This window comes from Terrapene carolina, unplaced genomic scaffold (assembly GCF_002925995.2).
Source record: "Terrapene carolina triunguis isolate 2854851 unplaced genomic scaffold, T_m_triunguis-2.0 Scaffold110, whole genome shotgun sequence".
Taxonomy (NCBI): domain Eukaryota; kingdom Metazoa; phylum Chordata; order Testudines; family Emydidae; genus Terrapene; species Terrapene triunguis.
In genome coordinates, this window is record NW_020664461.1 from 595,895 (window position 1) to 665,359 (window position 69,465).

Genomic DNA, 69,465 nt, shown 5'->3' on the forward strand with positions numbered 1-69,465 from the left:
GAGATAAGCGTTTGGGGGGGGGGTGTCTTACTTCTGTTCTCAGCCTATGAATGTAACTCCCATTAATCTGTTCTCAAGGTATGTCTCTCCTGACACAGGTAATCTCACCAGAGAGCCTGCTTTGGGGAGTTTCCCAGCTAAATTTCTCCACTAAGCACTTCGGACAAAAATCAGAGCTTCGGGACGTTTATTCAGCACAAACCAAACTTTGGGTGATTCACCCTTTGCCAATCTAATCCAACTCGTGGTCTTGTCTACACAGAAATTGCAGCAATTTACCAATATCTGTTTCCTGCATCGCCGTTGTTTAACTGCCGTAACTAACTCTTAAACCATTTTGAATGAATTAAGCTACAGCAATATAAGGCTCTCTTAAGATGACGTCAGTATGTTCAATGGAGCTTCACCCATTTCACTACATCGATTTATAAACCAATTCAGTGCCATTTCTGTGTGTAGACTGGACTTATTTCTCTCTTCACCACTGGCTCAGGCTGTGACCGGGGCCAAGAATCGCTCTGTGCCTCAGTTTCCCCGTCTGTAATGGGGGATAATGCAACATACCTGGGTTAAGCACTCTACATTGCTTAGATTCAGCTTAACACACTTGTCTCTACTGTTACTTTCCTCCCCCACACATCCCAGCTGCGAGTTTATTCACCTGTTGCACGGTGTTAAAATCCTAGGTTGGGAGCTCCCGGGCCAGGGACTATCTGTGTGTTATTTGTTTGTACACTACACAGTACAATGGGGCCTGATTCCTGGCTGAAGTCTTTAAATGGTGCCACAATAATAAATAATCGAATGGAAGGGGTTATGTAAGTGCAGACTATTGTTCTTACTAGAGCTGGTTGGGAATTTTCCATCAGGATGGTTTTTCAGTGAAAAATGCCCGTTTTGCAAAAATCAAAATTTTCTGTGGGAAAATTTCAATTATGCAAATCAAAATTGATTCTCCATGGGGGAAAATGAAATGAAGGCTCCCTGCCTGGAACGCACTTTCAGGCAACTGGGGGGACGTGGGAAAGGCCCTTAATCAATTATACTTTCGCCTGCAGGGAGAAAGAGAGAAATTGACACGACTCTTCCAAGCAGGAAGCTGGAAGCCGAAAAATACTATTTCAGGTCTTCCAAAATGGATTCTTTTTCTGGAAATCCCTTCCTGCCAAAAATTGTGGGGTTTTGTTTTTGTACTTTTCCTCCCGATTTGGGATGATTTTTTTGTTAAAAAATGCAAAAGATTTTGAAGGAAGGGATTTCCATTTTCCAGACAGCGCCAATTCTTACCCTGTATTTCGCTCCAGATTTTATGCTTCAAATTCCCCTCGCTCAATGTGAACTAAGCGATATCCTCAAGCCAGATGACTAGCCCCAGTCCTTTACCTTATATTTAATGTTCTTCCACAAAGGGGATAAATATCTGCATACAGAGCACTGCAGGAGTTGTATTGAAACAAGGCTGAGTAAATTAAAAAGCATAGGGGTTCTGAGAAGGTGGACTGAGACAGCTGCTAATTTCTGTATCCAATAAAAAACTTATGATAGAGCCCTAAGCTATGACAGTGCCTATTTGTAGATTTGGTTATTTTCAAGTCCCGGTCTCTGCAGGTGGCTTAATTTCTGGCAAACGATGAGGATACATGTGGAAAGTTTGAGCTGTGAGATATGAGGATAGGTATTGCATGGAGCAGCTGTCATTGTTTTGTAAGGAGGTGGGACATACTCCAAGAGAGCTCTAGCTGTATAGATGTACGATTAGCTAATAGACAAGTGACCAGAAGCTGGCACTCAAGAAAATGTAGCATAATTCCTGGGTTTTGTCCAACCAATAAAACTTATTGCATTCTTGCCACCTCTTGCAATTTTATTGTGAAACTTGCAATATTTGGTGTTTTGCTTAAATCCCCAGCTCCTGGAGTCAGGTGATTACCGGAGATTCTCAGCTTTCCTTTATAAAAAGTAAGTTTCTATCCCTGGTTGTGGAAAAAAAACTAGAAAACATGTCCTGGCCACATTGTAAAGGCTCAGAAAGAACCCCAAATGTATCATTTCAAAAAAACCTCATGATTTTTTAATGGTTGGGGTTGGCAATACGGTGGTATTGTGCACTGCAAATGGCTTCCATTGTAGAGGTCTACACATCAGCTCTTCCCAGGGCGTGGCTGCAGCTGCTTGGGTAAAGGAATAACTGAGTTGTTGCATCAAGTAAACACTAGCACCTGGCTGAGCAGGATCACTCCTTAGGGAGGGAATTGTCTTAGCCCCACTGCAAAGTGCAGCACCGGGACATCTACAGAGATGCTGTAATGGGTGAAACAGCAGTAAACATGACTGTGGGCAAGTTACTTCACTCTCCAGGTCTCCATTTCCCCATCTGTAAAATGGGGATATATTAACTGCCTAGCAGACACGCTGATGTTGCAATAATTAAAGGCATTTTGGCCTTTTTTTGTTTCAAGGGTTCTGCTCATTTCTAGAATGGGATGGGACTGTAGCTATGGGAGGTTGCAGCAGCGCCTCTACTCCAGCTGGCATGGCGGGGGTGGGGGGGGGCACTCATATGGGGATTCCCAATCGATGGATGCAGGCAGGCATGGCTCTAGGAGTAGAACTATTAGTACATTTCCCATCAAAATGGCTTTTTCATCAAAACGGAAACTGCCCATTGGTGGGGAGGAAGATGGGATTGTGAAAAAAAAACCCACAATTTTCAGTTGCTGAAAGGCAAAACAAGTTTTTGATTTGCCAATTTATTTCATTTTTCTAAAAAAATGTCATGGGGGACGGGACCCCCCATCATTTCCCGATCAGCTGTGCCAAGTAGCCTCATCCCCTGTACTCCCCTCTTTAGCACCCTATTCACATCCAACACAGAGCCCACCTCCCAGGCCCCATAGGCGTCCTTGACCCCTGTGTTCCATGCAGCATTATCATGGCATTTGCACAATGCAGGTAGATTTTGTGGGATGTCCTTCACCCAGGGGTAGATTTCACCCTCGTTTATTAATCCAGGCCAGGTGGCTAGCAGATTTACAAAAGAAGCTACATCGTGGGGGTAGTGGCAACAAACCCTCTAAAAAGGAATTGACATTCACTAATTGCTGCTATTAAAAGTAATAAACTGACAAAAATACATTCAAATACTAACTATTGCCATTTTAGAAATACAGCAGATTTCTCTCTGCATTGAAAATACATCAGTTGTCATTCCTGTTTATTGGGTACAGATATTTTCACATGTGCTCGAACATAAAAATCAGACACTTATATACCAGCACATAGGAAACATTTTTACACATTATTACCTCTAGTGTCCCTTCTTTATGAACCCAGCACCCCCTCTGGTGGTGAATGTGAACAATTGCAATGAGATAACTCATACCTTCAGAGACCGTATGGTTCTCGCTTCCAGAGGCACAGCTAAAAATCTAGCAGAGCTTTTAGGTCAAGACTTTTCCAGGGAGTGGATTTTCACACGCTAGCACAATAAACAACTCTCTCCCCCACTGCAACATAAATATATGTGTATTTTTTTAAATAAAATTAAACTGTAGGGCACATGAGTGACAGACACAGTGGAACACTTAAAATTACATAATCGTACTGTTTGTTCAGAGTTTACTTATGGATGAAACCTTGTTCTAGAATATATAACAGATGCTGTAGGCATTCATTATGTATTTTTCCAATTAGCAGAAAGTCCTGGTACTTCTTCTTGAAGAACATACATAATTTTGTGAGATGTTTATTGCTGGGAGCTGCCTCCTACCCCTGGCAAAAGCAGCATCCCAGATTCATGAACCCTTTACAAGAAGTCACATACTATAGGCAAGATGGGTGGCCTTTTTTCTGAATAACATTTGAAGCCCCAACATCAGCATTACGGGGAGGTAGTTAAAATTGGCTTCTTCCTTTCCATGGAAAATTTCAGTGAAAGTGAGGGGAGAGAGTTTCTCTACATCTTGCAGGGAAATTGTTGCTTTCTTCAACAGAAATTCAAATGTCAAAACATTTCAGCCAAAATTCAAGAAGTTTTGATTTGAAAATGCTCCCACGGTGCCTCATGGTCTCATTCTAATGCCCGTATTAGAGATGTGTAACCATCCCAAAGAAGTAAGGTGGCTTGGTCTTTGGGAAGGATGTTGGCCAAGTGGTAACCTGGTAAACCTTACGATGTGATCCATTGAGTGCAAGCCAACATGGCTAAAGGAGGACCACCTTCTGTCCGCCTACTCATAACTAAGGAAATTCTACAGCAGTACATGGAGTGGGAAAGATGTCCTGTAGAAAAGTAGGTGAACGTATAGCATGAAAGCAGCCATTTACAAAGTAAATTTAGGCACCTGCAAATTGAATGGTCCGATTCTCAGGGATTTCCCAACTCTCACAGATCCAGAGGACACCCCGGGGAGCTGTAGACGCTCAATGCCTCTGAAAACCAGGCTCCTTTGGTTTAGGTGCCTAACTTCAAGAATCCTAGGTTGTAAATTTTGGCCTAGCTTCTTTAAAAGTTGCTTGTTTTGCTTAAACAAAGGGGACTTATCCAAGAGAGAAAAATATGGGGTGGGGGAATCGAGGTGAGCAAAAAACAAACAGTGCAGGAAAACTGCTATATGAAGAATACTGCAAAATACAAGTTCTGCTTGGTTAGACCAGAACATAATTAAGGCTTCTGTTTATTCCAGCTTTGTCACAGAGTTTAAGGCCAGAAGGGACAACACGATCATCTAGTGTGACCTAAAGGAGGTTGAGGAGCTACCAAAGCCCAGCATTGAACCAGAGACCTTAAAATTTTCAGGCTAACGCATGTCCAACTGAACTATGCTTTATGTGCCCCTGTGATTGAAAGGTGTGATCTGAGCATAGTGTAGAAAATCAGGAGCAAACAAGTGTCTTATCCCATCTTTGGCAGTGACTCATTAGATCAGCCATCCTGGGTCAGACCAATGGTCCATCTAGCCCAGTATCCTGTCTTCCAACAGTGGCCAGTGCCAGATGTTTCAAAGGGAATTAACAGAACAAGGCAATTAATGAGTGATCCATCCCTTGTCCAGTCCCAGAATCCGGCAGTTGGAGGTTTAGAGAGACACACACAGCATGGAATTGCAACCCTAACCATCTTGGCTAATAGCCATTGATGGACCTATCCTCCATGAATTTATCTAATTTTTTTGAACCCAGTTATACTTTTAGGCTTCACAACACCCCCTGCCAACATGTTCCACAGGTTGACTGTGTGTTGCATGAAGTACTTCCTTAGGTTTGTTTTAACTGCTATTAACTTTATTGGGTGACCCCCGGTTCTTGTGTTATGTGAAGAGGCAAATAACACTTCCTTATTCACTTTCTCCCCGCCAGTCATGATTTTATAGACCTCTTGCATATCCCCCCTTAGTCATTTGTTTTCCAAGATGAACAGTCCATCTTTTTAATCTCTCCTCCTATGGAAGCTGTTCCATACCCCTTAATCGTTTTTGTTTCCCTTCTCTGTACCTTTTCCAACTTTAGTACATCTCTTTTGAGATGGGGCAACCAGAACCTTGGAAACATTTCAGATTTAGATAGTAGTATGATATTTTTAATCTTATTATCTATCCCTTTCCTACTGGTTCCTAACATTGTTAGCTCTTTTGACTGCCACTGCACGTTGAGATGTTTTCAGAGAACTCTCCATGATGACTCCAAGATCTTTCTTGAGTGGTATTTTAGACCCCAATATTTTGTATGTATGTCTGGAATTATGTTTTTCAGTGTTCATTGCTTGGTACTTCTCAACATTTAATTTAATCTGCCATTTGGTTATCCAGTCACCGAGTTTTGAAAGATCCCTCTTCTGAAGCAGCTTTGGACTTAACTATCTCAACTTCTTCAACCAGAGTGAAATTCACCCCTATGCAAAGTGCCAACACAAGGCTTAGACATCGCTTCAAATCTTATTTTAGAATCTTCTGTAATACAGAGGGCTTCACTTAGTTCTCCACCCAGAGAACACTGACTTGACTGAATTCAACGGAGTTATTCCAGATATAGGCCAGATTAGCACAGAAAGAGTTTAGGCCTCGAGACTTTTTGTTGCCATTATTTAAGCAGCAATGACTGTGCTCAGAGCTGCACACAGGAGAAAAACAATCTGAGCCCAAAGCAGCCTACAATCTAAATGAAAGCCTAGTAGAATTTTAACACTGACTACATGAATGGCCAGAAGAGGGATTAGGCCTAAAGTAACGTAGAATTTTACCAAAAATTTTAAATGTGCCATGTATTTAACTTCCAAATCACTTTACAATGACTGCTTAATTTTGTGATGAAAATAAATATCATCCCACTACTAGGGAGTCTCTCTATATAAAGTGAGGAAGACTGCAACTAACTACATATGGTATCAATACACCATACCTTAGGAAGGCATCGTAGAATACAATCATATCCAAATGAAATTGCAGAGGAAATTTAGGTTGGAAGGATGTAATTACCTGTGTTGGAATTTAGAATGGGCCTCAGCATTGGCACTCGTATGAGTGTGAGATAAATATTACAGGCTATTTCAGGAGTGGTCATGACCTCAACTGTGTCTCTAGCAGACCGTACATGCAGCATCCTGCCTACCAATCTGAGGTATTGATTCTGCATTGAATCAGACAAGCAGATCACCACCCAATGAACCACCAATACCCCCTTCCTGCAGTACTCACGTGGTCCCTAAGGGGCTTTGAGGTCTGCTATACACTCAGATTTGCCGGCATAGCTATGGCTGCTATAGAGGTGATTATTTGCCAACATGGCAAACTTTTTCAGTGTAGCCAAGCCCTTAGACAGATACAGCTTCACATCTGAGATCTGACATGGTTCCCGCACAAGGAGATGGCTGATGCCACCACTTATGGAGTCTAACAAAGGTTGTTCGCGTCGAACCCAAGGGACTCCGCTGTATGCGTTCATGCTGCTTTTTCATACTCATGAATTAAGCTGACTTCGTTGAACCATTCAGCGGAAGATTTTTTTTTTTGACACACTATTTGAGTGTCACATTTCCTGTGCTACTTGCAGAGAAACCCACCTGTCTTTTCCATTTCCTGAAAAAGAGCAAACACTTTCATTCTTCAAAATAGCCACTCAAGAGAAGGGCACAAATCATTTGTGCTGGCTCCACCGTATTTTCCAAGAGCTGTCTTCCTTCAGTCGTTATTACAAAAAACAAAACTATACACACACATACACAGTTGTTTGTATGTTATGAGCAGCCCAAATCTGTATTTGATTTAGGGTTAAATGGTTAACTGTGTTTAAAGAATGTTCCAGACAAAAGCAAACTTTTGAGCACATCCCTCTTTCTATCATGTGTCAAAGGGGAAGAGAAAAATTCTGCTATTGCCAATAACTACAATAATAAACCTGGATTTAAAAATAGGCTGGAATTGCTACTCCTGGTTAATAAATCCACAAGGGCTATTCCTTCATCAAGAGTGCCTCTGTCCGTCTTCATCTCATTCTGACCGGGTACTACAGCCTCAGCCCGAAGTCAAATTTGCCATGGCAGCTTGTTGGGTTTCAAAGGGACTGGGATGATGAGTGAAGACACCCAGTGAATTGTGTGCCTCCCGGTTCTTCATTTTTATCCATAGAAGGTTCTCTGGCACAGTTTATGCTGGAAAAGATATGATAGACACTGCCTATTTGCCTTTAGCCTAACAGGTAAACATCTGAAAACTAAGCTTCCAGGAAAGCTTAAATCCTATTTATGATGTAGGATTTATGGGCTCTATGAGGCTTTCTGTTGTAATGCTCAGATCTTGAGCTGCCTTTTGGTTCTCACTCTCATTCACTTCAGTCCAAGCACAATAGATTGTGGCTCACTAAACATACAGGGAACACGGATGTACACCCATGTAATGTCTATGTGTCAATTTGAAGCTGCAACAGGCTCACAGGGGCATTTCTGATCTCATTTGCACTGGAGAAAACACAGAGTAACTCATTTATAAACAGAGACTTTATATTATATAATTAGAAGTATCACCTAAATACTAATATAATAAACTTTACAACAGCTTGATATGGGACAGTGGATCTCCCTCACTTGTGTCAGTGAAAGGGAGTGTGCTCTGAAGAGACTGATCGACAGTACTAGAATTTATTTGAATACCTCTCCTGTCCTCTTTCCCCAGGTATATCCTTCCCACCACCAAAGAATTGTAAATTGCGAAGGTTAAGGGGGAAGGGAGGACAGGCATCAGGCAGCAGCAAACGAGGTCCTGAACCCTGTTAAAATTGAAAGACAAAGTACTTCACGGAAACTGAGTTAATCCCAATAGCTGCTTGGCAAGTGCAATCTACAGTCATTGATTGGCTAAGAGAAGGTACACATTACTTGCTTGTTTATCATGCCCACCTGTTATATCTTGTGTTTTAGGATATAAACTCCTAGGGGCAGGGACTGTGATTGTGTGTTTGTACAGCACCTAGCACAATATGGCCCCAATCTGGTTGGCCCCTAAGTGCTACAGCACTATAAATCTGTGTCCTGGAGAAACAACCTGGTCTAGGTGAGAGACCAGGTATTGGCTTCCTCTGAGCACAGACTGCCAACTCTGTTATAGGCAGTTCTTTTGAACCTATTGGCATCATATAGAGACAGCACTGATATAAAATTCATTTCAGCAAGGACTTCAAGTCACGTTTGAAGTAGAAATCTAGTCTCCTAGAATGTCACCTTTCCAGCTGAATAAAATGCTCATGGCTGACTGCTGCAGTTTGAGCTAAGGTTTTCCATGCAAATAAATAAAACTCTCCTCACTCAACTCAGTTCCTCCTGGTTAGCTGTGAAAAAGTTTACACAGCAGCATAAATCAGAGTACTTTGCAGAGTAACTCAGTGTTACACTCATGGGTTTAGGTTCATGACAAACACTCCTGTTGGGAATATGCACTAAAGTAACCAATAACCAACTATCTGTTTACATCAGTGGTTCTCAAACTTTTGTACTGGTGACCCCTTTCACATAGCAAGCCTCTGAGTGCGACCCCCCTTATAAATTAAAAAAACACTTGTTTATCTATTTAACACCATTATAAATGCTGGAGGCAAAGCAGGGTTGGGGGTGGAGGCTGACAGCTCGCGACCCCCTGAGGGGTCCTGACCCCCACTTTGAGACCCCCACTTGTTTACATTATCCTCTGATGATTTCTTCACTTTAAAGCTGGAAACTTTTAGCATTGAATCTCAACTCAAGAAGGGGTTTCAGCAATTGAACCCCTAAACCAGAGCTTTGGCAGTTTCTGATATCAAGAATTAAGACCTCCAAGCAGACCCCATTTGAGGGGGTAAAAAGTTGGGGGCCCAACGAACCAATCTTACTCCCACTGACATCAATGAGGTTTTGCCATTCATGTCCACTGGAGCAGGGTTGGGGACTAAACCTAAAAGCAAGTTCAGCCTTGCTGCATCTGAAATAGTGTCTTTAAAGCTACAAAGAGAAAAATACAACTCGTAAGTGGAAAAATGAATCACAAAAGTCTCGTCTACAGCCAATAATGGGGTTCTATTGAGGAAGCCAGATTTATGGGGCATCTAAGACTCAACAGGCTGCGCACGGGGCCGACACACTTAGAGAAGACCAAGTGCCATTGAAAAGAATTATGGGGGAACTCAGACAGCGAAAGGACATCCATACTAGCTCAAAGGTGAAAAGTTCCCTTGAGAGCACAGAGATGGCTACAGGAGCTTGCAGTGCCTTGGCACCAAAGAGAGCAGCTGATGGTTGAATAAAGCTCTGGGGGGTCGGGAGCGGAAGGAAAAGAAATATGAACCTTTTGATAGCAGTTGTAGACCAGAAACAGCTTTTTTGATCCATGTCCCAACACTGATGGGTCCTTTTTCTTTTACAGATGGATCAGATGAATTATCACTGCATGATTAGATAACATTATATACATAGCAGAGAGAAGGAGCAAAGCCATATTTTCAAATACTGTATGCTCCCAGGTCTTAACCTGGGTTGAGTAGGGTCTCTGGGGCCTCATTTTCTGACCTTGGACCCTGTGTGTTTAAGTATAGGAATATATCCTTAATTTGTCATTTTTCATGGCAGATCATAAATGTAAGCCAGGAACTTGGATGAAGCCACAGAGCAAAATGTATTGGCCGATTCTTTGTACAGTACGCCGCTACATGGAAAAGATACATTGATATATTACTTCTATTTTTTTATTTAATTTAATTTCAATTATGTCTCATCTTGAATAAAACTAAGTGCCACATTAACGGCATCTTCAATAAACAGAAGGACAAAATGCACAATTTACTCCAAATTCAATATTGCCAACATTTTTTGTTTTTAAAACAGTTTTTTTTAAACTTATTCCTAAGTAACTGCTACTTATTTGGCTTCAGTTCTTAAATACATGGTAAGGTATACGATGAGAGGAAATTGAGTATCTATTCTTAGTAGAACTCTTAAAAGCCAATATTATTAAAATAACACCAAAATAAATATTTACATATTGAGAGAGATTTCTTCAATCTGCCTACAAAAGCGATTGAGTCTTGATTTTAGCTTTTATATCAGAACTGCAGTTCCATTTCATCCGGTCTTAGGTCAGCACATTTAGACACGGAAAACAGAGTTCAGTAGTTTTGAAAAGGGGGGGAATTAATCAGGTGAAAGCATTTAAAGGATTTTGTGAAACTCTTCCAAATTCTCAGGAACAAGGCATGGTGCATATTTTCTGTGTTACTAAGCTTCATACTATTTGTGCTCAATAGTCTGATTTTAAACATCCAATGTGTTGGGGGAAAAATCTCTTTTAGCTATGTTCCATTGCATATTAAAAACTCTGAACCCGCAGTCTTATAAGCCTCAATAAAGTAAACAGAGCCTCATGCAAGAGTTGGCCTGAGCAGATCCAAGTGCAGGATCAGGACCAAAGTATTTGTGATTAAAAATCAAAACTACCATTAACTCACTTGTGACTTCCCCAAGTAGGATTTAAAGACGAGCTGAAGCCCAAAAATTCAAAACCGTTTCCCCCTATACATCACAACGTCTGTTAGAGTATCACATCCAATTATAGCAGCAGCTGATGTAGCAAAAATAATCTTAATGGATAACGCACACACACAAAAAAAAAAAAAAGTTAAAATACTCATCCTCAGGTTTCTGGATGTCCCTTAACGAAAGTTTTGGGTGCATGAGGAATGCAGGATTGGACCCATATATGGCTATGAACATTAAAGCTTGTGGGAAAAATGGTATTTAACAAAAGAAAGTCATAACTATATCACAACTGTACAATACTTAAATACATGATGGCTTGTTTCAACCAGTCACTTGTTTATTCCAACTATTACTGTTGACAACTGCACTAATTCAAGATAATGCCATAAGGCATGAACTAATTTGTTTAAGGGAATGAAACATTTTTAAAAAAAATTCAAACTGGTCAAACAAAGTGCAATAATTAAAAAAAAACTTTTTAAAACAAACTATTAAAATTATACAATTTTAGGGAAACTACAAGTTTAACCATAAAAATCTCTTTCCCTATATAACAAACCTTAAAGTATTCAACAATACAATATTCAATAATACAGAAATGCCCTTTCATTTGTTACAAAAACAGAACTGTTAAAAGAATAGTTTTACTATACATCTTCTTGGAGGTTTGTCACTGTCTAACAACTTCATTATACTTAAGAGCATAATTACCATCACAAAGTGAGTGCATAGATACTAAACTGACCGCAATTGTATTCTTAACCTCTTGCATATGACGACTACACAAAGGGGGTAAATTTTCTCTAAGTACTCAATAAGTTACTACACATGGTATGCACCCAGAGTCATAAGAGAGTACCACTTTACCAAAGCACTTTGTACATCTATTGCTGAACAGCTTCACACTGTATTAAATTAGTTAGACAAGAAGTTCTAAAACAAATGCACATGCTAATTTTACAGTTCTGTTTACAGAATTCAGCTGTGGGATAAAAGAACAATCAATTGCATAAAATTTTATTTGGAAAAAGTTTCCTAAGTTTGGTCCAAAACCAGGCTGAGAGTTTTGTTTAAAAATAAAAAAAAGATATGTAGGCCCTGCCGCTTATCATTGCTATTTACTGGACTCTTAAAAACAGACTTATGGCAATAAGAAATAAGAAGGGCTGCCCATGAATGGCAAACTGTAAAAGGATTGATAGTCTCTCCAGATCGATTTTGACTATTATCTTTATTTTGTAAGTAACTGAACTAAGTTAGAGAAGAATCCTGAAATGTATTGTCTACTATAGCCACAATAAATGAATCCATTCCTATTTTAAAAACAATTTCATTTTCAATTAATTGCTTTTCCAACTATCTGTGAATACAAGAACCATTTAAAAAAAACCTTTAAAATGATTACAAAAGTGTTGAATTTAGTAGCAGCTATTAAACCCAAGATTCAAGCACAATTTCAAGGGAACTTTCAAGAATGGAACTAGCCTTCTTTGTCAAAAATTTTCACAACCTTACCAAAAACCTGAAAGAGAGAAACATTTAATTAAAATTATGGAACGTTACATATTCAGCAATTTAAAGTTAGACCACCCCACACAGTTATTGATGGTAAATCAATGTTTTTTTAAATGTACAATACTTAGTTAATTTTTTAAAAGACGTGCATATCAGAATAGAGGGGAGGGAATCTGGCACCAAATCCTATTTAGTCTCTCATTTCCATCTATTTTTTTTAGGTTATCAACATTATTACATTTTTTGTGTGTGTGTGGCAGCATGAGAGCAAACCGTCTCTAGCAGAAAACTCTTCAAAAGGAATATTAAATTAAAAAACAAAATCTAAACAACAAAAACACAGTTTAAAAAAAAAACAGGTCTCTGCCACAAGAAGATCCAGGTAGGTGAACCCTTGTGGCTTGACTACCAGTGATCTGTATGTACTGAACTAATTGCAAAATGGAGGCCCAATTTCCCAACCTTTGATATGAGGGAAACACCAATGATTAGTAAAACCAAAACTTTTTTCTACTTATAATGTTTAGTTTTTGCATTTCATTCAGCTTCAATAATGAAAAGAGGCTAATAAATTTCATTTTTGTTTTTAGTTAGTTTCTATTTTACTTCATTTTCATATTTCCATGCGCTGGTATAGAAACTGCAGTGTTTGAATTGTACGGGAATATTTGTTTGAAACAAAACTGGTTCCCAGTTGAGGAGGAAAAAAAATTCAATGTATGGAAACATTTTGTTACAGGAGTGCTCCATCTGTATATATGTAAATAATTAGTTAATAGTCAAGGTGGCAGTAGATAGAGCTTATGAATATAAAGCATAATTCCTGAGTTTTGTAGAAGCAATAAAACTTCCAGTTGTGTGCACTGCAAATGTCTTCCTTCAGATGCTATTTACATCAGTTCTTAACACATTTCATTTGGTTTTAGGTTTCATAAAAATATATTTTAACAAATTCCAAACTCTGGGCCAAATTTGACTAGACAGAATCCATTTCAATTAGAGATGTACCCAAACACCTAGCTTTCAATCATCCTTGAGGTTTCGGTAAGTGAATCCTGATCCACCTTTGCTCCCCAAAACTCTCTTGCGGTATGTCTACACTACCCGCCGGATTGGCGGGCAGTGATCGATCCAGCGGGGGTCGATTTATTGCGTCTAGTCTAGATAAATCAACCCCTGAGCACTCTCTCGTTGACTCCTGAACTCCACCGCTGCGAAATGGGGGAGCGGCAGCAGTCGACTCACTGCGGTGAAGACACTACTGTAAGTCGATCTTAGTACGTCGACTTCAGCTACGTTATTCACGTAGCTGAAGTTGCGTAACTTAGATCGATCCTCCCCGCCAGTGTAGACCAGGCCTTGGAAGAGTAGATTGAAAAATCTATATTATGATCCAGCCTGGTGACTGGTCTGGGATTGCATAATACCTTGTTTCACTGGGTCTCAGTGTTAAGAACTAGAGCTTGGTGCCTTGGTCCTGAACGCACAAAGGCTAATAGCATTGTGATGCAATGCATTCAGCCCTGGGGTGAACAGGAAGCACATCACAACCCCAGTTGACTTACTACATGGAGCCCTCTCTAGCTCTCCTCTCTTCCTGTGAGAAGGCAGTTTTTGAGGAGCAGGAAAAGGAGGTGATTAAAGGTGATAAAATGGGGAGCTCTTGTAAGAATCCTACCACCAAAAAAAATAAATTGTTGTACAGTATTTGACATTTCATAGACACTCCAAAAAGAGGAAGACTATATGTAAGGGATGGAGAGAAGGGATATCATTGACTCTACATCTCAGAAGAAGGGATCCAAAAATATATACCATGTTATTGTAAGCCCAAAAATTTTTTTGTCCTTGAAACTTACTTCATCAACAGATTTAGAGGCATCCACTTTCCTGACTTTCCCCATTTTCTCATATTGGTCTATTATGGGCCTAGTTGACTGCAGGTATGTGTGAAGTCTATAAGACAGAAAAACATGTATCACATCATACAAAGAAAACAAGAAACATAACTATGAAAAGTTCTGGGTACAGTACCTCTTTTCTAGACTCTCTCGGTTGTCATCACTCCTACCACTGCTCTTTCCTCTTTCAAGGCAGCGGTCAATACATATCTAACAACAAACACAGAATGAACTCTTAAAAGCATGTGACTATTATCTTTATATATCTGAAGATAGACTTAATAACAAACCTTTGTCCTTTGTTCAATAGGCCTAGTTCATTAACGTGCAAAACAGATTTGAGGGAGACTGAGCATGCACACACATGGTTCAGTGCATATATTTTACAAAAGATTAGCTAGATCTAGACAGTAATATGAATTAGTTTTTGATTCACCTGCCTTTTTAATTGTGGCTTGGGAAAGGGGGATGCGGTGAGGGGGGAGCGGGGAAGGTGCTGGCTTACAGTTTCAAAGGTGACTAATGATTTTGGGTGCCCAATCTGAGACACTAAGATTGAATACCTAACTTTCAGAGAGCTGATGCTCAGCACTGTCTGAAAATCAGACTCTAAGTGTCACGTTTAGCCACTAAAAATGAATACATAAAAAAAAAAATCATTAGTCTCTTTTGAAAATGCAAGCCTATAATATTTAAGTATCAGGGGGTAGCTGTGTTAGTCTGTATCCACAAAAACAACAAGGAGTCTGGTGGCACCTTAAAGACTAACAGATTTATTTAGGCATAAACTTTCGTGGTTAAAACACCACTTCTTCAGATGCCACTTCTGAAGAAGTGGTTTTAACCCACAAAAACTTATGCCCAAATAAATCTGTTAGTCTTTAAGGTTCCACGGGATCCCTTGTTGTTTTTATAATATTTAAGGTACACATACTACATGTTAACTTACTAGGTCTGAATGACAAGCATCTTAATTTTTGTTCAGTCAATATCACTGTATTTATTAAATTATTCTGATCTGTAATATATATTGTGAATAAAGTATAACTATGGTTAATAGTTATTGAATACATATAAAGTTATGGTTATATTTTAATGTTAAATGAATAATCTTGATAATATATGACAAACAATTTTTGATATATGTCAAGATGCAAGAGAGGGATCTTTTAAAACAATTTTTCATATGGAATACATCCCTGATTTAACTTAAAGTAAAAGACCATTCAGTTATTATTGTAGATTACTAGAGCTAGTCAAAACAATTTGAACAAGAACTTTTGGGGAGGGGAAGAAATCATCTTTTTTCAAAAATAAAAGTTTTCATTCAGGTTTTTTTTTTTTTTCCCCCTCTAATGTATCTGATTGATAGAAATTTCTGATGGAAAAATTTAGCCTGTTGCTTGTTCTTTGGCATGTTTTTTTCAGCTTGTCATCTTTTGAATTCCCAAGTTTGACTGATCAGTTTAACTACGGGATTTTTTCCCAAAATTAAAAATTTGCTATTTTGAAATTGAAAAAAAAAAATGAAAAGTAGATTTTTAAAATTAAAAAAATTAATAATAAAAAGTTCCACAGAAGGTCAATCTATCTAACATTTTAAAACTTTCAGTTTCTGAGTAGTTTTAATGCTTACATCTCAAGGGCAATGGCATATTATAGAGTATACATGGCATTTGTTATTTTAATTTAATACATCATTGTCAGAATACCATTGTAATCTAGGTTTCAGAATGGTAGCCGTGTTAGTCTTCTTGTTCTTTTAATTGTAATCTAGTTACTCATTTAGAAAAGCTGTTTTGATTACTCAGCGTCCTAGTAAAATTCACCAACTATGAAAAATTCTGAATCACTCTGCCAGCACCTTAGAAGTGATCAGAGGAAGATGCTGGCAAATTGATTCTGCTCTCAACTATGGCATCAGGCTATACACACTGTAGGTGGAAAGTTTTCCTAACATCACAGGAGCATCTTGTGTATTCTTATGTGACACAATCCTTTTGATTTCAAAGGGTTCTTAAGGAAAAACGAAATTGTTCAGAATTGTTGTTCAATATAATTTCTTTACGCAACTGGACACTTGCTATTCTGAAGAACACAATAACAGCAATACTTAGATCTAAAACCATTTTACAAAAGGAGGTCAGATTATTAACCCCATTTTACACAAGAAGTTTTATAGCTGCCAAGCGAACTGCCAAAAATCCTCAGTAGTCATAGTCCAGGACTTCCTTCTCATGTTGCTAATGCTCATACATATTGGAAAATTCAGTCCCTCCAACACAGTTTTACTGTTCTCGCTGTCTGCCTCTCATCATACAACATGTGAGAAAAGTGCACAGCAATGATATTTCAATACCTCGTTGTCGCAGTCGAAAAACAGAACAAAAGACACATCTGCCTTTCCATCCATAGTCTTATTCCAGCCTTGAAGATTGTCTTCATTTCTGGGGAATCCATCAATCAAGAATTTGTACTTTTGGACATTGGCAGCCATTGTTTGATCCATAGCCTAATAGATAGTAGAGGTCAGTTCAAGAACTTCTTACACACAAAATAATATATTTGTCTCTTAAATTTTGGTCAGATGTTGACATGATTTACAAACTTTTAACTGGATAGTTTTATTGGACCAATGTCTGTTAGTGAAAGAGACAAGCTTTGGAGCGGACACAGAACTCTTCAGGTATGGGAAAAGTGAGGTACCCAGACTTTCACAGCTGAATACAAGGTCGAACAGATTGTTTAGCATAAGGAGTTAACACACATTGTAAGAGACCATTCAAGATGTAGTGGCCAGTTAACACCTCTGCAGTCATAGGACAAAAAAAAGAGGGAAGAGCAGGAGGGGCCCAAAGGGTCACACGCCCCCCCCAAATGCCAGGGGAGGGGAGAGGAGGGGAGGGGCCAGCAGCCGGGGAGATGAAGGGGCGGGGCCAGAGCCAGAAGGGAAGAGGCAGGGCCAGAGCCTCTCCTCTTCCAGCCACGCTGCCTGGGATGCTGCCCGGTGCAGCGCAGTGGTTGCATGCTCCCAGGCAGCTGCCCTCTCCCAGGCAGCCGCTGCGCTGCACCGGGCAGCATCTGGGAGTGGCTCCATATGCCAGGGAGAGCTGGCACAGCATGAGGACAGAGCTCCTCCCCTCCCCCCCCAGGTAACGTGGGATGGTGAGAGTGCGGGGGGCCCCAGGCTGGGGGCGAGGAGTCATTGGGGGGGGGGTCACGTGCTCCCCCTTTATCTGGTGTCCCCCCCCGGTGTCCCTCCCACGTGTCACCTGTCCGAGTGTCTTTATTAAGTCCATGATATTTAGTGTCTAGCAAAGCTACGAATTTAAGCTCCCCAGCTCATCTTTTGAAGGTGTTGTACAGACTTCCTTTGAGGATAAGGACTGAGAGGTCAGATACAGGGTGATCACTTTGTGAAAATGATGATATGGTGATTTTCTTTTATAATTTTTCTGTCTGAGTTCATTTCAGATAGTTTTATTTCACTCAGATAGTTGTCATTGGGGCTTTTGGTGCACTGGATGAGATGTACCACATGTTATGATAAGCATGTGTAGGACCCATGGATCTTGAAAGGTGTATTGTGGGGGGTTCTAATCAACATAACTTGGTCATTCACGTATCTACAGAATGTACTCCTCTACTGTCTTAAAGGCACTCTCATTATTTTACTGCTTCACAGTGTGATACGCCAGGGCCAGAGGGCAGCAGGAGAGTGATAGATGGGAGGTACATAAGCCCCAGGATGATCGGGGCCTTATTCCCTGCGGACTGAGGAAAGGTTACTACAGGTTAATTAAGAGTACTGGAGCCAATTATGGCCCTGCCAGAGACCTAATAAAAAAACCCTGCTTCAGTCAGACAGCCAAAGGTAAGGAGAGCTGAGTACTGTTATTGACCAGAGGATCAGAGTACCAGGGGAAGGGAAACCCTGCCCAAGCAGAGCAAAGGGACTCCCCCAGCACAGAGGACCAAGAGAAACCCTGCCCAAGGGGAAAGAGAGTACGAAGCCTGCGAAGCTGAAGGGGCTGGGACCCGGAGTAGAGGGCGGACCCAAGTCCCTTCCCTACTCCCCTTTTCTCCCCCACCAGGGCACTAGCGGAGCTGTCAATGCCCAAGAATGGGGGCAAGGGGTAGCACCCTAACCCATCACACCAAGGAAAAGCGCGGGACCCACCACAATAGCCGCAGCCATTTGCCACAACAGCTTTAGCAGTAATATTATTGATATAAACTTCACGATTCATTGTTTTACAATTTCAAAGGATGTAAGAGTTTACTCTGGGCTCCAACTTGTCAAGCAAGATCTCAACAACCTCATGCTGTGCACAAATCTGGTTGGGGAAGTTATTTTTATATTCTACAAGATGCTGAAATGTACTCTTACAAAATACAATGTGCCCTGAATGTACTTGGTTTTGAGTTAGTTTCAGTTAAAAACGTCAGAGAAAACATTATAAAAATAATAAAATGTATCAAGTGTCCTCTTTGTGCTTTATGTAATGAAAGGCATTACCTCTTGCCTTCTGTAAGGACCATAACATAGCCATATGTGATTTTAAGGAGAAGCAATGTATACAACATGCACCCATTGCCTATCATTTTCCTCTTGCTCACTTCAAAGGGAGGGAAATGTTTTCTCAGGCTACATCCACTACCTTGTTTGCTTGGAAAGGTGAACCATCAAGACAACAACCTTCACTTTTCTTACCCTCTTCAACAAGCTGATAGTAATCTCAACTGGTACGATTGCTCCCTCTTTAATATATTTTTCAATTAGTTCTCCATACTGAGAGCCTGGCCTTTTTCGTTCATCTCGAAGGAGATCGCCTGCAGAAAGGTGGGTGTACCCATATTTCTGAAATACATAGAACAATAGTGTTAAGCAGATGAAGATTCCTCTGAGTAAGTACATATACTAAATTAACCTAGCTGTTAAAATTAATTACATTATCCTATTAATAAAAAGGCAAACTTATAGCCAATAATAGTCAGTTTGGATAAAAAGCATTCTATTTTCAGCCTCTTGTCATGATTTCACAGTATACCCAATATGTGCAGGAAGCCTGGCAGACTGTGGCACCTTGGGTAAAAATTTTCAAAAATGCCTACGTGACTTTTGAAAATGAGACATAGGCTCCTTAGGCTGGTCGACACTCAAAACTTAGGTTGGTTTAACTACGTTGGTCAAGGGTGCACACAATCCACACACCCCAAGTGGCATAGTTAAACTGACCTAAGTCCCCATGTAGACAGCACTAGATTGAAGTTCCTGCTTCATGGGGAGGTGGATTATCTTTGCCAACAGGAGAACCCCTCCCGTGGGTGTAGGTAGTGTCTTCTACACCGTGCTGCTGTAGTGTTTTAAGCGTAGACAAGCCCTTAGTCACTTTGGGTACGTCTACACTTACCGGAGGGTCCGACGGCAGGCAATCGATGTTCTGGGATCGATTTATCGCGTCTGGTTTAGACGCGATAAATCAATCCCGGAAGTGCTCGCCGTTGACGCCGGTACTCCAGCTCGGCGAGAGGAGTACGCGGCATCGACGGGGGAGCCTTCCTGCCGCGTCTGGACCCGTGGTAAGTTCGGACTAAGGTACTTCGAATTCAGCTACGTTATTAACGTAGCTGAATTTGCGTACCTTAGTCCGAAGTGGGGGGGTAGTGTGGACCAGGCCTTAGACACCTTTGAAAATTTTACCCCTTGTAATGAATTAGATGTTTAAAGTAAACCAAAAGACTAAAAGATACATGTTGCAGTCCCATCCAAAATACATGGCTATTTAGAAATTCACTGACAATGTTAGCCAGTAGATTAAATTTTAATTTAGCAAGTGAAAAGGAGTCAAAACAACTGCTTTACTTGGTAAGTTTAAAGGCAGGCTTGTATTTTAAAATAACTACCTACCTTTGCTGCAGATATGGGACTACTATATGTTTTGACTAGAGTTCTTTATTTAGCAAGGCAGCATGCTCCAAGCACAGTGCTGGAAGCCAGAAATACCTGCTTTCTACTTCTGACTCTGACGCCTTCTGTGGCCTTGGACAAATCACTTATACTCCGCTGTAAAAGCTGTGTGAATAATGGATTTTTTGGTCTGTTGGCAATTCCGAGAAACGGCTAAAAATAGTTTTCAGAGTGGTAGCCCTGTTAGTCTGTATCATTCTTTTTTTAAAAAAACAGTTGTGAACCAAACAAAATGTTTCATTTCATTTGAACCTTTTTTACATTTTTAGTTCTTTTTAAAATAAAAAGAAAGGAAATTTCAAAGTGAACAGTTATGTCAAATAAAAAATTGGAGGAGTCCGGTGGCACCTTAAAGACTAACAGATTTATTTGGGCATAAGCTTTCGTGGGTAAAAAACCCACTTCTTCAGATGCATGGTGTGAAAATTACAGATCCAAGCATAAATATACTGGCACATAAAGAGAAGGGAGTTACCTTACAAGTGGAGAATCAGTGATAACTAGGCCAATTCAGTTAGGGTGGATGTGGTCAACTCCCAATAATTGATGAGGAGGTATCAATACCAAGAGAGGGAAAATTGCTTTTGCAGTGAGCCAGCCACTCCCAGTCCCTATTCAGGCCCAAATTGATGGTGTTAAATTTGCATATGAATTGTAGCTCTGCAGTTTCTCTTTGAAGTCTGTTTTTGAAGTTTTTGTTGTTGAAGGATGGCTACTTTTAAATCTGTTATTGAATGTCCACGGAGATTGAAGTGTTCTCCTACTGGCTTTTGTATGTTACCATTCCGGATGTCTGATTTGTGTCCATTTATTATTTTACGTAGAGACTCTTCGGTTTGGCCAATGTACATGACAGAGGGGCATTGCTGGTACATGATGGCATATATCACATTAGTAGATGTGTAGGTGAATGAGCCCCTGATGGTGTGGCTGATATGACTGGGTCCTGTGATGGTGTCGCTAGAGTAGATATGGGGACAGAGTAGGCAACGGGGTTTGTTATAGGGATTGGTTCCTGGGTTAGTGTTTCTGTGGTGTGGTGTGTGATTGCTGATGAGTATTTGCTTCAGGTTCAGGGGCTATCCGTAAGCGAGGACTGGCCTGCCTCCCAAGGTCTGTGAGAGTGAGGGATCATTTTCCAGGATAGGTTGTAGATAGTTGTTGATGTGCTGGAGAGGTTTTAGCTGGGGGCTGTACGTGATGGCCAGTGGTGTTCTGTTATTTTCCTTGTTAGGCCTGGCCTGTAGTACGTGACTTCTGGGTACCCGTCTCGCTCTGTTAATCTGTTTCCTCACTTCCCCAGGTGAGTATTGTAGTTTTAAGAATGCTTGATAAAGATCTTGTAGGTGTTTGTCTCTCTCTGAGGGATTGGAGCAAATGCGGTTGTATCTTAGGGCTTGGCTGTAGACAATATGTAGACAAAGGCTGTAGACTGTGTGATGTGTCCTGGATGGAAGCTAGAGGCATGTAGGTAAGAATAGCAGTCAGTAAGTTTCCAATATAGGGTGGTGTTTATGTGACCATCACTTATTTGCACTGTCGTGTCCAGGAAGTGGATCTCTTGTGTGGACTAGTCCAGGCTGAGATTGATGGTGGCGTGGAAATTGTTGAAATACAGGTGGAATTCTTCAAGGGCCTCCTTCACGTGGGTCCATACGATGAAGATGTCATCAATGTAGCGCAAGTAGAGGAGGGGCGCTAGGGTGCGAGAGCTGAGGAAGCGTTGTTCTTAGCCATAAAAATGTTGACTTACTGTGGGGCCATGCGGGTACCCATAGCAGTGCCGCTGACTTGAAGGTATAAGTTGTCCCCAAATCTGAAATAGTTGTGGGTGAGGACAAAGTTACAAAGCTCAGCCACCAGGTATGCTGTGGCCTCATCAGGGATACTATTCCTGACAGCTTGTAATCCATCCTCATGTGGAATATTGGTGTAAAGAGCTTCTACGTCCTTGGTGGCCAGGATGATGTTTTCAGGAAAATCACCAATGCATTGTAGTTTCCTCAGGCAGTCAGTGGTGTATGCTTGTATCTGTAATTTTCACTCCATGAATCTGAAGAAGTGTTTTTTTACCCACGAAAGCTTATGCCCAAATAAATCTGTTAGTCTTTAAGGTGCCACCGGACTCCTCGTTGTTTTTGTGGATACAGACTAACACAGCTACCCCTCTGATAAAAAATTGGAAACGCTTAATTTACAAAATGTCAAAACAAAATGTTTTGATTTTTTTTTTTAGGGGTGGGTTGTTGGGTTTTTTATTTTTTGTCATTGACCAAAACAATCTGGAAAAATCGACGTGAATTGGCAAAATGTTTTGATGTCATCCAACTTGCATATTTGCCAAAAAATGTTTTGGTCAAAAAATTTCACCCAGCTGTACTCCAGTTTCCCTATTTGCTAAATGGGGATAACATTACTAACCAAATGCCTAACAGTGTTGTGAGAATGAGTTAATGTTCGCTAATGCTTTGGGGATGTAACATACTAAGTAGTAGAAACTATATGTATATTAGGTAGTTTTGATGAAGTTGTCCTGGTTCCTTTATTCTTATTTTTCAAAGGGGAAAAAAAATCCCTGTTTTGTATGCATTTCAGTTATATGCATACATTGAAACCAGGAAACTCAGCACATATGTTGAGCCAGGTGGCAGTCTCCAGGGAGAGGGACAATGTCAGGATGTGACATGGGTAATCCACGAGAGAAGCTAGTGTCTTCCCCTAGTGCTGATGTGGCAGTCCAGGCTAAGCAGCTAGACTGATGCTATTAGAAATCTCTCAATAAACTGTGTAGACAGAAATACAGCAGGGAGTCTATATGCAAACATATCATACAGATATATGTTTAGACTAAATACTGCTATCACCCTTGTATTTTGTGGTCAATTAAGGCATTTTAAAAACATTAAAACGCTCTAACATAAAACCTCACCGAAAAGCATGTGTTAAACCTATGCTTTTCTAAGGCACCCATCACCACAGAATCTAGACAACTGAAATAAAATACATATGTGATCATACTGTACAGAGAACAGATTTCAGGTTCAGAATGATAAATCCCAGCAGGAAAAAGTTAGAAAAGGAGAATTTTGATAGTTGTACCAGTGTCAGTTAACTACAGAAATGTACCTAAGGTCTTTTTTAAAAGTAAGTTTTTAATATTACATAAAAATGTAACAAGATTACACATAGCTAGGTTCTATAAAACAGGTATTAGAGACATAACCTAGGAACGTACCAAAAGTAAATTACAATTCTAAGAATACAAAATAGAGTACGTATGTGTATCTTTACTCTAAGTTTCAGTACAGAACAAAAAAAAAAACAGACTTTAGGGTTATCCGCTTGGCTGCAGTGATAGCCACAGCAAATTTCAAAAAAGGAGCCTGGGCAGAATAATAATGTGCATACTTCCCTTTTATGGCTGTGATCTTGGGATTTAAAAACTTGGCTACTAAATAAATACAGCAGACACATTACACAACTCACCAAGCAAGCTTAAAAACATTTAGTTGCTTTCCAACTCTACCCACAGAAGCCTGGAAAGGCAGTTTTGCTATAATCACAATTTAAGAAACTATATAATTACTTAAATCCCCAAAAAACTGCAGACAGCTGGATAAAAAAATAAAGCATGCAAGATTTTGCCCTAAATGACCATGAAGAGAAACTCTAGCTACGTTCTCTATTACTTTACTGTATTTTTATTCAAATGGGCATTGCATTTAGATATGCTTATTTACATATTAACTATGAACTGCAGAAGCCATAAACCAGAGTAAAGCTTTTTATAAACAAGAAGTTTTACTGTCCAGAACCAAAATTAACATGTAGCTCTTCTTGCTACAATTAAAGAATTATGATATTTTTAACATTAAGTTAAACATTAAGGAGAAAAGAAGAAGAAAAAAAATAATCCCCTTGGTTTCATGGGATTACAGCACCATTTAATTTTCCTCAGCATTTTTTCTTTTCATGCAAGAAGAAATATTGACTCAATCTTTGGAATTCTCTTTACAACAGCAAACTAAAATAGTTTTAAATAGCTGAACAGGAAAGAGCAAGACAGAAGTATTTTAAAGTGAGCTTGTTAAATAGGGATGTTTCTAATTACATTAAATTCTAATCTGGAATGCTTTTCAGAATGGATTAGTTGGGCTGCTCCTCCAGAACTTGTTAAATTTTCAAACACCTTCCAGCTTTCTCCCATGCTGCCTCTCATGCTTGGGAGGAGCTCCCTGTAAACATCCATAAGGCTACCTCATTATCCTTCTTCTAACTCTCCTTCACTGAGATGTCTAGGGAAAACTTATGTCTGCTGACACCACTGCCTATGATGATGACCAGTACTGTCTCGTTGTTTCATTGTATCTCCCTGTTTCACGGTTTCCATCGGTTGTCTATTGTCTTATACTTAGATTGTAATCTATTTGGAATAGGGACCATCTTGTTGTTCTATTTGTACAACACCTAGCACATCCATGGGATCTTGATCGATGATTGAGGCACGTAGATGCTATAGTAATGCAAATAATAAATGATAGTAACTCAATGGCAAAACATCCATTCATTGACTTTGATGAGATCAAAATCCAAAGGAAACAGTTTTAAATCTGGTAAATAAATGTGGCAGAGTCTTGATTTCCAATCTTCAAATGGAAGACTGCTGAGAAGTGATACTCAACAGGTTATTGCCTGTCTTCATGAAGCTCTCTCTTTATGGCTCTCAGAGGAGTGCTCCCTCTTGTGTCATGCAAGGCAAGTATTTATTTTCTCTCCCAGAAGCCAAGAAAGGAGATGTTGTCGGCAAAACTTTTGTCTTTCGTGTGTGTGTGTGTTTTTTAACACCTCTGAAAAACAAAAGTTAGGCTCTCCTGCCAATAAAGCTAACTCTGGTCGTTGGAGGTAGAAGTTTTTTTGTCATTCAATTGACAGTGTAGACATAGCCTTAGTTCTATTTGCTATGTCTCTTACTCCCAGGGGTGAAAGTAACTTAAAGGACTTACCTGTATGCAGGGCGGCTGGGCTCCTGGGCAAGGGGGGGGGAGGGGCAGAAGGGGCAGGGCTGGGGCCAGACTCCCCTAGCCAGCCCTTCAGCACTGCCTGGCCCGCGCCACCCAGGGCTCCGGCGGCGATTTAAAAGGCCACGGAGCAGCTGCCCCTTTTGCCCCCCACCCCCGTCAGCAGCCCTGCCGGTACGGTTCTTAAAGCGCTGCCGCGGCAACGCTTTAACATCAGCTGTGTACCAGCCTGTACCGATGACCACTTTCTTACCGGTATGCCATACGGGCCCGTACCGGCTTACTTTCATCTCTGCTTACTCCTAAGAATTTCCCCTTCCTAGATTTATTACTAGCAAAGTTAACATGTAATACTATTCTGCTAGTGGATACAATTCAAGCAGCAATGACTCATTTGACTCCCTCCTCCTCAAGTGGTCTTTATCCAATTACTTTAGGATACCAAACCAAAATGATTTACATTTCTAAGTATGGGGCAGCAGCCACATAAGCTACTTCAGCCCTGAGGCTGCATTAATGGCTTGTAATTATATTCCCTCCAGCTCTACAAAACTTCCCTATGGTTGACGCTTATTTGTTTGTTGTGTACCAAGGACAGGATTTGACCCAAAGTAACAAAAAGGCTTTTTGAAAGTTACGAGCCTTACATCCCACAACTTAATTTTTTTTAAAAAAACTGTTTCAGTTAGAGTTCATAACTTATGATGAAAACCCTTTTGTGGCTAAAATCTTAAGTTAGAGAGACAGTATCCTTTTCTCTCTCTCTCTAATATCCTGAGACCAACACAGCTACAACAACACTTTATAAAATCTTAAATGTCAGTTTTCAGTCTGGACCAAATTTTGATAACCAAGTTATACAATATGGAGAACTAGGGTATAATGGAACAGTGGAGAAACTATAACTGTACTCTACCACGCATCACTAGAAAACAAACAAATGCTAGTGCCAGGACTTGCGGTTTTTCCTTCTGTAGTTTAAGCAATATGGGCGTTGTTATGGTTCTTAGTCATTGCTTTCATGTGGGTGTGGACAAACCTCCATCATTTATGGCACTCATCATGCATAAAATATCCACGTCTACTCCATTTTAAAAGGCTCTATTTGGAGGCATTTAGCCTTAAATACACCATAACTATCCAACAGAACAGAATTTCATCATCCTGATTTTTAAAGAGGTCTGCTTCTGTATGTAAATAATTGTCAGCTATTAATCATCAGCTATTCCCCCCACTCTTCTAAACATTTTTTCCACCTTCAAGTACTGTTAAACTAAAATGAATTCTAAATATTTAGAAAAGTTGTGTGAAATTCTAAAAATTAAATCATGTAATCTCTTAATGCCAGTTTGAAAATCTTTGATGGCAGAAAAGACAAGGATTAATTTAACACAGGACACACATAAAGCACATAAAGATTCACTCTGCATAACTTGTGACCTCCATCACATTCAGCTGCATAACAAAATTTCACTTCTATTGTTGTTTATAATATAATTTTATTTTCACAATTTACAGTGGCACAGAGGAAATTATCTGCCCTCGGAATTATCAACTCCCTGGTTGTATGTTTAGATCATAAACTCTTTGGAACATGGGCCTGGATCTTTGTGTATTTAAACTACTGTAAAGCACCATATTTGGTTTAAGATTGTTCTGGGCCAAAAGATACAGAGGATTTTTCTAAGGCAGGTTGTATGGAATGAAGACAGTTTGGACTTGTCATACTTTCTCATTCCCCAGTATTCTGCACTATAAAGTAGTGTTGAAAGTACGCAACTCTGATAACAATCTCAAACCAAGATCTATTGACACAGTGCAGCCAAGAGGATCTGAGCACCATCATTGCTAGGAGACGCTAGAGATGGATCGGTCATGTGCTTCGGATGGAAACTGATTCCCTCACCAGAGTAGCAATAAGATGGACACTTGAAGGCAAGCGAAAATGAGGCTGCCCGAAAACAACATGGCGAAGAGCTGTGGAAGCTGGGGCACAGCTGGGGAACCATTGAAAGACTTGCTAGAAACAGACAGGAGTGGATGAGCTTCATCACTGCCCTAAACACCAGAGGCGTAATAGGAACATGATGATGATGATGATGATGAAAGCACCATATACCTCTGGAATAATAAACCCATTGTACCTTCTATTGCAAACCCCCCGCAGTATCTTTGCAGGACATTCTCTTAAATTTATTAATGGTTTATGTATGATTGTGTTCCACTCCACGAGGGAGGGTTACCAACAACTTTTCCAGGAACTACAAACAGTAGGGGGTAATTAAGGCCAGTCATTGAGGGGACCACAGTTGTGTTAGGTTCTGTACAAAATATACAAAAGATACCTTGGGGAAAGGGGTAAGAAACAGGGGACACTGCAATAAAAGACCTGCGGCATGGCCACAGCTGGCCTGGGTTAGCTGACTCAGCCTCATGGGACTAAAAGTTGCAGTATAGATACTTGGGCTTGGGCTAAAGCCTGGGCTCTGAAACCCTGCAAGGGGGGTGGGTCTCAGAGCCTGGGTCCAAACGTCTACACACTGCAATTTTAACCCTGCAATTCAAGTCAGGGCTTGTCTACACTGAAAAAATTGCAGCAGTGCAGCTACACCACTGTAGTAGGTACTCCCACATCCCTGAAAGGCAATAGCTAGGGAAACAGGAGAATTCTCCCACTGACTTAGCACTGTCTATGCCTGGGGGATGAGAGGCTGGTTTAATTGCATCCCTCAGGGGTGTGGATTTTTCACACCCTTGAGCCATGTAGTTATACTGACCTAATTTTCTAGTGTAGACCAGGCCTCAACTGACCCAGGCTCTGAGAGTCGATGCTGCGGGTTTAGCAGTGTAACTGTATCCAGAGACCCTGGCAGAAAGGTAAGGGGAAATGGGACACACAGGTCCCTAGACTCTGGCAAGCACACCCATCAGCTCTAACTAGGTCTGTGATTGATGTTAATCATGAACATCTTCCCGCACAATACCATCCGCACCCCCAATCTGACCTCTGCCCAGGATACTGTGGATAACATGCAGACAGAACTTGGCCTACAAACACAAGAGTGTGTGACTTGTCTAGTATGGGCGTCTGTGCCTCTACCACACACACCCCTGGCAGAGAGGTCCATTTCCCCAGCTTTGCACTGAAGGAGCGAGGGCCCTTGAGGCTGGGAGTGCAGTTTGGGTGCCCAGAAGGGAAATGGGGGGGCTCCAACGTGCACTTGGAGAAACAAGAGGGGTTTCTTTTAAAATGCCCCCAAAATAGCCCCAAGACTGAGAGCTAGAACTTCCCTACCCGCCTAAAAACGGAAACCGAACCCCAGGGAGACAATTATAACGGGCCGCCTCCCACTCCCATCCCTGGGGTCCCCATGTCCAAGCCCCCGCTCAACCCTGCAGGGCCACGGAAACGAGACAGCCCCAAGACTACCCGTCCCGCCATGCCCCGCGCCGCTGCGCAGGGAAGATGCCAAGAGCCCCTCGCCGCGTTGCATGCTGGGAGATGTAGTCCGCTCGCTCTCCGAGGAGGCGGCGGCACTGGAAAGGGGGGGGTTCCTGCGGACACGGAGACCCTCCCCGCTGCGCTTCTCACCTCCACGATGCGGGCGCACTGGGTCCCCTTACCAGCCCCGGGCCCGCCCAGGACGAACACAACCAGCGGCTTCATGAGGAGGAGGCAGCGGCGAGGAGCGGCGGCGGTTCGGAGGCAGCGCGCGCGAGGGCTGAGGCGAGCCGCTACCAGCAGCAGGCAGCGGTAGAACATGCACGGCACGGGGGAGGGGGGGAGAGGGGGCCAGGGAGCGGGGCCGGGAGAGAGGTCCAGGCCGCCAAACCGCCGCCGGCTGTCACACGCCGGCTGCTGACGTGTGAGGGAAAGTGCTTCCGGGGGCGGAGGCGCGCGGGCTGCGCTCTCTGCGGCTGGGGTGAGGTGGGGGAGTGACGACGTGACACCCGCCCGCTCCGTTCAGAGGCAGGGGGCACGTGGCCAATCCTGGCGGGTGCTCAGACGAGATCCGGGGAGGAGCAGGGACACAGCCCGCTGCTGAACTGGGGGGGGGGGGGGGGGGGGGGGGCGGGCCCCCCCCCCGCGGGGGGGGGGGGGGGGGGGGGGGGGGCGTGTCTTGCTCCCTGCCCTGCTCTCGGGCCGCGGCGCGCTGTACCCGTGAAAGTCCAAGCTGTCTGCTGATCTGCCCATTTCCCCAGCTTTGCACGGAAGGAGCGAGGGCCCTAGAGGCTAGGAGTGCAGTCTGGGTGCCCAGAAGGGAAATGGGGGGGGGGGTTCCCCCCACGCCACCCAGGTGTTCCCAGCCAGCATTGTCCCTTGTTTGAGGTAGGGTAACCAGACAGCAAGTGTGAAAAATCAGGACAGTGGGTGGGGGTAATAGGAGCCTATGTAAGAAAAAGACCCCCAAACCAGGACTGTCCCTATAAAATCGGGACATCTGGTCACCCTATTTTGAGGTAGCTACTATAGTTGCCTGGGGAAATCAGTCAGGGTGCCCAATAGGCACTGCCGTGCCGGCTGTTCAGTTTTCTGGGCGCACAACGCCAGGATCATGCAGCTCAGTCTTCTCCCGGATGTCCTGGGTTTTGGCACCTCAGCGGTGGCACTCCTTCTCAGTGAGCACCTGTTCGGGAGCACCCAACTAACAGGAATTTCAAGTCTGAGCAATGTGGCATAAAAGCAGTACAGTACAAGTTCTGTATAAGTGCCAGGGAATCTCCAGGAGGAATGATATAATGGCAGATTCAGGGCTTGACCTTACTGCCTTTCTGTGACTTTTATTTTTCTGAAGATGGTTATGCAGTATGCATACAAGAGATTTGATTCAGAAATGATGCGGCTTCTACATAGGTCCAATTTCAGGCTTGTCTTAATATGGATCTGCATCATTTGCGCCCATGGTCCGCCTGTACTAACTCCCCATCTCCAGAACATATAGCTAATAAGATATAGTTCTCCCTAATTAAAACAATTAAAATCCCCTGGCAAAGAAACAAGTCTGGAGTTGTTTGGAAATAACTCATTTAAACATACCTGTGCTAATAGGCTACTGTCTGGAGAGAGCAAACGTCAGAATAGTGCAAAGTTCATTGTAGTATAAAGCAAATAATACAGAAAGTTACCAGTAAAAGGTAACTATCAATACTGATAACTGATCATTCTCCTTGTAGTGTGTATGGTAATACCCATTGTTTCATGTTCTCTGTGTATACATATATCTTCCTACTGTATTTTCCACTACATGCATCCGATGAAGTGGGCTGTAGCCCACGAAAGCTTATGCTCAAATAAATGTGTTAGTCTCTAAGGTGCCACAAGTACTCCTGTTCTTTTTATCAATACTCAGGTGAATTTTATGGTCTTTTTAGGACAATAGCTGAGCAATTGGCTATAGTTAGGTTGTTCAAGGATTTATCTAAGATATAAGACAGACTATATAATTATGCTGTTGAGTTTTTTGATTAACAATTTATATTTTAACTTTAGAAGCTTTCCTTATGGTTTCCTCTAATTTCACTAGATCGGTTGTGAGTACTGATTCGGTTTGGTTCTTAATCACCAGTATAGCAAAGTCATCAGTATTTTCTACATGCGAGGTGACCATGTATTACTTGATTTCTGGCATTTCATTTTTGTTATAAAAATATTTTTAATCCTGTTTACATACTCAATTTAGATGGCATTTTATATCGCACAGAGAGCTAATCTGGTCTGGTGGTTAAAGATGAGAAGTGGGACCCAAGAGGTACTTGGTTTTAAACCTGGCTTTGTCTGTAACTTGCTATGTGGACTTGAGTAAGTCACTTGGGCCCCTATCCAATAATAATTAGGGGTGTGTCTCTTTAAAACTCTAACCTCAGACAACTCGACTGTTGCTGTAGCATCCAAACCACGCCTCCCTCCCCGTCCCCAACCAGTGCGCCTGCGCAGTAGCGTTTGCTCGCTGGGTGACCGTTTAAAGCAGTAGTGTTTTTAAATCCCCCTTCGCTTGCGCGCGCCGGGCGGTTGGTTGCCCGGGGTGCCACCGGATTGGTTGAGCGGGCGAGTCGAAACGGCGTGCTGATTGAGCGACCGCACAAAGAAGTGGGCGGAACGCAGGCTGCGCCTCCTGATTGGGCAAGAGGGCCTGGCGGGGCGGGGGCGCTCATTGTGTGGAGGGCGTCGTAGGGGCGGGAGGCTGGCGGTGCCGCCGTTGGAGCCGCCACAGGCGGAAGGGGCCTGCCCAGGTGAGTCAGTTACCGAGCTCCCCACCTGGACCCGCGGCGTTGCCCCTGCTTGCGGCGGCAGCGGGGAGAGGGCCCCGTTCGGGGGTGAGGCTGGGGCGCCCCGCCTAGACTGGGCTGGGGGTTGGGGACCCTGAGGGCTCCTTCCGCCAGGCGCTGGGGTCTCGGCCTGCGCGTCCGCTGGCCTCCCGTTGGGCTCGGGCGAGGGGATGCCAACCCCCCACCCATAGCTAGCTCCCGGTGCGGGGACCTCGCCCCTCCTGGTCCTGCGTGGGGGCCCGCGCGTGGGTGTCCAAGTAGGGCTGGTTTTACTGGGGCGGCGGGAGGGTCACGCGCCGGCTGTGGTGGATCCTGGTCAGCCCCGGTCACCTTGTCACTTACCTTGCGGCAGCCTTTGGCCGGTTGTCCGCTCTGGTGTAAACCCGTTACTTTAGAAGCCGTGATTTGGGTTCTGGTTGTTTTCTTCTGTATTGTGTTTATTATTTGTGTCCCTGTAGTGCCTAGTCATGGGCCAGGGCCCCATTCTGTAATGTTCTCTCTTCGGTTTTCCTTGCAGGGGATTGAAGGCTGCAGTCATGGAGGCTATTTATGCTGTTTCAGATCACCAAACCGATCCTAGGTACCTGCTCCTCTGTAGAGAAATTACTTTATGGAAAGCTTTTGATTTTAATATTTTTCCTTACGAGGCGTTCAAAGAAAGCACAAATCTCTTGATTCTTTGGACTACAAATAACACAACTTTATTATCTCTGCAATGAACAATATGCCATCATGCATTATTTGTATTACAGTAATGCCCGGTCACCCTAATTATGATTGGGGGCCCCCTTGTACAGAGTGCTGCACATATAGACTTTAAATGGCAGTCTCTTTTCTGAAGATGTTACTATTTAAGGCCCTGTTCTGCAGTCTGGTCCATGCAGGTGGATCTCTGTGCCTCCACAGAGCCTCATCCTTACAGGTCAGCTTTCACGATCAGGCCCTAAATATTGTAACTAGTGAGAGTTTTTATGTTGAAAATGACTGAGTTTGGTGACTCATTATCTTTGCCCTTAAAGACCAGGACCTATTAGTAACAGTGTATGAAGGGGGGGGGGGGGGGAGAGAGAGAGAATGTGTGTGTGTGCAGGATGGTTCAGGCAGTGTACATTTTTTTTTTTTTAACTGCCTGGTCCCCTAACTGTAACTTATTTTTTTAAACGAATACTTAGTTGGAAAATTGGGCTCCACCATTATTAAATACCCATTGAAAGCTGTGTATGGAGTCCATTTCCTAGTACACAGGTGTGCATGTTACAGAAACCATCACGACTGAAATCCTAGTAACCATCTAAGCAGCGAGGCAAATATTCAATAAAGGTTTAAACTGATTTTTTTTATTATGGTTATAAATTTTTGCTTATTTCTGCTTGCTATAGAAGTAGTGAGACTTGAATGTGGAGAGGCTGGGAGCTTGACAAACCAAGATGGGGAGAACTTTCCATGCATAGTGACAGTTAATGGGCAGAAGGGGAGAGAAGACATGGAGATGAGATGACAAATGACACTACTTGAACAAACATAATTCAGTACTACAGAGGGCCACTTAAGAAAAAACATTAAGATTTTAAAGTTGCCGTGAGTGGATGGCCTCCCTTAGAAGTAGCACCTCTAAATAAACAATGGGAAACATTGGTGAGGAAGTTTTGCAGTGGTGTGCTGCTACTTTGGTGAACATAGGACTTCAATCTCCAGAGGTCTCAAGCTATTGCCTTTCACCAGGGTGGCAACTGTCCTATTTCTGTCTCTTTTTCCACCTCTTGCTAAGTATGAAATGTTCTCCCTATATCGGTTGAGCAATCCACAATCATGTTAGTCCAGATGGTTATGGAAGAAATTAATCTCTGCAATGCCTATAAACTAACAAAAAATATGTACAATAATTAAAAATCAGTTATTCATTCTTCTGGGCTTCCCAGTGCATCCTACCTTCATATAACTCTTTGGCATAGGGAATGTCTAAATTTTATGTCTTGCACAGTGCGAAGTACATTTTAAACTTAAAAAAAAAAAAATTTAATTGTGGCATGCTCCAACTTCTGTCTGGCTCAGTAGTTGCCAAAAACCCACAAAACCCTAAATCAAAAACACTACCTAAATTCCACAGTTGAGCCCCACTTCTGCAAAGATCTATGTGTGGGCTTTACTTTAAGCTCAAGTCGGGGTGGATAAAAATTGGTTGTCGATTAATTGCAGTTAGCTCACATGATTAACTTTAAAAAATCACGATTGATCAGTTTTAATTGCTCTGTTAAACAATAAAATCCCAATTGATTAAATATTTTTGGATGTTTCTCTACATTTTAAAATATATTTTCTATTACAACACAGAATACAAAGTGTACACTGCTCACGTTATATTTTTTATTACAAATATTTGCACTGTAAAAATGATAAAAGAAATAGTATTTTTCAGTTCACCTCATACAAGTACTGTAGTGCAATCTCTATCGTGAAAAAGCAACTTACAAATGTCGATTTTGATTTTTATTGTTTTGGTTTGTTTGTTTCGTTTGAGTGCTGTTATGTAACAATGCAAAACTTTAGAGCCTACAACTCCGCTCAGTCCTACTGCTTGTTCAGCCAATCGCTAAGACAAACAAGTTTGTCTACATTATGGGACCACTTCTTATTTACAATGTCACCAGAAAGTGAGACCAAGCGTTCGCATGGGATTTTTGTATCTGGCATTGCAAGGTATTTACATGCCAGATATGCTAAACATTCGTATGCCCCTTCATGCTTCGGCCACCATTCCAGAGGACATGCTTCCATGCTGATGACACTCGTTAATACAATAACGCGTTAATTAAATTTGTGACTGAACTCCTTGGGGGAGAATTGTATGTCTCTGATTCTGTTTTACCTGCATTCTGATATATATTTCATGTTATAGTAGTCTCTGATGATGACTCAGCACATGTTCATTTTAAGAATACTTTCGCTGCAGATTTCACAAAAAACGCAAAGAAGGTACCAATGTGAAATTTCTAAAGATAGCTACAGCACTCGACCCAAGGTTTTAGAATCTGAAGTACTTCCAAAATTTGAGAGGGATGAGGTGTGGAGCATGCTTTCAGAAGTCTTAAAAGAACAAAACTCCAATGCGGAAACTACAGAACCCAAACCACCAAAAAAGAAAATCAACCTTCTCCTGGTGGCATCTGATTCAGAGGATGAAAATGAACATGCATCGGTCTGCACTGCTTTGGATTGTTATTGAGCAGAACGTGTCATCAGCATGGATGCATGTCCTCTGGAATGGCGATTGAAGCATGAAGGAACATATTAATATTTAAAGCATCTGGCATGTAAATATCTTGCGACACCATCTACAAAAGTGCCATGTTCTCACTTTCAGGTGACATTGTAGTCCAACCCCCTGCTCAAAGCAGGACCAGTCCCCAGATTTTTTTGCCCCAGATCCCTAAATGGCCCCCTTAAGGATTGAACTCACAACCCTGGGTTTAGCAGACCAATGTGGGCAGTATTATCTCCTGCAAATGTAACCAAACTTGATTGGCTTGATTTGCTGAACAAGAAATAGGACTGAGTGGATTTGTAGGTTCTAAAGTTTTACATTGTTTTATTTTTAGATGCAGTTACTTTTTATACATAATTCTACATTTGTAAGTTCAACTTTCATGATAAAGAGATTGCACTACAATCCTCGAAAAATACTATTTCTTTTGTTTTTTACAGGGCAAATATTTGTGATCAGAAATAAACTGACCAAATATAAACCAGGTGCTTATGTGTCTAACTCACTTTCTGAAGTGCAGTGTTTGAGTTGTAAACAATACAGGGAAGTATTGGTCCTTAATTCAACAAGTTTTTTGGTTTTGTGGGGTTTTTTTGTTTGTTAAATTTAAAAAAAAAAAAAAACATTTCTGTGAGCTTGTTGGGCTTTGCAACTTTTAAAAAAAAAAATCTAATATGTGGACTTAAATTGACAGCATTCTTTTAATGAGAACCAATCCTCCATCATAACCACCATGTGAGACAAGTGAGTGGATTGAGGTAGGGCATCAGAATAGAGAAATCTTTTTTTTTTTTTTTATGGCAGCTAAAAGAGTGTGAGGGGGGATTTACGTGTATTGTTTTGATTAATGTAAAATATTTTAATGAAGAAGTCCTAAGTTGCTCTTTAGTCAAATGTTAGCAGTGGGTTATGAACTGTATTACATGGATTACTAAAAGATTATTTCTGTCAACTTGGAGAAATCTTAAAATAAAATTTGTAAGACTTTGTCAAGAAATTTGAATGGCTACAGTTTCTGAACATCTTTTGAGTCCTATTTGTGGCTGTGAACTTGGAGTTCTGTGGTCACAACACTCTTTCTGTGTAATATGCTGTTTGACTTCAGATATAATGTTCCTTTAAATATTCTTCAAAACATGCTGCTTTTTAATGGAGCAAATCCTATGTAAAACTATCAAGGAAACTGGAAAGATGACCTTTTGGCAAGTTTTCTTTTTTCTTAATCTGAATTTAAAGTGAGCGGAAAATCACTTATTTCCTGGTATGTCTTATTCTTTCTAATGTTTTATCTAGCACAGATTCATTTCCCAAGCTTTAGCTAAAAATAATTAGTGCCTTGGCATTCACACCTAAAACCATATGAAGGAACTGTAGCAATTAGCCCTTTAAAATGGCAAAATAAATGAAATCTCATTATCTTCTTTGTCCGTTTCATTGGAAGAGATCACTTGATCATTACCTGTTAGGTGTCCCAGAGGGAATGAACCTGGCATTGGTCACTGTCGGTAGACAGGATATTGGTCTGGATGGACCTTTGGTCTGACCCAGTATGGCCATTCTTATGTTGTTGGTTTTTTTCTTCTTTCATCTTCTTACCCCCAACCCAAACCGAATAAAGTGCAGCTTAAAAGATTAGGCTTACTATATTTCTGATTATTTTTTCTTTTGCAGAATTGCTTCAAGCAGGATGGTACCATTCAGTTTTCCTCTATCAAAATGTGCACTTTGGGATCCAACACCTGTGGGAGATGTTATTGGCGCACACATCAGTTATTACAGGTATAAGTAAGACTTGTTCCTCTTCAAGATACAAATGATTAAATTGCAAGGGGATCTTCTGAGTATGTGCAGAACACTATTCTACAAGTTACATCCTGGGTATGGTGTATTCCTCTTTCAACCCTGTTAGACTATTCCAGTATCAGTTCATCACGTGTGGACGGTAAAGCTTTATTGAGTTGTATTGTGCTGAGGAAGATTAACCTTTGTAGGGATCTGTTCATCCCTTACACTTCCACAGATGGGATTTTGATTTCCCCAACCCCACCCTGTAAAAGCAACTCTGTGCTGGAAGCATCTCAGGGTGGGACTGCGAGGAAGGGCTGTCGGCAGCATCTCTTTTTCCAATGGCAAATATCCACATTCGTTAGTTTTGTCAGAAGCAGTAAATACTTGTCTTCTCTGCCTGCGCTTCTGGGGAGAGAAAAGGGGTTTGCTTAACACTGCATTGCTTCCATGTTTTTAGTAGGAACTGTCCTCCCAGGGAGGCAGAAAAACAATGGGGAGGAAATCACAGTGAACGCAGTATAAATATCTAGCTAGAGGGTTTCTTCTTTCTGAAGGATTGGGGAGTCCCTTCCTTGTGGATCAGCACAATCAACAGGATTGAGAAGCCCCTGTGAAAAATATCTGCCCCTCAAGGGAGAAGGTGGAAGGAAACTATAAAGTACAATGATGATGGCAAACCTCTTGTTTCTATGGGCCAGTTGTTCTCTGCCGCTACATGTCTGCAGGAAAGAGTGATCCTGATAAAAGCAAACGCCAAAATGCTGAACTAAGTTAAAACTCAACCTGGAAATCCTAATTAAGTAAAGTGTTTACAGTCCTGTTAACATGTCAAAAGTTTTGACAAATACTCTTTAAAATAAGTCAGAAGGCAAATCCTGGCCCTCCTCAGTTCCTAGGGCAGTGTGTGTCAGACCTGGGAAGGGGAGAGGGGAAAACCTGTTTGCACTGGCATGCCCTTGAGAATAAAAGCTGTGACCCTCATGATTTAAGAGGGTCAGATGGTAAAGAGGGTGTCAAAAGTTTGGTTATTCAAACAAAGTCCATTAACATTAGGAGAGGAAAAATCCTGCAACGCAGCAGTGCAACAGCAGAGAGAATACTCTTTTACCAGCCAGGGTGAGTACTAGTTGAAGACATGTCTGCCTTCTGGGCAGCCTAGAGATGCTATGGGAGCTTCACCAAAAAGATGCATCTAGATAACTGCCTGTCAATGACAGAAAAATGTTCTTTTAATGGAGGATTAATCAGATTTGTACAGAATCTTCTGTGAAATTAAGCATTGAACAAAGTGAGGCATAGTGTACAGGGGGCATTGCAGTAGTTCATAGACATGTTCCTTTTCAGTTGAGCAGGCTGTACTTTTGTTACACCTCCACCGTTTATGGATTTTTCTCACAGTATTCCTGAACCCTTTACAAGGTAGTTCTAAAATAGACATTCATTGGTTAAAAATGTATGTTACATTTTAAGGCTTCAACTCTTTCTTTCCTAACCATGACCAGGTAGGATTTGGGCCTCGCATTATAGCATTTTCACAGACCGCTTCAGTCTACAGTCATCTCTCGACCTTATGTTCTTCACAGACAGCTCACGATCAAAACTAGACATGCAGCTTCAAGCTTATTGCACCTAGATTCTACTATCTTCTTGTTAGTCTAATATCCAAATCTCTTCCTGTTTAGGGCATAGGATTGCTTCATTGTAGTAAAATATTGGTTTATTCTTTGAAGTAGTTTATTCAGGACAAAAATTTTATACATTAAAACTTCCTAACTATACCTAAAATATTCTTGTTTATATAATATACATAGAAATCCTTGTTAATGTCGGTATTAAACACATTCATTGTCTCTCCTTCTCCCCCTCCCCCCCCCCGCGTCCTCCCCCCAGAAATCCCAAACTGTTGATGATGGAGAAGGCTCTTCGTCTTGCCTATCGCCATGCTAAGCAGAGTGAAAGAAAGTTCTTTTCCTGTTTTTTGCTTGGGACTCTTGCAGTGGATGAAGGTAACTTTTTTTGTTTTTTAACCTACATGAATGTTTTATTAAATCGTTTGTAACTGGCTTGCTTCTTTCTGCATTTCTGGTGATTGAGCAAGTCTCAGTCAGTGAACTGAACTTGACGGTTTTGGTATGCAAGAAGCAGTATACTTCTCCACATCCACTCTTTTTTACCTTTCCCCCCAGACGATGAAGGTGTATCACTGACAATAGACAGATGTGATCCCGGTCGAGAAGTAACTGATGGTTCAGGGAAAGTCCCCTCAGCACCTCTTCCAGGAGACTTTTTGATTCCATGTACAATTAACGCTTGGGGATCTTCCTCCGGAGATATTATAGTGCACAATTCTGAAGACTTCAACTTAGCTTTTAAGGTAAGCCACTCCTAGCAACTTTCTGATCTCTTAAAACAGTGACACAGAGAGGAGACTAGATGGCTTTCCATATCTTTCACCTCCCTGCCATTCATCTAAATCCAAACTAGAAGAGCAAAGACCAGAAGGTTACCATTTAATGGCCAATGTGAAGAGAGCTGTTCTCAGTCCACATCATGATTGTCACCAATAAGCTCCTTTTATTGGCAGTCTCAGTAGAAATTCCTAAGACAAGATGAACATGAAGACAAAACTCCTTTTTGTTCCTAGCTGAAACTCTCTCCCAGAATGGTGGGATAATATGGGAAGAGCTTGCTCTATTGATGGTGCCAAATCATTTTTGTGAATAACTATTTCCGTTTGCAAGGCAATATTCAACACTAAATTCTCTTAAAATCAAAAGATCCGCAAAGTGCCAAAAAAAAAAAAGGCCAAAAAACCAAACCCTACACCCTCTTTATTGGTTGATTTACAGTGTATAAAGAAAGTAATGCATGATTTTTGGGTGGATTTTTCCTTTATATATAAGGAACATCAGTTCTTTAGCCCCGACCCCCAAAAGCCAAAGGGAAGTAAAGAACCCTTTGCGGGGGAGGGATAGCTCAGTGGTTTGAGCATTGGCCTGCTAAACCCAGGGTTGTGAGTTCAGTCCTTGAGGGGACCACTTAGGGATCTGGGGCAAAATCAGTACTTGGTCCTGCTAGTGAAGGCAGGGGGCTGGACCTGATGACCTTTCGGGGTCCCTTCCAGTTCTATATGAGAGGTATATCTCCATGTATTGTATTATATTATATTATAACCCTCTTTGGGTATGTCTAAACAGCAGCTAGACACCTGTGGTTGGCCCTTGCCAGCCAACTCGGGCTGCAGGGCTGTTTCATTGCAGTGTAGACTTCTGAGTTCCGGTATCCTCCTACCTTGCCGGGGTCCTACAGCCCGAGCCCTCAAGACTACACTGTAAGGTAACAGCCCCGCAGCCTGAGTCAGCTACCACAGGCCAGCTGTGGATTTTTCATTGCAATGTAGGCATACCCTTTGTTGCTGGAGAAACTGAAATAATTCTATCACAAGAGACAGCAAGATAAGCTGCAGCTTTCCAAACCTTCAGTTACAATAGGACGGGATATCTAGTTACACTGATTAGTTTTGCTGTTATGAGAATTGTATTTCAAACTCTGATTTCAACTGAAGTCTGAGAGCTAATCTTAGGTTTCAGTCTGTTAAGATATTTTTATCCTTCTCCAGTTCTTCAGTTGGTCCTTCAAGCAAAATGAGTAAGGCAAGCCCTGATGATGTTGGGTTTTTTCCACGGTTAAAAAATAAAGCAGAAAAATACCTCATTCTTTTTTGCATCAAAAGGCATAAGCAATAAAAGTTTCTCTGCTGTTCATCTTTAAAGAAAGAAATAATCAATTAAATTATTCCTGTGCTTGAAGTTGAACACGTGCTAGGTCTTTATAAAATCAGACTCCAAGACAAGTTTGTATGATTGGTTTAGGACCCAGTTAATTTAAAACAAAAATGTCAGGAATGCTTTGGTAGGGCATGTTGCACCTTGTATTGTTTGTGCAGCCCTTAACTCTCTCAATACTTTGTGTATTATCTAGACTATGAAAAACATTTAACGTGTTAGTGTGTTGAAACAGTATACCAGTAACTAGATACAGTACATAAAAAAAAAAAAAGATAAGTTACATAGATAACTTGTGAAGTAATGTGGTAAACTATCAAGAGTATGTGTGTAAACAGGATAACAAATGTAAATCTGGTAGGCTTAACGGCTGAACTAATTTCCTTTTCTACAAATTGTATAAATGGGAGCTGTACATCTTTAAATATTTTAAGCCTAGCTTAAGTAAACCTCTTCCTTGCCAAACTCTTCTGGGACAGAAGGGATATTTGTTTTTCCCCAAAGGGGATACTTCAGCAAGTATAGCTGCTGTTCAAGGAAGCAGCGAATCTTGGGCAGCTAACCATTTTTTTTCCTGCTACCCTTGCCTTGTGACTGTACTTATGGGGTGGCTCTTCATATCTTGAAAAAGCAATTTATGTTCCAATGAATAATCTCCTTGTGATTGCACATCCATTTGTGTTATGAGGGTTTCTTGGATGCAAGCAATTGTCCTATTGCTAGGTTTTTGATAAACTAATTCTTGGACCCTCCGTTTGCCCTTGTGGATTTTTTGTGTTCCAATTTAACATAGCTAACTGTGCATTTTCACATATATAATGGATGCATTTCATATTGCTATTCACTGTGTTCAATACAGTCATGAGCTGTTTGGAGAAGGGGCTGATTCTTCGTGTTTAAACAGTGCCTGGCACAATGTTGGCTCTGATTCATGACAGGCACCTAGGCATTACTGTAATATCCTATTATCATGTATAAATGAGGTGTATAAAGACTAATCTCAGCATTTTTTGCCTCTCCTAGGGACTTCAACACAGTTTGTGCAGTAGAGACTCTTTGGATCTTTCCAGACTGCTCACCATAAGAGTTCACATTGCTTCAACAGAGAACATGGACAATCTAAACTTTGATTTTCACTGGGCAGCTGTTACTATAACAAATACTTTAGAATACACTCCTGTGAAATCTGTCCCAATTATTCCTACAGCCCTGGCAAGAAACTTGAGCGGTCATATGAATATTGCACAGATTCAGGGGACTTATAAATGTGGGTAAGTTCAATGTTAAAACTTTCAGGCATGAAGTGCTGTTCAGTTGAATATCCTAGGATCAGTTAGGTGGTGCATGGAAATTATCTCCCATTAGTGTCAGTGGCTTAGCCTTCAGCTGTCTTTGAGGAAGCAGGAAGTATAAAGAATATTATTTCCGATTTAGCTTTTAGTATCTTGAATTAGAAAGTTTACGCAGTGAGCACAGGAAGCTAGTCCTCCTGGCACAGGAATCGGGACATTCTGCACCATTCTATTCAACTAGAGCTCTTGCTTTTGACTTTAATAGGGGGAAGATCAGTCTACAGGAGGAAAAAGAAAAATTAATTATAGTTTTAAAAACAGTCTGCAGGTGTCTTTTTGATTATCATATCAATATCCGTGCTAGACCCAGAAGTGAAAATCAGGCCATTTCAGTCCAAGCTCACCAATCTTAAACTCACAATAAGATAACGTTAGAGAATCTTCATTTTTGTCTGATTGTTCTATTGTTAATAGGGTGCGCTGGGAACTTCATTTATGAAATACATCTGAAAATAAAGTAGTTTGAGCCTTCAGTGCTGTCAGGATTTTTGTCCTGGATCCTTGACCATTCAAAATGTAGATTTTTATTTTATTTTATTTTCCCCCTAACCACCTCCTTTTATAACTTAAAATTTGACACATCTTACTACTTTTCTGGGTTCATCAGAGCAACCAATATATTAAGCTGACTGTAGTGGCTTCAATAACAGCTTGGTGGGTTGTTGATAGCTACGAAATAAGCTTGAGAATATCCATTCTTTCCCAAGACGTGAGTACTCTTGCCACCCGAAGCCTTCACACAGCACTTCTGAAAACACACTTCTAGCACAGGATTTTCTTCTCACCTTAAATGTGGTTCTGGACTTCCTCGGTCCTAGAACAAACACAGCCTATTATGTTCCAGATACCTTACAATGGACCAAACCCGAAAACTACTTCTGGTGCTGGAATCTGATCCCAAGGCTTATGCTTTGCCATTGGTTGGAATGTAAGTATTTGGCTAGTTTTGTATAATGCCTTTTCCTGATACTAGTATATTTTTGTCATGTACTTGGGTGAGTGTTTAGTGAAGGATATAATAAATCCATTTCTAATGGCAGGTTTTTCCTTGTCCCTTTAGTTGGTTGAGTGGCATCACTCATATCTACAATCCACAGGTCTGGGCCTGCTGCCTGCGTTATTTGTTCAGTTCTTCAATTCAAGAAAGGTAAACGACTTAAACTTTATTTGATAAAAGTCTTGTTTGAGCTACTTAGCATCAGATGCTATGGAAAACTTGCTTTTGGTTTGATCACGTGCACCCCTTGATGGAATGTTGTCTCTATATAAGTGTAAATGGGTGAAATTGTGTGGTCTGTGCTAGTTAGGAAGTCTGACTAGAAGATGATGTAATGGTCCCTTTTGGCCTTAAAATCTATTAATATAAAAATAAATTACTAATGTTCCTGAATATTAATTTCAGAAAATTGGCAAGTTGGGTCAGTATCTGTCAAATTACTTTTGGGAGAGGGGAGAATAGGTGTTAGTTTTTAAAATGGAGGACTACGCCTCACAGTTCTATTTTCCTGACTCTTAAGGCAGCTGATCTCTTCTCCTTTCCACTCCCCTCTGCAAACAGACATTATTTTGACAGTTCCTAGTACTTTTTTCTTGTGTACCAATTTTTGGTTTATCTTCCCCTGTTGTGGCTACCATTTTTTTACTCATGTTGTCCTTTCCTGTTCCTATATCCTTCCAAGAACTTCCAGCACTAGAAGTCAATGCTTGTTTTGGAGTCTTAACATTAGCAATACATACCTGTTAGCTATTTGTCACTGGTAGTGTTTTTCCCCAATCCTTATGGGACAGAGTGCCACTCTGTTCCAGTGGGTTAAAAAATGCACTGCACTACATGATTAAATGCCAAGAATGTAGTTCTGTGACCTGTTTGTACCATTCATTAAAATTAGAATTTGTTATTGGCCCTGAAATTAAACTTAGTCAACTTACAAATAGGTACAAAATTTCAGATAGTTCAGATTTATTACAAGTGTTACTTGTAACAGTAATATCTATAATTACTTAAACTGAAAATGTAGAGGAAGATTTTGCTATCCATTTTGCTTACTCTCTGTATTTGACTGCACTTCATATAGTGCACTCTTTCTCTGTTTAGTCAAGTTAGCAAGGGAGTAAACTGTCTAACCAAAAAGACCTTTAGACATTCAATGTGGGAGAAATTTTTTTTTTTTTTTAAATCAGGATGTACTGGTTTAAGGGTGCTATATCACTTAATGTAATTTTGAAATTAGCCACATCAAAAATTTTTGACTTTCCCTCTTGATTGTCTTTGCTCACTTCTCACAAACATAAAGAAATAGCCAACCTGCAAATGAAATTGTTTTCAAATATCGTGAAAATAAACTTATGAATAAACTGTACCGTTATCCTCAATCTACATTACTTTTTCATTTATTCTTGATCTTGGGTTTATTTGTTTCAAATGCTGAATTTTGGACTTGCACATCCAGTGCTCTTCAGCTGTAGAAAATGTTAGTATATTATAGGATTGTTATCCTCCTCCCCAAACATTCATTTCAGTATGTTCAGTAGAAGAGCTCTACTGAGTATGTAGAAACAATTGAAATACTTTATTTTAAATGGAGGTTCACTGCTTGAACTTTTAGAAGCAACCTAGTGATCAGTTAAGATGCTACAACATTCGACCTCAATGTCTTGACATCTGCTCTGTGAATGAGTTCCTCCATTTTTGGATACTAAGTCATCTAAAATAGGAGACTGTGTGGGCTTTTTAAAAAAAAAAAACAAAAAAAACTTACTGTTCTCTCCATATACAGCATCAGTGAAAGGTCTAACTGTTTTTGTATGCAGTGCCATACAGAACTCAGCTAAAAATGAGTATTGACATGTATCATCTTGATTAGTGGGATGTTCCTCATTTTTTCAGTGAACCATACAGGAAGTTTAGTTGGCCAAGTGGATTTTTCCTGTTTCTAAAATACGTAAATTTTTTTTAAATGAATGATTTTTCTTTTATCTAGGGTTCTTTCAGAGTCTGGAAGTTTCCTTATTGTTCTCTATTCGCTGACCCACAAGGAACCAGAGTTTTATGAGTGCCTTCCTTGCAGTGGGCAAACTGAACTAGGGTTTCAGCTACTAACAAGTAAAGAAACATTACATCTCTTCAAAGTAAGTGGCTTGGTTGACTAATACATCCTCAAGGTTATGTTGTAGTATTTTGATAATTAAAAGCTACATTGTAGCATAAAGTTAGACATTACTAATGTGACTTGCACAAATATAGTGTTAGTGTAGCTCTAAATCTAGGTTTATTATAGTAATTATTCTAATTTCCTAAATTATGAGAGACTTAAAACCCAAGATGTCTTCCAAAGTCAGCAGTTGTTTGTAACTATCTAATCATAGCAAGTGCTAAAAAGCATTCTGCATATGGACAAACACCAAGAAGTTAAACTTGTCATGGCACGTCCCCTCCTTATGTATGGTCAACAAAACTCTGGGACATAACAGATTTAGAAGGAATATGAGCAATGTTATGCCACTAGTTTGTGTGTCCCATGTACACTGTGTAGGTGGAAGAACCAGAACTATCATGCAGCAGCCAGGATTGAAGGAGTAGCAAATTGTGTTGTCCCACCCTTTTCCATTTTCTAGGAACTGAGCAAAAAGGGGAAAATGTCAGGAATAGTGACTGGTTTGTGGCTTTCTTGCTGTTTTTAAGAGTGCAACTGCCATATAAGTACATGAGCGACAAGGTGGGTGCAGTAATATCTTCTGTTGGACAACTTCTGTTAGTGAGAGAGACAAGCTTTTGAGGTTGGTCCAGAAGCTGATCCAATAAGATACTGCCTCACCCACCTTGTCTCTCTAATATCCTGTGACCAACACAGCTACAGCAACACTGCATACAACAATATAAGTATATCTTCATTGTACTATTTTCAAAGAAATTTAAATTGCATCTGTAGTATCCAACCTTTTCAGCCTGAGGTCCGGAAAGGTTAAGGGGCCACAGTCAATACCTTAACTCTTCCCTGGGCTCAGGCAGAGCCAATCAAGCTCCTGGCCTGCTCAAAGTAGGGCTCCTACATCCTGGCAGGGAAGTAGGTAGGGGAACAGTCTGAGTTACTGTCCCCTGCAATGCTGAAGGCTGCCAGGAGGGGAATTGCTGAGCAGCTACAACAAGGAGGGACAGCAGCTGCTCACTATTCATGGTTCACACCAGATCTGCTTCTAGAGCTGCAGGGGAAGCAATGGGAGACAGGTGGGAGGCATCGTTACTGACTCCCTGTAGTGATGAGCCTGATTCATACACTTGAGTGGCAGATTTGCAGGGCATTTTACAGAGAACGTATCTTTTAATTGGTAACCAAATACAACGTTCTTCTGTTTTTGATAGCCATTATATAGCACATTGGGGCAGCAGGTTGGAGGCCACTGACTTGCTTCAGATTTCATTAATGCAACCCATTATTTAATTTCAGAATGTTGAACCTTCAGACAAGCACCCTATTCAATTTGAGCTGAATGCAGAAAAACAAAATGCAGAAACTGAGTTCTTCAGCAAAGTTTCCATGAATCTTTCCATTAGAAGGTGAAGAATCTCTCTCTCTCTCTCTCTCTCTCATATTTACACACAGTCTATTTCCCCAACATCTGTTATTGGGTGAAGTTCTTTAACCTGTGTTATGCAGGTCAGGCTAGATGGTCATAAAATGGTCTTATCTGTCCATAAAGTCTATTAATGATCACTTGCACCTTAACTAACTTAATGGCTTTTCATGTAATAAGGCCTACAAGTTGACCATATGTTTCTAGAGAAACTCCTGCATGTACCTATACTAGATATATTATTGGCATTAAAGGCTTTTACACACTTAAGTGGATGTTTCCTAAAGTATGGATCTCATCTAGTGTGCTGTATGACACTTAGTGTTGGTGAGTTCCAGTTGTCCAAGGAGGAAATCTGTAACAGAAAACTGCTTGTATTCGTAAAATGCCTTTTTCCTTCTTATTTGTCAAAGCTGTGAGATGTGCATAGCCGGAATCTTGGATTTTATAAATCTACCTTGCCATCAAAGCTTGTAGCTAACAATAAGATGGCTTTTATTCTGCTTAAAGCCATATTATATATTTTTTTTCCTCAACTCTTCCTTCCCTATCGGTGTCTTACAGTGGGCCTGATAAATCAGTGCCTTGGCTTAAAATGTCATCTGAAATACTTGTATCTGTCAAAGATTCTTTGGCTAAAAACTGGATGATAATCCAGAAAGGGATATTTATTTTTTCCACATTTTTTGTGATCCTTAGATCTCTCTTTGCCATCTGACACTTCCTAGCCAGTCAGAGGAGAGATGTTTATCAGTGGTTCTTCCAAACTAGTAACAGTACTGCTCTGTAGATCTCCTGGTATGGACCACAAGTGAGAAATAGATAATGTTGTCAGGATTCATGCACTCTGTCAATCCTATCATGTTAAATTAGAAGTTACACAAAGGTCTCTTTATTTTTTAGTCCTCCTCAAGGCTCTTCCCCCAGCAAATTGTCAGTAAGTGATCATGACTCGGGTGTGGAAGATGAAGATTTATCTCCGAGACCAATTCCAAGTCCTCATCCAGTGAGTCAACAGGTAACTTCAGTTTTTCTATACTGCCTGTCATCCAGGGATTCTGGGCATTTCTAAACATTATAGATGACTATTTCCTAACTCAAAAAGTGTGGCAGGGAACACAGAGGAATTCTATATTTGACCGATATTATATTATATTTCTAACAGATAAAGAGGAAGTGATCTGAGAACTAAAAATTAATGGTAGCTTGGGTTTAAGTGGTCATGACTTTATTCTGTTTGTACAATACAAATGCTATTAAGTCCAGACCAGTGATATATAAACTTGGTACTTTACTAGGAACAGTTTCACAAAGCTAAAAACAATTATGAGCCAGATCAGCTGGGAAAAATAACTTAATCAGAAAAATGTGAATAATTGGGAATAATGTAAGAACATCTTACAAGATTCCCAAAAAGCCACAATCACACAAATGAAAAATGTAGATCAGATAAGGTGACATGATGGTTCCCAAGCTAGCTTGACTTCACTCTTATAACTGTCTCCTATCCAGGTTACTAAGATCCATCCTTCTGTTCCTGAACTCTCCCTTGTCTTTGATGGCAGCTTCATGGAACCAAAACTGTCTCAGCCTATGGAGACCATGAATAATAAAAATCAACCACTGCTGGTACCTCAGCCTAATAAAAAGACCTATTCAACAGGACCATTATACCAAAATCAATGCTTTGATAACAATAAACAAAGCTTCAGCACCCATGCTAGACATTCTTCATTGAGAAGGTTACCGAGCCAATTAAACCAGATAACTCCAACTTTAAAACCTTGCAGAGGAAAGCAACTGCCACTACAGCAACAGCCTAATTGTAGGAGAATTGGCCTTCAAACAAGAAAGAGTTCTGGATCTTCTTCCTCTTCATCATCCCCTTCCCCTTCAACACCTCGCAGTGGGCCCTCTCCTGATACATCTGTGCATCAACCCAGGATGCCATCTGAAAGACTTGTATCAAATCCTGATAGAGCCACACAAAGAAAAGGGGAACCTCCAGCAACGAGACCCTCAACATCTAATTCTAAGCAGCCTCCTGGTGCCAAACAGCCTCTCCAGTACAACGTTGCTTTTTCACACCAGAACTCAAGAAGACCAACAGAACTGCAGATGCCTGTCCCTCAAGTGCCATCTTGCTGTCCAGCCAGTGTATGTGGTTGTCCACTTCATGGACATATCCAATACAGTTCAACAAATGCTTGGCAAGGACTGGTTAAAATGGGCACCAATCATGCAGAAATCCAATCTGATGTTCCTCAAGAGAGCGCATATTCAGTTTTCCATCAAAATGTCACTTGTCCAAATATTTGCTGTAGTCCAATACATACCCCAAGTAGTTCTGTAACTCCTGGGTACAATGGGAAAATGGGGAATTGTTCTCCCCTTGGTAGCAGCTTATCACCTGGGTCAAGACTTTCTTCACATCCAAGCCCTTGCCATCTCCAATCTTGTGCAGCACATTCAGCATGCACACATGCACCTGCTCCCAAAATGGAATCAGATAATGGAATGATGGGATTATCTCCAGATGCTTACAGGATTCTTACAGAACAAGACAGGCAGCTGAAATTACTTCAAGCTCAGGTTTGTTTGGGAGGTTTTCTCCTCTGCCCTCTTACTGATAAATACACTTTGGTAAATATGTTCTAAAAATAACACTAATGAAAATAACTTGGTTATGGCTATCTTTTTGGTTGGAATAAGGGATCCTGTCAAATTGGAACCCAATTCTCTAAGTAGGCAGCTCTACTGATGATTGGTCTCTGTTAAAGCAAATTGAAAGCAAATTCATTTGATTTTTCTAATTAGATTATTTTGGAATTACAATCAAGTAACACAGGTAAATATTTGCTCTGTTTTCAGTAAACTGTTTTGTATTACTAGGAGATAGCTGTCTCTACCCATCCAGAAAGTAAACTGCACAGTTTAATGAGCCATGAACTAGTTTGGAATTAATATAAATATATGGTGAAAGCATGGTGCATTCTAATGTGTTTTCTTCCCCCATAACCGAATTTGCAACTTAATAGCTTATAACAGACTTGTGTGACCTTTTTTTGAGAAGCACGAATACCTCCATTGTTTGCAACATGCTGTTGAAATTCAGCAGGGTCAAAGCACTGGGGTTGGAAGTGTGCTTTTCTTTCGGTTGTCCCATGGAATTCCATTCAGGATGAATTAAGTTGCCATTTCCCTTCTATCCCTTGCATTCCTCTGGAAAATGTCAGCCTGCCAAAATGGTAGCTGAACAAGAACATTCTAAAGAGCCAGGCTGCTTCCAGAGCAGCTGTAGCAACAGGAGGTGGAGCCAAGCCAGGCTCCCTTCCTCCCCCACCTCCTGATTATATCCCCTTCCCCCACCATGGACTTAGCATGAGGTACCAATGGCCCATTCTCTTCCTCAGCCTGGCCCCCAGGATGATAGCCTCCTCCTTCTGCAAGCTAGTGTAGTTCAAGTGTCAAATTGAAGGTTCAGGGTTCAAACCCGGTGGATGATGCAAGAGGAAGGTGGAAGAACTGTAGTAATAACAGAATTTTTCTGTGTTTTTTAAAGAACAAAGTAGGAAATGACATTGAAAGAATATTATTTAGATTGCAAAGATAAGAACTCCAAGGTTGATGCTAGATTTTTGGTTGCACGTGAAACCTTAAGTCTGCTCCCTTATGCATATGCATTATGACACAATATTTAATCACATGATCATGTACTGTCTTTCCACAGTACCCCGGCCTCCTTTAGCGAACAGGATGGATGCAGAAGGGGTAAATCTGGCTTTTCCAAGCTTTCATGTACTTAGCTTTGCAACCTAAATGATGTTTTTTAACACGTTGGGAAGGGGAGGAGCTATACAAAAGAGGCTAATGGTGGGGGCTTCAAACAGGCATAGTGCAAATAGGTACATAAAAGCTTTTTAGTGTAGTTCTGCCAGCGTGACCTTCATTTGCCTGCTATTCCAAGCTGAAAATAGACCCTATAAATCATGCCAAACTCTCTGACGGTAACTAAAATACCATTAAACTTGTCTTGTATGGCAACATAATCAGAATTTGAATCCAGATCTTCAGTAATGAAAGTCTGGTATGGTAACTCGCTGTCAACTAGCGTCCTGAATTTATTATACTTGCAGTGCAAGTGATACTCTCCTGATAACTGTTCCAGATCCAGCGTTTGTTGGAAGCACAAACTCTTCAACCTTGTTCTACTAAAACTACTATAGGTAACAATGCCCTACAGTCTGAGAAGCAGTTGGAATTTGTTGCCATGGAAACACAATCTTCCCAAGGTTTACACATGAGAAAAAGTGTGAGCATTGCTGTAAGCACAGGTAACACCTTTTTTTTTTTTATTCCTTTTCAGAATGACAATGACATAAACCCGTTCTTAATATTGCTTCGACTTGTGCCTGATTTTCAGAAGTGCTGAGCAGCCACCCCTTTAGTCATAGTCAATCTGTTGTTAGGGGCTAAGCACCTCAGAAAATCAGGCCCATCTTTTGGGAATTGTCATGCAAGGTCAGACAGGAGTTTTTCTTGACAAGGAGATGAAGGCGATGCATTCAACCCATGACTCAGTTTTGTATTCAACCCATGTCTCAGTCACAATAACTTTGGTCCCTTTCTCTATATGCAAAATGATGTACATACTCTTGCTTTAGGTGTAATAGTTCTAATCCTGTATGGCATACTATCAGATATTTATCCAGGACACCTTTAAGGTTCTCCATTTCCCCCCCAATACTATATGCTAGGTATTGATGTCCTATCTTTCTTCAGGGGGAAATTGACTCCCTCTAATGTCAGTGAGTATCACAACTGAAGCCAGTAGGCCATGAACTAATGTATCTATCTGGTCCTATTAACCTTTATTACAAGGTTGTGGCTGGTTTGGAGGGGGAGATAACTCCACAGTCTTACAGATGGGCACATCCCTTTCTTCAAAAGTGAATTTAGAGGTATACAAGACTAATTGTATTCCTATCTAGTCGTTTCATTTGTTAAATAAAATGCAGCATTTATTTGCTATTGTACATAAAGTAACACTGTTAAATTGAAGAACAATGTTAATTTTCGCAATTATTTCATTAAGTAAAGGCAGCTTCCTCAGATTTTTTTTTTATTTTTCTGAACGGTGTTTTAGAACTTGTCATTTTAAAAACAAAAGCAAAAAAAAACCTAGTGAAAATAAAACCAAACACAGCAATGGCTTTTATTTCTGTATAACTGTAGAGAATAAATGTATTGGAAAACAAATGACCTTTTCGAAACTTAAAATCACAAACTGCATTAATTTTCCTCTGCTAGGTGCTAGCTTATTTTGGAATGCACCATGTGAAAAGCAAGAAGACTCTGTGTGTCCAGTTAAACAAGATGACACTGAAATATCTAAAGAAGATATAAGCATTTCTATTAACACTGAGCAAGATACAAGTAATACAAGTATTGCCTCCTCATTAAAGGCTGTTGACATACCCAGCTTTGTAGAAAGTTGCCATGTTGCAGAAGAAGGAACTAACCAGGCTGGACTCGGGTAAATATTTGATTTGAAAAATCTTGTTTGTGGGTTGATAGTACTTGTTCACTGTTTAGTTCACTCGCCGTTTAAGTAATGTCATGTAGAAGCAACTGACTTTTTTTACAGAACTTCGTCGGTTGGCATCTGACTTAACTAAATGTTCTGTATAATTCCTTTTGCCTTTAATCCTGTCTCCAAAATCACTTGTGCAGATGTACCAAATATAGTTGCCCTTGGCAGTCGGGCACCTTTGGTGGCAGCTGTAGCTGATGGCAGCAAAACCCCCCTAGGTAACTTTTTTTTTAAAAAATTGCAGAGATCTTCCAAGCAATATTCTCATCCTCTTCTTAAATCACAAGGGGAAACACTGCTATACTTATCATTTTCCTGCATGAGTTCTCCACTGCCAGCGTTAAAATTGCCTACGGTTCTCAGGGGCTGATTTATCCACAGGACTAGAGGGTTGAAGGTCATATGACTTGATTACCTCCCTGGATTCTTCTGTGTTTCACACCTAATCACTGACTTTTTTTCCCTTGTGTTCTCACTGTACTAAGTCAAAATATAGAATCTATTAATGTGGCACTAGAATAAGCCATTTCGATTACTTTTAAACCTCCATTCACAATTTTACAATGATGTTAAGAGAATTTAACTCAAAGCACTTCCAGTATTAGAATGAGATTAGAGTTTTCCATGCATAGATATTCTCAATCTTTTCCCTTGATAAAGAATCAAATGTTTTCATTTTCAGATAGCTACATAAATATAAAATCCTGATCCAATACATTTCACAGGTGTAAAAAGCTAAGTGAAGACAAACCATTCAGATCAGATTAAATTAATGTCTAAAAATAGTCATACTGGGAAAAGGTTAGTCATTAAACTGATAAACTATGGATTTCTAACTAACTTGGGGGCTCTGAATTAGAATTGGGGGAGTAGCATGTGCATGTAGTTTGAGCCAATGCTCACATTAACTAAATCAGTCCTTTTCTAACATGGCTGGTTTTAGAGAGAACTCTCTCGAGCACTGTTTTCTAACTTGGCTTTATACACATGTGAAGTATTTTGATGATTTCTTCAGCGGAAAAATGCACAGTAGCATTGGGTTTTACCTGTTTGTTTTTGCTGGGGATAATGAATTGCTTCTCCTTGCAGTAATTGATAACCTGCATTGACTATCTGGCACAGCACATGATTTAAATCTTATCTCTTTCAACATGCACTGTTGATTGGTTTGGGTTCCGATATTTCCGCTATCGTTCATGTTTGTTTCTGGGGGTCACCCAGAGATCTATCTGGGACCCCAGCATTATCATTCCTTCTGGCCTCAACTGTTACACATTTGTAGATAACACCCAGATACAGTGGTTTCCCCATGCCCTGTGATAGTTCACTGTGGCATATCTGCCTTTCTGATGTGTGAAGACATGGAATCAGATTCTTCCCTGAAGCTCCTATTCATGTCAGTAACAGTGAAATTTTTCAGTCTGGACTTCACTTATCTTATTATAGAAACCAGTTGAGTGCGTAGCACTGTGAACATACCATCCTTTCAGCCAGGTTGATATTTTCTCTAAAACTAAAGTACGTGAAAATATCGGTATGTGTTTACAGTGAAACACAGTAACAATACTTGCCACTAATATTTGTGTTTAAAATGGCTTTGTGTTGAACTAAAGAGCAAAACAAACAAACAAGAGTCTTAAGGGCTTTGAAGAAGCAATAAAATGCTGACATTTTGGAAACTTGGATGCAGCAGGTGAAACAAATGGCCAGAGGGAGGATCACTAGTTCATCTAGTCTGATCTCCTGTGTAACACAGGCAACACAATGTCATCATGATGAAAGTATATTTGTCAGACAAACATTCAGTCTTGCTTTGAAGACTTACTCCTGGGGGAATTCTGCATCACTGCACGTGTGCAGAATTCTTGTTCTCCGCAGATTTCTTTGCTTCCCTGCAGAAAAATGGCTTCTGACAGGGAAACAAAAAGAAGCCACAAGAGCGATCACGCTCCCTCCCCAGCATTGCAGGCAGGTCAGTTTAGGTGCCTGGAGCAGATGGTAGAGATGTAAATCACCGCTGGGGGAGAGGGAGGCTGACTCTGACTGTCCCTCTTGCTCACTATTGCAGCACGTTCGGTGTGGAGGGGCAGGGTTTTGGGGTGTTTCTGAGGAGTGGGGCAGGCTCTGTCCCGTCAGGCAGAGCAGAATGTAGCAGCCTGCCTGCTTAGTGAATTGTTCCCATTTTCTTTGTGTATAAAATAGGTGTAAAAGTTAAGGCTCCTTTACATTGCCAGAGTTGTGTAAAGGACAGTAGCCTTATAAATGCTTATGGTGCTTTAGTGATTAGACCTGGTCTAAATTTTTGGACTGAAAAAATTTCCTATCAAAATGTGCTCCATGAACTCTTTGCTATTGACCTTTCTGGAGCTGGTCAGTAGCCAATATAAATTGTGAGTTTCATTCCCCAGGCCTCACTTGCTCTTCTTCAGTTGCCTATGATGTAACACTGAGCATATGGCTGCATTTATTTGTTGACTAATAACGAGAAATAAAGGGTCAAACCTAGCTACCTTACTGTCAGGCCGGGGGATTGGAGATTTTCTCCAGTGCTCCCAGCTCCCGTTCTCCGTCCATTGTACTGTAGTTTAAATAAATTACCAAAATAATTGAAACCAGCATGATTATATTGCATTATTTTGACAAATAAAATATGCAGAATTTTAAAATATTGTGTGCAGAATTTTTAATTTTGGGGGCAGAATTTCCCCAGGTTTAGAGAATTCAAGAGACAAAGAACCCTCCACTTCCCTTGGTGTCTTGTTCCAACTGTTAATCACCTTTGCTGTTTTAAGAATTTGTGCCTTATTTCCAGTTTGAAGTTGTCTTGCTGTACTTTCTAGCTGTTGGTTCTTGTGCCCTTCCTTTTGGTAGATTAGTAACCAGTATATCCCCCTATGGAGGTACTTGTATACTGTAATCAAGTCAACTCTTGATCTTCTTTTTGATAAATTAAACAGAGCTCCTTCAGCCTCTTTGTAAAGCACTTTTTTCCAGCCTTTGAATCATTTTTATAGCTCTTTGCTGCACCCAGTCCAGTCTTTTTGACATCTTGGAGAACAGTAAGAGAAATGGAGAGATGATATAATTTTCCAAGATTTAGATTCATAGGTTACTTTCAAACAAAGTAAAAAATCAATGGTGTATTAACTCATTGTTCTGTCTCCTTCAGAAATGAGCCAGTTTCCCCAGCATGTGCTCCAAATTCACTGTTGGAAGAAAGTGTTAGCATGTGTTTACAGACAGGACCCACGGAGGGAGCTAACTACCACATGGTGGCACCAAATGAACCAGAAGCTGAGCATGCTGGTCCATCACTGCCTAGACACCCATCCGATGATCAAAAGTTTTACCAGGATATATTGGTAAAAGTATTTAACACAAACCCTTTAATATCTGGCAGTCTTTCATATCTTACAATTATTTGCCACTTGTCCTTCATAGTGTGTTCTCATAACCAGAATAGGCTCCATGCAATACACTACTGTGGCTTTCACATGGCTGAAACTGAGTACGGTTGTCACATGCATCTCATCTCTTCATGTTTTCTGCAGTGCAAAAGAGAGGCAAGCTTGTGACTTGCTTTTCTTGGAGGCTTAAATACTCCTTCTGCCCTTCACTCCTTCTATGCATAAATGTATTTTATTTTTGCACACCACTTAATACACAACATTTAGTGATACCAATAGTTAACTTATTCTGACAAACAAGTCAAATTATTTTCAGATCTAGCTGTACGGTAGTTTGATTTGGAGTAAATATGCCATAGATAAAACATAACCGGATTCTGTAGTAAAGTCCTTTGTCATGTTCCTGAGCCCTTGACTAGTTGATCCACATGTGCTTGTGCTTTTTCCCCTATGTAGGGTCAAGTAAACCACTTCTTAAAGTCATCCTCTGAAGAATGTGATCCTCCATGTACAAAACAAACAATGGTCGACAATGATGGTACCACATGTCGGAATATTAATGACCCAAAGGAAAGGAGTTCAGTATCTGACCCAGGCCTGACAGATAAAGATAGTGTGATTAGTGCAACCCTTAAGCAATTAAGGAACCTTGGAGTGAAAATTGAATCACCTGACAAAATGAAGAAAAATGCACACAAAGTAGAGAATGCCAGGTAAAGTGTTAGCCTTCACTGTTTGTTCTCTTCAGATAGAAAGACAAATAGGGACCAAGAGTCCCCAGCGAGCAAGTAGTGATGCAGAAAAGGCTTAATGCATTACCTCCAGGACCATGTTTTTGATACTCGTGCACAGGGAACACAAGCTTGGTCTGACCTCTTCAGCCTAGTTCATGCTAGGCACTACTAGAGCTGTTAGAAGAGAATGGTGGGAAAAGCTGGACTCCATCCAGATATTTACACAGGCACTAGATACAGGATAGCCCCCTAATTTTTCTTTTAAGAAAAAGAAGCAGTTCTCAAACTTGGATTGGGCAGTGCATCTAGCTAGCCACAGTGTTCCTGCTATCACAGGTTAAAAAACCACATTGTTCTTTAAGGAGTGGTGTTTGCTGCTAGATATATCCCAGTGCAAAACTCTAAGGATTGCTAGAGGCTTTCTTAACCAATGAAACATTTAAAGTAAAATCAAGCATCTCTGTATGCTGTGGGGCTGTTTCAAGCCCTCCTTTGTCTTGTATTTCACAGGTGTAAGTTTAGTTGTCATCAAACTTGTGCCTGAGATCAAAACTGGAGGGACAGCAAACACATGAGATGAGGACAGAACCAATCAATAAAGTAATATGGAGAGCTTAGAGCAGTGGGGAACTGGAGGCAATGAGAAGAGGTACAGGCCTGAACCCATGGAGAGGACACAGATTAAAAATGGAGGGTGGGAAGATAAAGATTACCGAGGAGCCAACCCAGCTGCATTAAAGCAAGCTTTGTTTTCATCTTTATGCGTCCTTAATGTGACCATGTTTCTTTATTCATGTAAACTAAGAGTTCTGGCTGCTGCAAAGAAGGTATAGTGGCTGGCAGGCAGGCAGGGAGGAGATGTCTGTTTCAAGAACTTCTCCCCAGTAGGAAAAAAATTGAGAATTGTTCTAACTTGCATTGCAGCAGGTGCTTTTACCAAAGTTTAAGACAGCCTGTATTACTGGCTGTATCAAACTTTCCCCACCATCACTCTCAAGCTTGTGTTCTGTTAATATGTTCCATTAACATGCTAACAGGTGTGATACTATAAAACAAACTAGAGGTCTCCTTTCTTGATATACCTCTTAAAAACGAAAAATCCTCCCTCCTGTCATCTTTGTGGCTGATCGAGATCTTCTTTCACAGTTGTCTGCATCACAGTAGGGAGCAAGCTGAGAACCAGGCTCATCCTGCTTATTTTTTGGTGGTCTATTTTTTGAGCCAAAAGATGTTCTCACAAGTTCATCTTTCTACACGTATCACTAGAGTACATAGATGCCTTCAATCTCTTGATATTGAGGAAACTGGATTTATTAAACTGAAGCACATAGCCTGTAATAGATGCAGTAATGAGCACCAGTATCTTGGAGCTTGTCTTGACCGTGTATTTTTAGGATTAGACATTACAAGAGTTTAGTGGAGCAAGGACAGGAAAGAGTGAACTTCCTTCACATACTGAAAGAGCTCTTGAAAAACTATATCCTTCCCAGTAACAATAAAAGTCTCTTAACTTCCCTTTTCAGGCTTTTGGAAATGGGTATATTGGAAAAATCTCTAGATGTCCTGGCATTATTTTGCCATAGAGACAAAAAAGCAATCCTTAACCAGTTACTGGTTTACAACAGAGGCAGTCTTCCAGCTGGATAAAAATATTGGGCTACATGGCAACATATAAATAATAGCCAGCTCTCACATAGCGCTTATCACTAGTAGATCTCAAAGCAATCACGAAAGAGTCCAATATGATCCCCATTTTATAGGTGGGGAAACTGAGACACAGAAGTACTGTAACTTGGTCACTGACCTGCTGGGTGACCCTGGACAAGTCCCAGGCCAGTGCTCTAACCACTAGGACACATTGCATCTCTGGGTAGGGATCAACTAACTATTAATTAGTTTCCAAGTGGCATATTGAACTGTTGGTCTTAAAATACAAAGCCCTAAAGCCTGCCTGAGGCTTCCTGTCACCATGTTACACTACCGAAGTTGTGATCAGCATTGGATCAGGGATGGTTTATTCTCAATCCTCTAGCGCAGTGTTTCCCAAACTTGGGACGCCGCTTGTGTAGGGAAAGCCCCTGGCGGGCCGGGCTGCTCTGTTTACTTGCCGTGTCCGCAGGTCCGGCCGATCGCGGCTCCCAGTGGCCGCGGTTCACTGCTCCAGGCCAGTGGGGGCTGCTAGAAGCCAGTACGTCCCTTGGCCCGCGCCGCTTCCAGCAGGCCCCGTTGGCCTGGAGCAGCGAACTGTGGCCACTGGGAGCTGAGATCGGCCGGACCTGCAGACGCAGCAAGTAAACAAACCGGCCCGGCCCGCCAGGGGCTTTCCCTACACAAGCGGCGTCCCAAGTTTGGGAAACACTGCCCTAGTGGATCTTTTTCTGTAATGTAGATACCATTAGGTAAGACACACAATCTTACTATGTGAGGTGTGTGTTTAATTATGTGAACAAATAGCGTGCTTAAAAGCCAGATATTTCGGCGAGTTTAGGAGGGGGGGAAATACACTTCACTGTGTTGGTATTCTGAAATGACATGCACACAGTATAAAGCTAAATTAACTTAATTTTCGGTGCTTTGTGTTTTAGCGTATTGGCCTGCATAAATCCTGAAGCAGTGGTCCCTGGACTAAACTACATGTCATTTGTTAATGTCGGCATGAGTGGGTTAACTCCCAATGGAGTTGATCTGAGTATGGAGGCAAATGCAATAGCACTCAAGTATCTAAGTGAAAGTCAACTGACGCAGCTTTCTCTCCGTCACACAAGTGAAAAAAAACCTGAAGATTCATCTTTCCAAAACCTTTTACATGCAAATATGGACAAGAGCATGATGGGTCTTAGCTTAATTTCACCAAACAATATGTCCTTTGCAACCAAGAAGTACATGAAAAGATACGGGCTCCTACAAAGCAGTGACCATAGTGAAGATGAAGAGGAGCTGCAAACTCAGAACTGCAGCATCTCTAGTATTAGCAAGAGTGAAGATGTGTTAGAGACTAACTTTAAGCCCATGTTGGAGGGCTTTAACTTCTGGAAAGAATCTTCTGAAGGAGTTTGTGATAGATTATCCATTAACCTGAAACCTTACAAGGAATCAACTGGAAGTTATTCTTTGTCAGAATCCGATGGTCCTGTATTGAGAAATATTACAAATGAGGCCTTTCCTCCAAAAATACTACATCAACCACATGAGAATTCACAGCAGATTCTGAAGGATTTAAAGCCAAAAACCAAACTCGTAGCTGGGAACGTAGAGTTCACTCAGCAACCTGACAGGGAGAACCTAGGAAATGTTCGGATCTTCTCTGAAAATCTACGAACTCCCACGCTTGAGACATTAAATCAGGCAGACAGCATGAGTTCAGTTGGTACCTTTCTCGATGTAAAGCACCTCAGACAGTTGCCAAAGCTCTTCTGAAACTTTTCTTGAGGGGGGGGAAAAAAAAAAAGACTGGCAACCAGCACTTCTTGGATTTGAAGCCTTCTCAAGGTTGAACAAGATTAGAAGAAGCCAATGATTACGTTGCCTTTATAGGTTACTTAGCTTTCTTGGCAACAAAGGACTAACAAAACTGAGCATGTGATAGTGTTGGTCCACCAGCTGCTCAGCTGACAGGGATTTGGCTGTCAGATTTTAAAGAACATACGTACTTTTGTTTACAATTTGGATACATCTTTAATATCCAAAAGGTCAATCAATTCAGAATAGTCTGGACATAAGCTGTGCTCCAATATATTTTTAATGATGCCTGTTTCTTAACTTTTCAATTCTTGTATTTTTTTTAAAGCATCATTGACCTTTTTATACATTTGTGCCAACATTGAGCTATAGGGTATAATGTATAGGTGAGAGTTTAAACTCAAATAGAATGAACGCACTGACTTTAAAGTTTACCCAAGCATATGGCAGGGTTACTGTATGTGGAAAAGCATAACCTTGACTTTAATTAGTATAAAATTATTTAAAATTCAGCCACAATTGCACATATAATAGACATTAAATGTATCATGAAAACCGAAGAAGGACGTCAGTAAAATTAGCACTCAATGTTTATATCTTTTTGTGGGTTTTTTTCTACTGAATGAGTGTCTATTTATTTGAAAAGTACATGTTAATCATAAAAGGCCAAGCAAATCCGTATGATACAAAACTGGACTATTGATCTGTTGCTTATTTATGTTTGATGTGGTGTTTAATCCTTGTTAAAACACTTACAATATAGCAATCACAGTTAATTGTTAAACGAGTGACTAACCTTAAGTAAAATTGCAAGTATGCTGTTTCACATGGTTTTCAAACTTTTTAACAACTCTTGAGTTCAATAAAGACAAGCAAACTAATTGGTTTACTTTGTTCTTCTGTGTTAATATGTAAATTAACCTGTCATCAACACTCTGGAGTGCATTACTGAAATAGCCTTTTTTTTTTTTTAATCCTATAAGATTTATACATTTGTTGAGTTCATGAATCTAATAAATTATTCATTCTTACTTTAACTGGTCCATTTCTGTAATGAGCTTTTAGATTTTTTTGGTTCAATATTTTGGCTGTTGTCACTAGCTTCACTTACTAAGTTATTTACAATCTTAAATGGCATTTCATGTACTGACTTTAATGGTAACCTCTCTACCTACTTTTTATCAGGTGCTTTCCAACCCTGTAAGAACAATTCTTCCTGAGCTCTGTTAATTCTGACCTGCAGCATAGCTTCTGCTCAGGACTCCAAGAACAGCAATCAATTGTCATGGTCAACAGGGACCAAGGGCCTGATCCAGCTCCTGCTGAAGTCCAGTGCCAGGCTTTTCCACTGAATTCAGGGGAAGTTGGAGTGAGTCATAAATGGGGAAAATAAACTCCTCCCTAATGAAGTGAATGCCTTAATGGAACTAGAGCCATCTAGTGTCTCACTGATAAATCAGTGTATTTATGCTAAATCAGCATTTAGTTACTTGTTTCAATGGAGGTTAAGTCCATTAATGGCTATTAGCCAGGATGGGTAAGGGATGGTGTCCCTAGCCTCTGTTTGTCAGAGGGTGGAGATGGATGGCAGAGAGATCACTTGATCATTACCTGTTAGGTTCACTCCCTCTGGGGCACCTGGCATTGGCCACTGTCAGTAGACAGGATACTGGGCTGGATGGACCTTTGGTCTGACCAAGTATGGCCGTTCTTATGTTCTAATGCAAGATGGATCAATGACAGGCTGTGTATGACAGTTGATCAACCAAGATTTCACCCTGCTTCAGGAGCTAAGAACCCCCACCTTCTTTCCTAACTGCTAAATTAGGAAGCAAAAAAAATTGCTTCATAGAACTCCTTTCACTTTAGACCACCAAGCAAGCCATTGCTTTACCTCTGAACTCTTAGCAGGGATTTAGTGCTGTGAAAAGGCGCTACGGTACAAGCAGCAAGCTTTCTCCCTGCCACTGTGCTTCCACTGTGACCTCAAAGGCTTTCCAGAACAGAGAGTAGCACTACCAGGGTTGGCTAGGGGTTGTGGAGAGCAGGCTTTCTCAATGCCACTTGCACTGGAAATTTTTGCAGCCTATCAAGAAGATAATCTTACTCCTTCCTCTCTGGATGTGATGTGAACCCTCTGGAAGTCTGGCTCTCTACTTGGCCCAACTGGAATCCAGGGCAGTAAATATATCTTCCGTTACAATAACTAGAATAAAAATTCTTAAGAAGTGTAAGCTTGTACTTTAGAACAGAAGCCAGGTACTAGAGGTGAGATCCATAAAGGGGATTTAGGCATTGCAACACTGAGCGTCATGGTGCCTAGAAAATCCAAGAACAATACTGTGATCCACAAAGCCGAGTTAGATGCCTAAGAATGAGATCCACAAATGCCAGCTTGCTAGGTGGGGTAGCTGCCTAAGCTAGGCAATGGGAGGCGCTGATTCAAGAGGGGTGTGCTAAGCCCTGCCCCCTCTCACAGATAGGCACCTATCACTGCTAGCAGTACATGAACAGGAACCAGCGGCCCGGAGTCGGACGTTTTAGGAGCCTACAGTTTTTTGCCAGAATAAGTTGGGAGTCTGTCTTGCTCTACACAAAAGAGCTGGAGAAGGTGCCCACCTTATAACTTTTAGCCCAGTGGTTAGAGCACTCACCTGGGATGTGAGAGACCCAGCTTCAAATTGCCCCCTCTGGCAGAAGGGGGGACAAGATTTGAAAGGGGTGTTCCACCTCTCAGGAGCATGCGCTAGCCACTGAGTTAAGGGATATTCTGACATGTGGATCTTGCTCCTGTTGAAGCTGTTCCACTGTGCATAAATAATGAAAGGGTGATTGCATGAGGGAATTGGACACCTCCCCACAATTACTCTCCAAGTATTTGTCTAGTGGAACATACTGGTATTGCAGAGAAATCAGACCCTTTCTCAGCAGAGTCCAACTTTCCTCAACCTAAGAGCTGGGGGGGGATGGAGCGGGGATTGGGGTGGTAACTGGGAGCGGGCTGTCTTTCAACAGGTTAGTATGTCTGCTTGTTAACATCAAGCTGTCCACTGAGGGTGTGTCTACACAACAACTAGACAGCTGCATCTGGCCTGTGCCAGCTGGCTCGGGCTGTTTCATTGCTGTGTAGACTTCTGGGCTCTGGCTGGAGCCCAAGCTCTGGGACCCTGTGATAATTAGAACTGGAGAAAAGTACTGAGAATATGCTGTAATGAGTCCTGCATTGTGCACTAGGGCAATGAATAGATAGAAATTGAGATAAAACCCATGAGGCTGCTTCTGTGCAACCAAGAGATCAGATGCACTTTCCAGCTGTAGCCTTCTGCCTCTGTCCTCTACAGGTAAGCACCTATCTCATGACCTTTGGCCCTCCTGGATGTGGTTGGTATTTTTTAGAGCTAGCAGGGTTATTTTTGTGTGCAATTTGTTACAATAAAGCTACAACCTTGTCTTCCATTATACTCCAAGTGGGGCTAATGGAAGAATAAGAATATTGGTAAGGTATTGGCCATTTAAAGCAAAATATTTAATGGCATCATCTAGACTCCAGTGGTCTTTAACATATATATTTCTGTCCATGTTATGACCAGTTGTATCTTGTCAAAGTGGATTGTTTAATGATCAACAAGAATATTTGTTGGCTCTTAGGCCCTTTTCCCCCATTGTCTACATATTTTGAAGGCCCTATAGAATCTTTTTGAAGGTACAAACCTCTAGTAATCAGGTATAAGCCCACTAGCTATTTGGATGTGTTTGGTCAAATAATAAAATGGTTTAATGTTTTAAAGCTGTCATTGCTAGGTTTCAGAGTTAACATCCCCTTAACCTTGATGAGGCCGTTCATACCTCTGAGCTATTCTTTTTGTTTTGTGTTTTTGTTTTATTCAGTATTTTCAAGAAGATGGCAACTGCATTGGCTTAGACTGTCAACATTCTGAAGCCTTATTGATTGATTGATATCTAGAAAGGTAATTTTCAAACAAAAGCTCAACGGCTAGAGCACAATCTTGAAGCAGGGGTTGGACTCTGCCAAATCCCACAAACTGTAGAATCAGGGGATAGACAGGACCCTGAATAAGGATAGACAGAAACCTGATTGTTCATGTCATTTTCAACCACTCGAAGAAGGAAAAACAGTTACTTACCTTCTCGTAACTTGTTCTTTGAGATGTGGTGTTCATGTCCATTCCAATACCCACCCTCCTACCCCTTTGTTGTAGTAGCCGGCAAGAAGGAACTGAAGGGGGGTCAGGGTGGCAGACCACTACATTGAGCACCATGAGGGCACAACTTCAGGGGGCACCTAGGCCGACCCTACGGATCCTGCTAGGGCCAAAATCTTCCGGCTGCCATGCACGTGCACACCTGATTGGGATGGACATGAACAACACATCTTGAACAACAGTTATGAGAAGGTGAGTAACCGTTTTATCCATCCAGCCTATGGTGCTACACGGGGTGGAGGTGTTAATATTGCTCTCTGCTGCAATAGCCACTTGGCATCTCCCCTGAGATCAGCACTCTGGTGTCCTAAAGTTAACTAGACACACACAGTGAGGGTCCTTGCCCCAATTAGATTATTTTCTAAATAGGCAAGATGTATTAAAAGGGGAAGGGGGGAAGATAGGTTAAATAATTGCCCTGGGTCTCTAGAACACGGACAATTATAAGTCAGTGGAAACACCCCCAGTGATTTCAGTGGGCTTTGGCTCAGGGGCAGAGTAGACAATACAGGCCAGGTCTGTTAAATGTGGATCCTTTACCATTAGACCACCGTGCTTTCACCGTCAGTGTCCATCCCTCCAGAGAATACCTTAATTCTAACTAAAGGCGGCGTTGGTATGAAACTCTACAAGGCAGCTCCTATTCACACGGCAAGGGGATGGTGAAGGTGGGGTAAGGCGATGTAGACCCCTGTTGGTCTATACCGTGTGTGATCTAGAAATGATGTAACAGGGATTATCCTGGGGCCATAGCCCTGGCTTTATGGATCGGGAGGCACACAAGAGGCTTGACTTCCTAATCTCCCCGCCCCAGCCAAGTCTGTTCTATCTTTAACGCTTCCTGTTCGGAGAGGAGCCGAGCTGAAACGGATCGTGCTTCCCGGATGGAGCTCGCAACACGCACAGCAAAGACTCCGCGAGTCGTGACTGCTCACGTCTCTTCCCCCCTCCCGCCCCATTCACACTCAACATCAAAGGCAGGGCAGGAAACCCATCAATCCATCCAGTCCTGGGACGTCTCTCCCCCGGGGGCCTCGAAAAGCCGCTTCAGGGAAGTTCAAACGAAGGAAGCTCAAGGGCCCTTTTCCCTTCCCCTCGCAGCGGTTTGTACAGGTGGGGGGCACGTGGGTAAAATATTTCCACGCGAGGGGGGGCCCGTTCCTAGGAGACCACAGTTCAAGTGCAAGCGGGGAGCCCCCAAAGGACAGCTTGGAGTTGGCAAGGAATGGAAGGGGGGAGGGGAGAGGAGATAATTTCTGCTCCTCTATCCTTCCCCTGGCCGCAGAGACAGAGAGAGATCTGGATCTAGCCAGAGAGGGGGTGGCCGATGGGAAAACAACCAGCCTTTGGTTTAGCTCCACGTGTGTTTTAAGATGGGGCACCCTGCAAGCTGCCTTGCTCAAGAGCCGGTGGTTTTTGCAAACCAGTAGCAAAAGGCCTCCAGGGAGTTAGGCTCAAGTGATGAGTGGCGGGGACAAGAGCAGATGATGGGGGGGGGGGGATTTGTGGTTGAGCCTGGGGGCATCGTGCCTAGCGGGATCGGGCCCAGGAGCTGGGAGACCCCGGGCCCAGGAGCGGGGAGACCCCTGTCTCAGGAGGCTAAGTGAAAAGCTTGGGGACGGAACCTGCTTCTTGACAGGTTTCCGGGCTCCCTTAGAGAGGATCACATTCCCCCTCACGCCCATTCCCTTCCCCACCTTTGGGGGTCTAATGCGAATAACGAATTAATCTTTGTTCGTTACCTGAGGGGCTAGGGTTCCGCTAAACTGCACGGCCTGGCGTCCCCCCGCTTTCTGGTTTGTGTTTTGGGGGGTCTCTGCTGCCCGAGCGCGAAATGATCAGAACCGGCTCGTGGGGAGCGACCGGCCTTTGGGTGGAAGGAGAATTGGACGCAAAGGTGCCTGTGAAACCCCAGCCAAACCCGATCTTTTCTCTCCCTCGTTCCTCACCTGCCGGGGGGGGGGAGGGGTGAAAGGACCAGGATTCTGGTGGCTTCAAGTGGCCCTGTGTCCTCGGAAGCCTTTGTTCTGAAATGCCCAATACACCGCGTTTGCAGGGTAAGGCCTCCTCTGTCTCACACAATTGACGAGGCTGGCTGCATTTTAGGAAAGGGATGATGGGATCCCTTGCAAAGAGCCAGCCTCCCACGCCAAACCCTCCTGGAGGCGAACCGCCCAGGGCTGGGAAGCGGAAGGTAGCCAGGTAGGCGCATATGGGTAAGAGAGAGAAAATAAACGCTGATTCTTTTTCTCATCTCACATGACTGCTGGCAAAACCCAGGCAGCCTCTAACTATGGTGATCCAGCGCAGAGACCTTCACAGCACAGCCATCAGCTATCCCCTACCTCGTGTCTTTGCTGATCAAACAGAAAACCCCTGAGATACACGCGGCCATCACATTGTTCCAAGGGGGGAAAAAAATAAATCAACGTTGGGAGTTGTGTGCCCCAACACTACACACTCTGTTTCGCAGTCATTTCCCTGAAGGTTGCTTGGCCATTCTGCAATTGTAAAAGGTAGCACATGTGCAACCAAATCACGATTTAATCCTGGACAAACCAGGGTGGCATCCTACATTTGATTTCGTTATTTAGTTATTTCTTGTTTTGTTTATTCGTGTGTCACGCTCGGTATTGTAATGGTGATTATTTGATTAGTAGGGTTCATTCGCATTTATGTGGGACCTACACCTTAATACTTAAAGTGAATCGATTGGTATTTCAATCGAGGTAGTTAGCACGTTTGTAAAAAGCTAGTGTGGACCCTTCCCCACACGACTGATCCAGATTTATTGTTTACCTTGTGTTAATCCCCTTGATACAGCGTATATTGTATGGTTTAGAATTTAAAAAGCCAACGTATTTCTCAAGGATAGGGAAAAATACCCTAAAGCACTCCAGCTTTAAAGGACAGCGATCATTTTCCACCTGATCTTCTATTTTGTAAATGGCGCTATCTTGGCAGATCATTCTCTTTCAGCCATGTCTTATTGTTTTAAATAATCAGATTGTCTTCCTCCCCCAGTCCCTTCCACCCCACGTTTCACAGCCCAGCTATATTGACCGAGCACGATCCGAAATGCTTTTGTGTTTTCCCAGTTTCAAGTTGATTATTTTCCAGGATTTACCTTTTATTTCTTACCCACTCCCCTCCCCACTTTAAATCCCCGAGCCCCACATGGATTGCAGAGTCTTTTACCACCCCCGCCTAAACCTGATCAGATTAAATTAAAACTAGAGATCCCCCCCCCATTTATGCTTGCAGTGAAGAAATATTGGAGGGGGGGGAATCTTGCTTAAATGTTCCCTGTCAATTTGCTTTATTTACCCTATTGTCCCAGACAGCCCCCCCCCTCCTCACTCAATATCTCCAGCAATTTATTTTGGCTCATTAAATTTAATTAAGAACTGAGTAGGTGTTCCATATTTAATCAAAAAAACGCAGGGGCATAATAACCTCCAAGAGGACTAAAATAAAGAATTGCTATTCAAATGTGGGCAGTCATGGTGCATTTTTTATTACTCTTTTCTACAGTGTCTTTTTAAGAGCCTCTAAGCACACACACAGAAAAAGCTATAAGGCATGCATTCCAAAGTTATTCCTATGCATATCCTTGCAATAAGTTCCCGCTTTCCTTCGATAAAATTGCCAAATAATAATGAATCATTTCATAAATAATGGGTTTAGAAGCTTATCAGGGCAGGCGGGCCATTGCTGGGGCTTTATCTCTGTTGGCCACATTGCTCTAGTGTTCCGTTCTCCATACTAAATAGGAAACTGGACGTGATGTGGAATTAGATCCTGCTCCAGTGAAGCCACCCAGCACTACCGTAAGAGAGAGAGAGGAGGGGGGGAAATATAGCCGCAATGAATAGGCCACAAAATGGCTCCACTCACTTTTACCAATGAAAAGCAAATGGTGAGTATATAGATTTATGTATATAGAAAGGGGAAAGCGTTGTATTTTGCGCATTGTTTCCCGGGCTTCCTTTTGGAGAGCGAGCGAGCATTTTCACGTTTGTTGCGCAATATGTAAAAATGCGCAACAAAAAATTAAAAACAATTCTCCATTGTTCAATGGGTGGAGGCAGGGGGGAAGGGACGGATCTTTTTCTTTTTGGGAAATTTCGTTGAGCAAATTGATCCCAAAGCAGCCGGATATTTGATGCTGCAGAGAGAAGGCAGGATTAACAACCCTTTCTTCGGGGCAGATGCAGAAGCGAAGTATAGATATGGGTGTATAGGTTTGGGTAGGATTGGTTTTGTTCCTTTTAATCGGGATCTGGTTTTGCTATGGAGCCAGTTAATCGGAAAGGCCCTGTTTGAGTCTAGCTAGCAAGAAGCAACTCCAAAATAATGTTTTATTTCATTCTATTTTTGTTGTTGTTGTTGCTCCTGGAGGGGAAATGAACTAATACTTGGATTAATGGGTACAAATTTCCCGTCAGATCCACAGTTCTAAACAAAGACTCTAGGACAGGGGTTACGACCAGCACAAATTACGTAGGAGAAGTGGAAATTAAGACATTAAAATTATAGGATTCACCACCCCCATGTTATTCTAGTAACAAATTCGATCCGAAAGACGCAAATTCAATCAGATTCTCTGCTGATGTTTTAAAAGTGTGAAATATTTTGAAGGCAAAGAGGAAAATCGGTTGGGAAGGGTTACTTATTTATCTTCCTACGGAAAATGAAACGATTATTATTTTCTGCTATTGCATTTGAACAGGCTCGGGAAATGCTCTGTGAAATGATCAGAAAAGAAAGTGCTTTGGCTAATGGCTTGTTGGTCATTGTCTATGTGTTTCGCTGTTATTTTGCCTTGTATATTTGTGAAGGGAAAAGGAAGGATGTGTTTAAAATTGCTGATTCCTTCTTGTTGTATTGTACTCTGGTTTAACTCGTTGAAAGAGATCCAAAAATGAAATATTTCCACTTCGCAATTTTATAGAGAGAGATGTGGAGTAGACAGACATATTAGGCAGAGCTATCGACACAGGGAGTTGATATATCCTTTAGGATTACATCCCTTAAGCAGTCACAAATACCGGGAATTTTAAAAAAAAAATCATCCTGATTCATAATTAATGTCATGCTAAAGTAATTGACAGGAGGGAAATATTTCTATTGTGTGGGTGGGACTGAAAATAACCGATATTCAGGATTGGATCCCATCTCAAACTTTCAATGAGAAATTCTGACAAAGATTGTACTATATAAAAGCTTCAACCTGCGTATTCATATCCGACTGGCTTTTAGGTTTAATTTTTAGGCCCTGCACTTTTAATCGCATGTCTGCAAATCTGCAGGCAACGGTTTGAGAAATGCCAGCTGAAAACAAACATCCTGTTTTCAGCTCTAGTCCGGTAATACAAATAAATCATTTGTTTTATTTCGACCTATATGTGTGATGGGATATATGTAGAGAGAAGTCTTTATGTTATATATTTATATTAGTAAGGGGGTTGCATTCATGTTAAACCCATTTATTAATAGAAATATATGAATATGAAGAGCAAGATATTTCCATATATATTACATATATTATAAATTTGTTATATATATATAATTAAAACAAATAAATAAGTATTTATAAACGTGTTTTAATTATATATATATATA

At 41.3% G+C, this 69,465-nt stretch overlaps 2 protein-coding genes across 2 annotated transcripts; one reads left to right on the forward strand and one right to left on the reverse strand.

Annotated features, from left to right (window-relative positions):
* Nucleotides 1-10,209: 10,209 nt before the first annotated feature.
* Nucleotides 10,210-29,255, reverse strand: CMPK1 (cytidine/uridine monophosphate kinase 1). The gene is made up of 6 exons (XM_024194332.3): nucleotides 28,991-29,255; nucleotides 19,124-19,270; nucleotides 16,769-16,921; nucleotides 14,543-14,619; nucleotides 14,368-14,464; nucleotides 10,210-12,515 (listed from the first exon to the last, which is right to left on the reverse strand). The coding sequence occupies exons 1-6, from the start codon at nucleotides 29,159-29,161 to the stop codon at nucleotides 12,474-12,476; spliced, it is 687 nt and encodes a 228-aa protein (XP_024050100.1). The 5' UTR covers nucleotides 29,162-29,255; the 3' UTR covers nucleotides 10,210-12,473.
* Nucleotides 29,256-31,586: 2,331 nt separating this feature from the next.
* Nucleotides 31,587-60,498, forward strand: STIL (STIL centriolar assembly protein). Its single transcript, XM_024194329.2, has 17 exons — nucleotides 31,587-31,629; nucleotides 32,183-32,245; nucleotides 36,599-36,706; nucleotides 38,606-38,721; nucleotides 38,902-39,089; nucleotides 41,524-41,771; nucleotides 42,697-42,780; nucleotides 42,913-42,999; nucleotides 44,834-44,981; nucleotides 46,298-46,407; nucleotides 47,328-47,442; nucleotides 47,937-49,016; nucleotides 50,593-50,758; nucleotides 51,735-51,960; nucleotides 55,187-55,379; nucleotides 55,881-56,137; nucleotides 58,744-60,498. The coding sequence occupies exons 2-17, from the start codon at nucleotides 32,202-32,204 to the stop codon at nucleotides 59,573-59,575; spliced, it is 4,002 nt and encodes a 1,333-aa protein (XP_024050097.1). The 5' UTR covers nucleotides 31,587-31,629; nucleotides 32,183-32,201; the 3' UTR covers nucleotides 59,576-60,498.
* The last annotated feature ends 8,967 nt before the right edge of the window (nucleotides 60,499-69,465 follow it).

What these genes read in the sequence shown, in the direction of transcription:
- STIL (XM_024194329.2), top strand. Translation starts at nt 32,202, where the DNA reads ATGGAGGCTATTTATGCTGTTTCAGATCACCAAACCGATCCTAG. An exon ending in AAACATTACATCTCTTCAAA is followed by an intron (nt 44,982 to 46,297) that starts GTAAGTGGCTTG and finishes ATTTAATTTCAG; the next exon opens with AATGTTGAACCTTCAGACAA. An exon ending in CACAAAGTAGAGAATGCCAG is followed by an intron (nt 56,138 to 58,743) that starts GTAAAGTGTTAG and finishes TTTGTGTTTTAG; the next exon opens with CGTATTGGCCTGCATAAATC.
- CMPK1 (XM_024194332.3), bottom strand. Translation starts at nt 29,161, where the DNA reads ATGTTCTACCGCTGCCTGCTGCTGGTAGCGGCTCGCCTCAGCCCTCGC. An exon ending in TTTTCGACTGCGACAACGAG is followed by an intron (nt 14,620 to 16,768) that starts GTATTGAAATAT and finishes GTTTGTTGTTAG; the next exon opens with ATATGTATTGACCGCTGCCT. An exon ending in CGAGAGAGTCTAGAAAAGAG is followed by an intron (nt 14,465 to 14,542) that starts GTACTGTACCCA and finishes TCTGTCTTATAG; the next exon opens with ACTTCACACATACCTGCAGT.